Here is a 62,297-nt window from a genome sequence, read left to right on the forward strand (position 1 = left end):
GCCGGATATGTTGCACTCTTTGGCTGTTTTGATGCTAATGGTGATCTGGGCAGCGTAGTTTACTTAATTAAAAATCTGAATGCAGCACTTTTACTCAGACATTACCAAAATGGCTATGTTGTTGCTGCCTTGTGCCTCTGCTAAAACTGTCACGAATGCTAAATTCTCTCAACAAAAGACTCAAAAGTACAGTTTGTGAAACTGCCAGTGCAACTTACAAATTACAGTGCGGGGGATAGGATGTCACATTTCACTCCCTGTCTTTGAGCTGAAAAAAGATTCCCTCTGTATTTGTCTTGGAGATATTTTAACAGGCATTTAAGCCATTAACAGAAGATTTTGCAGAAAACGGAGTGGAAAAAAGATGCAGTAACAAAAGAGGGATGGACAGAGCTATCACGCACCTAACGATATTAATAAAACTACACCAAACACAAACCCTAAAATTCACATTTCCAGTCCTGATAACAAAAACTGAATTCATGGGTGCATTTTGTAGCACAAAACCCATCAGATGCAGCAAAGGGAGTGTGGTCTGCCACAAGCTGGATGTACTTAATAAAATAGCCAGGGTGTGAGGTGAATCTAGGCCAGAGAAGCATCTCTATTTTACCACTATTTACCCCAGCATGTACTCAGAGGGGAAAAAAAACAGGTGCAAAACCCTGTTCCACCTTATGAAAACAATTGTGGAAAATTAGTGTTGCTCGCCTCTTCTCCGAGCACCAGAAAAGCTGCCATCAATAAATCAATTCCCCTCTCTGTCATGCTTTAACTGCTCACATAAACATATTTAATCAAATCTGCAAAACTTCAATGATTTTTTTCCCTTCAAAGACTCCATGTGGCCTCTTTTACACCTATTTTCTGTTCTCTGATTTCCTTTGCATGTCAGCTGTTTCTCTCTGTTCTTTTTCACGTTTGTCTCTTTTATTCCCCCGTCTGTTGTCTTTTATTCTCTCTCCATCCTTTTCTCGTCTGGGCTGCAAAACAGCAAACTTCCTTGAAACCACTTTAGGATAAAGAAAAAGAAAAAAACTGATCATATGGATTGTCTCATTTTTTTTCTTCACCTCGGCGAATGATAGAAAATCCACAGAAGACACCTAGTGCACTGAAGACATTACCAGGAAAATGAAGGGCCTATTTCACAGACATGGATTAAACTAATCCTGGTCTAATACACTGAAAAGAGAACTTTGGCTGTCTGTCTGTGAAACCAATCCCTAAATCTCATTGAATTTAAAATGTCTGATTTCTATACTCTCTATTATTACTTTATTAATAGCATATGTTGGCTCATATAAGCTTCCATGTTGATTTATAAACATGTTTACGAGTCATATCTGATATATGGCACACGCTGAACAATAAAACTCACACAGCTCTGGAATTACTGTGCGTTAGACTTGAACTTCCCACAAATTCAATCAAAGAGCATTCTCACTGTGTGCCCCCCCCCCCCCCCAACAAAGAAGACTATACCCACAAAATTAACTCACGAGCATTCTCACTGTGTGCCCCCCCCCCCCCCCCCCCCCTCACCCCCTTTCTTTGCGTCTATATTAATCAATTCTTAATCCATATCAGATGATATCGACTGTTGCTGTATCACTGCAGTGGCAGCATCATACAGTTATGTGTCGCCACTGTGTGATAGCTAGCTGAAGACAGAGAATTTAATCACTAAGCCATAGTGGTCCTGCTCTCATTTTCTTTAAATCTTCCTTTTCTTAACAAATTTGAACCCATTTTAACTGACTGCTGTTCTGCAACCAGGGGAGTTATAAGACGTGAGCATAGCTATCAAACTCTCGTTTCCCTGTCTGCTTTGCTTTCACTCTGTAAAGATTCCAAGCTGACCACATGGCAAAGGATATCCAACTGCATAATGCGTGCTATGTAATGCTTTTGCGTTCTACACAAACAGCTGACTCTGTGCCTATGTGGGCTCATGTGTGATAATATTAAGATTTACAAACCTGTGTGCGGAATTACCTCTGTACAAGATATTGCAATCATATTACAATAAACACGATCGGTGAAGACCACTCTGCTGGATATGAAAAAAATATTAGCATTGTTACCAGCCGACTGAGCCAAGCCTGTGATTCCAGGCTCATCTGTCCTTGACTCAAGTGTTGCCTTTATGCTACATGTCTGGTATTTTTTGATGTGAGAACATTGCCCCCTGCTGATTCCATTTTGTACACTGTCTAAAGCCTTGACAAGCAGAGCTGAGTGACAGAAGACAAGTGGGATGGGGTCACACAAATGCTGCAGAGCAATCCATCTTAGCTCTTTTTTTAAGTTTTTTTTGTTGGTGTTATTGTTTGTTTTCTCTGCTCTCATATCACAACACTGGTGTCATCTTCTTTGAGCTTCCACTGCTGCAGAAAGCGCTCAATATGCTGCTGATATTTGTATGGACCTCACAAACCGAAAAGAGCTAAAGTCTGAGAAGTGTAAATATTTCACTAATATTCAAAATAAATATTTATAACACAGGAGAAACACTAATTGAGTCAGTGCATCTGGGCAACACTTTATTCTCGCTGCCGCATTAAAGCCCCTGAAAACTTGGCTTCAAATCTGACTTTTCTCTACAGCATTAAATATTCATGACTAAATACACAACAATCAAAGCCGAGAAGTGGAAAACTTTTTTTTTTTCATCTAGAGATTAGCACTTCTAAACTGACCGAAAATGCTCCATAATAATATTGATTTATTAATGGAAATATTTTGGGTGCTAGCATTCATGTGTATGTTACTTTAACATACTCTGCCCACCAAAACATTGTTAGAGACAACAACACTAAACAATAAACTGATTCTGCTCTTATTCCATTCACATAGAAAAAAATCTTACAGTAAATATATCTATATGTATTGTCTGTATCTCTTATGTCTCATGAAAAAGGCTACTTTCACATTTTATTTTTATGTAACATCACTTTTAAGAAAATAAGTACTGTCTGCATCGAGAAAGCATAATGTCTTCAAAAAGGACAAGATGAGTAAATAACAGTATGAGACACGTCTTATTAGATTTTTGAGGAAAATAAGAGAAAATAGGAAAATCGTAATGACGAAAATAGGAAATTACTGTCATCGCTTTTTTCAGTTTCTTTTCCATATAGGTTCAGCTGGCAACTGTGTTCATACCAGCTGTTTATCAGCTGGTTCACTGACAACAGCCTGTATAACTGCATCAGTATAATTTTGCTTGGTATCATATTTCTTTTGCTGGTTTTCATGTCTAAAGCTAGTTTAAGTGAGTATGCATGTATTCTGTAATGCTCTGATTGGATGACCACAGATATTTTGACCAAACGTTTGTTACAACCAATATCGGCCTTGCTGACTGATATCAACCTATTGACAAACATGTGGCAGATATTTAACCAATTTTGTCACATTAGTTTTGTGCTGGCTTAGTGTTTGATGTTATGATAAAGTCTTACTAGCATAAATATTCAAATATGTACATAAATAAAATTAAGAAAAAAATTAAATAATGTATCAGTATCAGCCAAATATCAGTATAGGTATTAGCCAAAAAATTTCACAATCATTGTATTCTAATGAACTGTTCTCCTGCCAGGGAACATAATGGCGAATTAGTATAAAACCAGACATATTGAATGACTAAACAAATCAGAGGTGAGGTGCAGTGATCCATACAACAGGCAGCCTTCATAACCAATCTAAACTTATATATTTTGGTATAAAAATGTGTAGTAAAAAGCTGAATTAAAAATGGTTCAAATGCTTTTTGGTAACATTAAAATTGTTTGCATATGAGCACTGCAAACTGAGAACGTAAAGGAAAAGCTTATTTGTGTACTTTACTGTAAATTATATGCTTGTGCCCTGATAAGGCATCATACAGGAGCTGTCAGAAATCAAGTTCATAAGTTCGAGCATTTGTCACAGTTATAAATACCATGCAGGTCTCATTTCATGTGTGAGCCAGAAAAGCGTGAATTAAAATTTCATGTATACCGGTTGAGTCATCCAACATAATGGCTAAAAGATTCTAAATAAACATTAAAATTGCCTGGTGGGAAAAATTGGTATTCTAACAGCAACCATGCTTCCAAATGATGATAATCTGTATTCACACAGTCTGCCAAGTCAGATGAAAGCCTCAATTAGCAGTCAATTCTATTCAGTATTTCTACCATGCCACCACTATTTACATTCTCTGTCAGCACCCAAGGCAGCTCCATGCCTGAACATTGCAGGAATCACGCCTGGTGAGAATATGAGTAACCCTGCTGTGAACAAAGTGCAAAAACAAGTGTTTTGTAATAATCAGAGACGTGGGCTTCTAATGCATGATGCTCCCTACATCGTGGCTGTAGATGTGAGGAGCCATAAGTTGAAGTGTCATCCCTTCAGTCGTAACCTCCGATAAAAAACTGGAGATTGCAGCGAAGAGATGAAACACCTCTGATGCTTTGATTTGCAGCCTCATACTGGCAGTGCTCTGCACAGGCCCACAGCATGATGCTTGTCCTCTCACCAGGTGTTCTTAGTGGAGATGAGCCACTGATTGAATTTTGCTTTGCTACCTATACAACACTGCTGTGCTCACAGCAAATGCATTCAAAACAATACAGTAACTGCCTCCCATTTTAATGCACTTAAATAACAGAGGCGCAACATAGTCTGACTAAGCTATGATAATATAAGCTTTGTATTTCTGTGGGTGGCATCGTGCTATTATTGTGCACTGACAAGCATTGCCTTGAGAAACTCTTTCCTGGGGGATAATAAAGCATCAGCAGAAGGCGTCATCTTTTGCACTCAATAATCAACTCATACTGGGGTGCTAAGGAGCATCTCAGTCTCTTTGTGTGTTAGAAAATTCATCCAGTGTAGGGTTTTCATTCAGTATCCTCATTAATTAGTATTGTACTGTGTTAGTATGGGGGCCAGACACATAAAAGAACATATTTCAAAGCCAAGAGCAGACCAGTGGGAGTCTGTTTTCAGGCTTGTTTTTTTTTTTTTTTTTTTTAAAAAGAAAAAAGCTAAAGGCCAGTCTGCAGATCCAGCGTCTACGCACGTGTCTTGCTGGGTCAGTCCAATAGCACTCCAGGTCAGCTGAATTTCTGGAAGACCCCATGCTGGAATAGACAAATTGAAAAAAAAAAAAAAAAACTTGAACTGCATTTTTTTAGCATGCGTTGAATTTATGAAAATATTATGTAAAAAGCAAAAAGCTCTTGCAAGAGCAGCAAAATTCGGGGCGCTAACTGTTGTAGATTATAGAATAACTGTAAATGTTAATGTGGAGTCATCGTGAAGCTGGTTTATCGAGATCGTATCAAAACTTATTCTACTTCTTTTGTTTATATCATGGTAAACCAAACTTCTTTCATTTATAATCACAGACTGATCAACAAGAAAAATCGTGTGTTGCAGCCATATATCACAATAAGGCAAAAAAGCAACAGCATTAAAATCCAGCTTCCTCATATTGTGTAGGCCACCCATGTGGCGCAGAAACAGTCGGGAGCTGTCAGGACCTGCAGGGGGTGTCCTGTGGACTTTGAGTCAGTCTTTGTGGCAGTAGATCCTTTGAGTCTGCAGACTGTGACTGGGAGTTTAGAGGCTGGATCAAGACTCTTCTTGTGTTGCTTGAGCCATTCCTGAAAATGGCTTTGTTTGCGTCACCTGTCAGCTGTTGTATTGTTGTGGTTAATTAGTGTATTTCTTCTTTGGTCTTCTCTTTGTTTGCACAGCAGGTAACCTGTGGGAAAGGGTGGCGTGAAATACATCTATTAACAAATCAAGATTTGGCACATTTCCACCAGAATATGAGACATTGAAAAAACCTTCTATTTTCTTCTTTACCTTAACTTTACCTGGATTGTTGCTTATTTAGTCATAATATTTAATATGTTGGAGAATTTCATAATTTGAAAGCCACGTTTCAGGGGCTTTAATGCTGAGCTGAGAATAATGTCACCCAGATGCACTCACTCAGTTAGTGAGTTTTCTTATAAATATTTATTTAGAATATTAGTAAATTATTATTGTTAGTCTTCAGCTGTTCCTAAGCATTTTGTATGGTATGGCTGGCAGGGTATGTGGTCCTGCTAAGGGAGTCCACTCCTCTCGGGGATGTGATTGGTCTGCAGTAGTGTTAAGTGGGTGTCAAGGTACAAATGTTTCCCAGCAAAGCAGTGCATTGTGACAAAAAATAATCAGTGTTATTCATTTTACCTGTTAGTATTTTTAATTTTAATTTTGCCCAGAGTCAAAAATGTAATGTGACCTATTTAATAAATAAATAAATACTGCCGAGAAAATAAAAGTGAAAAGAAATTGTTAACACAAACTCCTTTACCTGTGAGTTAACATGATTACCACTTTAAGGCTGTCTTTTTAATAGGTATTAACAGTATCTTATAAACACGTGTCTTAAATTTTCCAGAACACATTTTAATGTGGTTGTAGTGGATTAAGTGTTTACTAAAGTATTTATTAACTACTACAGCTCCTGCTACTGTTAATCAACTTATCTTTAATTACCATAATTATTTTTCCATATTATTTACATTTTCATCTTGTTTTGTATTTTAGCAAACTTCTTTGAGACTTTTAATTTAAGCAAAACCTTAGTATTATGTTATTATGCATTTTTGGACAATTTTAAAAAATAAAGCTCTAGGAGAAAAACAATGGAGGCGGGTGTATTATCAGATATTGTTAATTAATAGCAATGTAGTAAAACTCCTCAGATTTATACATATATTTATATAACATATAATCTACTATTTATTTTTATACAGTCTAAAATTATTATAAGCTACTTTATGCACATTTCACAGTCTGTAAATAACTCGGGTGGTAACATGCAACATTCTACTGTTCAGTTCTGCATGTTTACATGCTCAGCTGTTCACATATACTGATATAATCACCACTTTTCTGTACATTTCATTGTCTTCATGTGCAATATCCAGGCTTATTGTTTCTGTTCTTCAAAGACATACATGTATTAAAATACACATGTATACATGTTTATGCAGGTGTATGTGCATATGTACTTTTTCTATATATCATTATATTTATCTGTTATTTAAATTTTGTGCATCATGTGAGGGAGTATAACTGTAACTTCGTTATTTTTGCATAATAACATTAAAGAATCTCAAATCTTGAAGACACTGTTGCACCAATGAAAAATGTCTTTATAAAAGATGTTCCAGTTGTTCTTAATTATTGTACTGTAATTCACATACTGAACTGAACTGAACTTTGCTTTATTTCAGATATTATAGTCCATTTGAATATAAAAGAACAAAAAAGAATTAAAGAAAATGCAAAAATCCAATCCAATGGATTTAAAAAAAAATGTGCCAGTGTTTCGAGAAGCAGGAGAAATTTCTTGCATCACTTAAACAATGTTAAAAGCATTATGACCAGACTTTCTGAACAAATTAATCTACACATCATGAGAAATTTATATGTAACTTTACTACATTACTAGTCACAAACATAATAGGTGCTTTACAAGAACATTATCAATTTATTAAATATTTATATACACTCTTCATATGCTACATGGAGAGACTTAAATTACATTTTTTTCCACTGTAAATCCTTTTGCACTCTTGCACAGTCGGTTGTCTTAAACTGCCTACGTGTGTTTCACTGAAATCTCAATCACATCTTTTGGTTTTTGTTAATTGTGCTGTATGTGTGCTGTACGTGTGTGTATCAAATAAAGAAATGACTTGTTTGCAAGAATTTCTATGACTCAGCATATCTTTAATATCTTTTTTAGAGCTTTTATGTCATATTATGGCTCTCTGTTGCCCTGTTAGCCAGATCTCTCTTGAAAAACGGACATTTTGACTCTCAATAACACTTTTTTACCTGGATAAATTTAGGACATATAAAAGTAACTTTGCCAAAAACTGATTGCAGCTTCTACCTTGTGACAGGAATTTTCTTTCGGGCTCAAGATGACTCGATATGTTTGACAGATTGCAGATCAATAAGTCATTTACAATAGTTTTAAATACTGGCCATCACTTTTTGGCAGTCGATCGCTTTTTGGCACGACCCCCCGGGGCTGCCGCCTGATGGGACGGGTGATATTGCTCCCGCAGGTCGCTCACTGTCAAACCCGAGAACAGGAAGTGGCACCTTTTTGCAACCAATGAGCTGCGAGATTACTCGGACCGCCCTGCCCAAACACAGGCAGCAGGACAAATTCTTGTTGGAAATATGTTTACGATATGACCGGCAGGTTGTATTGATCTATTTAAACACTTGCGGTGTTTCTAAAATGAGACAGGTCTGAGCAGGTAATTTTAAACCTCACTGCGATGTTGTAAGAACGCAGCACCGACCACCAACAGCCACTATTAGCAACGTTAGCGACCTGTCAGATGCTAGCTGAGGGAGCTGACCGGTAGCGTGTATAACAAGTTATTTTAGAGAAGCTCTTTTTTTCGGGGGGTAACGTTACACCGAACGCCTTGGTTGTGTATTATTTGTATGGTAGCAAATCAACCAACCGATGTGTTTATATTTGTTTGTACCGTTGCGCGGTTGAAATACAAGCTAGCAAGAGGACGTTAAGTTAGCTTAGCTCGGCTACGTAAACTCAGCATCCACCAAACTGGACAAAACATTAGATTTAGTGGGGTTTAAATCGGGCTCGGCGGGATCGCTGACCCCTCAGAAGAAGATGAAGAAGAGGAAGGAGCTCAATGCTTTGATTGGTCTCGGGGACAGCAAGAGGAAGAAGACCAAAAAGGGCTCCGGACACCGGCTTCTCCGAACCGAGCCACCGGACTCGGAGTCCGACTCGAGCTCTGACGACGATGATTTCAACAGCCTGAATGGCGGAGTTAACTTCGGGAAGTGAGTGAGCAGTTTAACGGCTTGCTGTAGTGTATTATATAGCAGGGGTTTGTTTTTATTTATTAATTATCTTTTTGCCTGCGTGTTTTACCTCATTAATTTGTTGCGTAAAATTGTCTTTGAGTTTCCAAAGAAAATATGAAAGACCCGCTTGTGCTACACTAACTGTGAATTCAACGTGTGTTTGGGTTTTTAACGTGCCATGTTTTGGATTGACTTGTCAATATTTCTTACACTGTATAGAAAAATGTAAAATTTTAAATGAATAAATGTGGTTTTCAGTATCACTTCTGTGTTCCTCACCCATGGAGCACACTGCCTTTATAGTTCAGAGATTAAAAGAAAACCTCTTTGTTGTCAGATCAATTCACTCGCTCCTCTGTGCTCAGAGCATCAGGAAGATTATTGAGCACAAGTATATGACGGTATAGCCCTGATTTTGAAGCATGACTGCTTAGAAGTAATCCTCGTAATTCCCATGACATGGCATGCAGCCTTCTGAAAATATCTCCTTCATTAATAATGGAAGAATCTTGCAGCTGGAAAGTGGTCTAAAGTTACCATATTTCTTCTCTTTACAGAAGAAGCTACACGCAGTGCTGCAATGTGTGCTATCCATTGTTTCTGTTCATCATATTGGCTGCCTGCGTCATGGCCTGTGCTGGGCTCATATGGATGCAGATTGCTCTGAAAGAAGATCTAGACTCCCTGAAAGAAAAGCTGCACAGCAGTAAGACTCTTAAACAAACCTCATCACCTTATGATGGTCATAAAAGAACAAGGCGTTGTACTTTGAACACTCAGACCTGTTATATGCTAGTTAAACAGTCACATATTCCTTTGTTTTTAACACTCATGTTGTTTTTGTTACAGTGGAATCCAGCCAGAAGGTGTCATCAAGTGAAATACCAAAATTAAGCGAGGACCTGAAAACAAGGAGAGACAGCTTGATGATATTGAGAATGGGGGCAGAGGCCTGAGCAAACTCTGGTCCAACCTGACAGAAATGAACCGAAAGGTCAGTTGTAATGTCTGTCTGGAGTTTTTGAAGCCGCCTCAACATTTACTCAGTCATACATACGAACATGGAGCTGTTAGTGACAAGCTGCTGGGTAGTAGTTCAATTTACAGTGTTGGTTATACACAGTTAGATTTAGCTCAGGCTGGTGCGCTTCTTCGAGCCATGTAGTTGAGAATGGTTCTACAAATTTAAAACAAAATGCACAGATGTAATACGCAGAATAGAAGTGGTGCCAACAGTAGTAGTAAACCTGTACTTTTTATTTGTAGTGTTAACTTGTACACACTAAAACTAAGAATTAAAAAAAAACACAGTGCAATCCTCTAAAATAGTACACTGCAAATGCACAATTTATGTCACTAAAATTGGATTCAGAGCCGAGCATTTAATTTTACTCATTTAAAAAAAAAAAAAAAAGCTTTTTATATCCTCCTGCCTGATATAAACCGGGAGGATATTGTCGTCCGTCTGGGCATCTGTCGGTGAGTTTTACCTCTCTGCTCTATAGACTCTGAAATTTGGCATGTGTGTTCTTTACTCTTCAAAGATGTGCAACACAATATTCATATTCCTGGATGTTTACTAACTTTTGTACACTTTAGCTATATTTATTTGAAGTGGAGATTAAACAACATGAAGGATTTCAGGCCTCCAAATTAGGGCAGAAGGGTAATGAGATGTCTGCTGAAGGGTTTTCTGTTATGAAATGGGGCTGTAATGTTATCCAGATTTCTAAATTTATTTAATATTTCCATTAATGACAGGAGGATATGCCCATCGGTGATGGGTCTTGTTTTCTGAAATGAGCGCTTATCATATGGAAACAACTAAAGATTTTTAAACTAATGTAAAATACTCCTCCTCTAGTCTAAATTTTAGGGTTGCTGAAGTAAAATTATTGAGTACACATAGTGGCCAGTTTGTTAAATTCACTCACTGGACCTTTTGCAGACTACTACAGCAGCTATAACAAACATGTTCAGTTTTTACTCAAATAGTTGTAGAGAAGTCAAAGCTGTTATAAACAAAGTGGACAAAATAACATCTGATATCATAATGTAATACAGTCTAACAGCACCACATACAGTTTATTCAAATATCTTAAACCAAATGTCATGACATTTATGTTGGTAGAATTATTTGAGGGATATTGTAGTAGACTGCATTAGTTTTGTTAGTTGTGTACCTAATACGCTGAAGTATAGATGGTAAGCTGTAGCTGAATGGCTTGTTTCACTTTACTTGTGCAGATCAGTTTGCTGGACTCTGCTGTCAACCATTTAAAGGCCAACTTGAAATCGGCTGCTGATCTAATTAGCCTTCCAACAACAGTTGAAGAGCTTCAAAAGGTAAGAAGAGAAGTGTAATTAAAAGGGAAGGTGGTTTATGTTTTTTTTTTTCTTTTTTATACTATACTATTGTAAGTGACCTCACAAATATTTTCCTTTTCCAGAGTGTTGCTACAATTGGCAGCACACTTACAAGTGTACAACACGATGTGAAGACTATGCAGGCTGCTCTTGAAAATCAGAAGAAAGATGACGACTTCAAGCAGACAGTGGTAAATTTATCAGTGACATTTCCAATGGTTTCTTCTTCTTTTTTTTTTTTCTTTTTTTTTGACGATGAAGAGCTGATAGTTGGTATGATTACATGTTGTGACTAAAAAGCATATCAGGTCTTGCAAACCTAAACACCGCTTCCACATATTCACACTTTGAGATTACTTCTATGCTTTTTTGCTTGTGTGAGTTTAAAGTTGACTTATTATGTTTTTCCTTATGTTTATCCATCCATCCATTCGCTTCCGCTCATCCTGTTCAGGGTCGCAGGAGCCTATCCCAGCTGTCATAGGGTGAGAGGCAGGGTACACCCTGAACAGGTCGCCAGCCTGTCGCAGGGCCAACACAGAGAGACAAACAACCTTTCACACTCACATTTTACACCTAAAAAGTGGCAGTGGGGCAGTGGGTAGGTGCTCGCCTTGCGGCCGGAAGGTTGCAGGTTCGAGCCCCTGTCCCTGCGCTGCATTGTGTCCTTGGGCAAGACACTTAAACCACATTGCCTAATGGTAGTGCCGGTCTCTGGCTGCATGGATGAGTGATCTGGAATGAACATTTTGTTGTGACAACGAGTTGAATCTAACATGTAACCTATGGGCAATTTAGAGTAGCCAGTTAACCTAATCTAACCTGTCTTTGGAATGTGGGAGGAAACTGGAGTACCCGGAGGAAACCCACGCAAGCACAGGGAGAACATGCAAACTCCACACAGAGAGAGGAAGAGGCCCAGACCTTTCAGATGTTTCTAACTGTGAGGCAGCAGTGCTAACCACTGCTCCACCATGCTGCCCATGTACAGTTACAGTAGTATATATTGATATTAACCTGGACATGGTTTCAGATCATGAGGTCAGAGTATGTGCAAGTAATTCCTGAAATCAAAATCTGAGACTGCTTTAAATGCTCAGTTTCAGTGTTTTGGACTGTAGATTATGCAGAGCTACTGTAATAGAGCCCAGTGATTTAAAAATATGAACATAAGAGATTCAATTTAATGTTTCGCTCTGTTTAATTATATATAAATATTTATTTGTTAACTTAAAGTTATAGTGTGTAAAATATCACCACCAGATGTCAGTAGATTGCAGACTGCAGTCAACTGAGTTCTGTTTTCATACCCCTCTTAATTCAAGTGCATAATTGTAGTTGCAGTGGTCACTGTTGGATAAACAACTCTGACTACCATTCATCTGTAATGAGTGTAATGTGGCATGGTGGTTGGTGCCAGATGGATCGGTCTCTGTCGTTTACTGAAAATGGTCTGAAAAAAGAGAAAATATCCAGTAGCGGCAGTTTTCTATGTGAAAATGCCTTGTTGATGCCAGAGGTCAGAGGAGAATGGCCAAACTGTTTCAAGCTGATAGGAAGCTCAAATAACCACTCGTTACAGCCGAGGTATGCAGAAGAGCATCTCTGAATGCACAACACATCAAACTTTGAAACAGATTAGCTACAGAGACAACACCTGTCAGCTAAACAGGAAATTGAGGCTACAATTCACGCGGGCTCACCAAATTTGGACAATAGAAGATTGGAAAAATGTTGCCTGGCCTGTTGAGTCCTGATTTCTGCTCCAGCATTCAGATGGTGGGGGTCAGAATTTGGTGTAAGCAACATCAAAGCATGGATCCATCCTGCCTTGTATCAGTGGTTTAGGCTGCTGCTGGTGGTGTAATGTTGTGGGGTATATTTTCTTGGCACGCTTTGGGCCCCTTAGTACCAATTGAACATCATTTAAACACCACATCCTACTTGAGTGTTGTTGCTGACCATGTCCATCCCTTTATGACCACAGTACCATCTTCTGATGGCTGCTTCCAGCAGGAAAATGCACCATGTCACAACGTTCAAATCATCTCAAACCGGTTTCTTGAACATGACAGTGAGTTCACTGTATTCAAATGACTTCCACAGTCACCAGATCTCAATCCAGTCGAGTACCTTTGGGATGTGATGGAACAGGAGATTTACATCATAGATGTGCAGCAACTGTGATGCTATCATGTCAGTAGGGACTAAAATCTCTGAGGAGTGTTTCCAGCATTTTGTTGAATCTGTACCACAAAGAACCAAGGCAGTTCTGAAAGCAAAAGGGGGTCCAGCCTGATACCAGCGAGATGTACTGAATAATGTGGCCAGTGAGTGTGTATCTCAGTGTGTGTCACTAGTTGTGACTGTTTCCCAGTGTTGATAGATGTATTCTGTGAGAGGCAGAAGGGTCCATGAGTATAGCCTTCACAGCTATTTTTCAGAAGTATTGAAGGGTTAATTCAGTGTTGGAAACTGACAAACATCACAGAATAATCAGTAAGTGTATTCCTTCAGAAATGGAATAAAGCTTCAAGCTTTAGTTTTTCACATGAGCAAAGCTGCAAAATTCTTTTGAGTCGGTGTCAAAGTTGAATTTTCACTTATGTTGTTTGACAGCTCGTCTCTTTTTATTTACATCTCTGTGCTCCCATCAAATGCTGCTGAAGGCTGCAGATCTTATTTATTATTTATGTATGGATGTATGGAGACGGGTGTGTGCATAAAACAAGTAGTGTGTGCGCCTGAGTGAATACGTTAAATAACATTGGTGTACTGCTGTCTAATGTGCTTTCCCTCAGCTGCTAACAGTCTCACTCAGAATTGAGACATATCTACTCAGACGTGACCAAGGCGATTCAGTCGATGAAATGTCAGTTGGTCTACTTAACTGTTACATGGATCCAAATCAGAAGCTGAGGTGAACTTCACCACAGCCAGATTAACTTGTTTATCCATGAATGCATGCATGCTTTTGCAGTTCTTGTCAGGCTTACATTGAAGGAGTTGTTGGGTTAAGAAGGTCCTGTCATTTCTTGGATTCATGCCTTGTGTTTCTATCCATAATACATGAAACAGGCGCCAATCTATTTTGGGAGCTTAGATGCTTTAGTTTGCAGAGTAAAACTAGGTCAAATATCTGAGGCAACTGCAGAATGTTTTCTCCACATTATTTTTCATTAGCACAACAGGAAGAAAAAAGACAAACACAACGTAATTATACACTTGTATCTATTTGATACTATGACCTCAGAAATTTTGTGCTCTGTAATGAATTGCTAGTCATATCAGATACATTGTCAGCCTAAACCTTGGTACGCTATCCGTGATTTCCTATAAGCGTATGTTTTGGAATCCGGATCCCTTCTACTCTTAAAGAAATCTTATCTCAAATTCAACAACAAGATAGTTTACTTTTTTTTTTTTTTAATCATTATAGGACATAACGGATCTAAGAAAAGCTATGAGTGAAGTTAACAAGACAGAGGAGCAGCACCACACATGGACTGATGAGCAGATCCACATCCTCCTCTCTACAGTGGCAGATCTTCATCAGAGAGTGGCCTCCTTAGAGAACGGGTCTAAACAAAGTGTCAGTAATATGATTACACTTTTGTGTTGAGACTAGAATTTACAGACACACTGTAGGAAATTTATATTTTATCTTCTGCTTTCTGCTATATACAGTTGAACAGCAATGACCCAGCAGCTCAAGTGGCAGTCAGCAGTGAAAGTCCAGTAACTGAGACGATGAAAGAAGCTACAACAACCAAAGCAACACTGGAGGATGTGCAGGGTAAGTGTAGAAAAAGGCAGAGGTTATCTTTGCCCTCTGTTGCATTTTAATATTTATTTCTCTCTTGTTTTTTTTTTTTTTGTTTTTTTTTACAGAGATATCCACCCCACTGACAGAGCCACAGGCGAGCAGGCATCCTCACTTTTTAACTGCAAACCGCTCAAAGAGACATACTGGGACAAAATGTCCAAAGAGGGTGTCCCTGCCTGGCGTCAGTTCTCTGAGAGGTGCACACTTAACTCTGTAAAATACATATCACCATTCATAAAAGGGAATCGACATTTCGGGAATTACACATGCCGGCTTTATTGTAAAGTTAAATGAGATGATTGATTCTTGGCTGTAATGAAAAAAGCCTCTGCTTGTTGCCTGGCAACCTTACCAAGATGATGAGACTACCTTTCAACCAACAAATAGCCCAGCACATAATCCCCTGTTCTTATTTTGAAACTCTTTACATTTATTCAGCAAAAGGGAGATATTGCGTCAATGAGCTTTCGAGGTGCTGGAAGGACAAAACAAAACCAGTTCTTTCTTTCATGTCCTTGTAGTAAAGTGAGGCTAAATCCACACTGATGCAAAAATGATCTCTATCTAGAAGTTTTAGCACAGTTCGAAAACAATCTCCATCTTTACTATCACCCCTAAAAATTTATGTACGCAGGGCATGATAAAATGCAAAATTTAACTGCACTACGGTTGTTACTGCAGATCACGTGATCAGAAACAGATGTAATGTTTTTATGTGCAATTGACTCCTAGCATTTATGGCTTGTGTATTTGTTTTCTTCCTGAAAATAGCTGTGATAGAGGTGTGACAACTCAGGGAAGGATGTGTAGTGACAAACTGGATCTGTTCAGAACTTGGGTGTCTGCGTCATTGTTTCCAAAAGTATCTGTTCGGTCTGTCCAAACTAAAACAGTTTTTCGGATGAAAACTGGGTCAACTGCATTTCTAAAACACTCAGTTTTAGGGGTCCTAATGCTGGAGTGGTGTTTAAATGGCAAAAGTTGTGCATAAAAAAAAAAAAAGCTGTAATTGTGCGGACATGACCTAAACTTATGGAATTATATTGATGCCAAAAGTGCCCAAGTGAGGCACCGTGGTGGCTTAGTGGTGGAGTAGGCGACCACAAGTATATGCCTCGGTGCGGGCGACGCGGGTTCAAGTCCAGGCCTGTCACCAGTTTGACCATGTGTCTTCCCCCCATATCTTTCCCTGTCTCCCTCTACTGCTCACAAAAAAGCCACTGTGGCCAAAAAAAAAAAAGGTAAAAGTGCAAATGTGAAATAAAACAGAATCACGAGCAGATAATTTAATTTCATGGGTGCAAGTATTCATTATATGTAGTAAGGAAGGAAGAAGGACCCTAACCAAAGTTAAAATAACTACGAACACACACTGCCACTCTGAAATCACACATTACAAATTCTGAAGAGGTGATGTGCGCGTTTTTCTTGTGCAGACTCTGGGATTCAGTTATCAAATCTTTGGGAACCTCCTAGCCTAAACTAAGTGACTGCTGGCCGTAGCCTCACACACGTTTGAGACTAGTTGATAACAGGAAAACAAGTGTTTTTCTTAAATGTGTATATATAATTTATCTTTAATTATGTTCATAATTAAAATAATTTGTCTTACAGACTTGGAAGACATTTTCCAGCAGGCAGGTGTTGGACACAACTCACTGGGTTTGACATACCAGGACCTGAGGGAAATATTCGGAACATCAACACCCAGTGATCGTTTCGTCAAGTGCTTTGATACTGACGGGGATCAGAGGTATTCACTGAAGGAGCTGAGAGCTGCTGTAGGTTTGTGAGCACATCGTCACTGAAAGCAGTGAATAGTATTGAATACCCAGAAGGGTCGGGGGTCGCCTCTTTTCTGTAATTGCTGCACTTTCCTGAACTGAATATTTATCTTACTGATTGTGGAAAACGTGACACTGACATTCCCTGTACTCACTCCCTATCCTTGAGTCCAGTTCAGCCCAGTGTCAGCCACAAAGCATCTTAAATTTTAACAGCAATCCACGAGTATCTGTACATAGAATATCCAGCTCTTATTTTAACCAGTTGCTCGGTTTATATCAATAATCCATGGAAAATAAGTGTGAATTATTTTGACTCTCATGATTTACCCTGAATCTTAGACTTGCAGTGTTAATGTACCTGTCTTTATCTGTTGGTTTGTTTGTTCTTTGGACCACCTGTCTCTTGATGTAAATTTTTTTATATATATTTAGCTTTTCTGAGGCTGTAATTGTCAGTCTATTGCAGACTTTCCTCCTGCCGACACCTGGTACAACTCACTTAAACCTTATTTATAGAACAGGAGATAGAATTTTATGAATGTTTACAAATGACTATTACAAGGTTTTGTCAGGCATTTGTTTTGCTTTTAGGCAATTTCCTAACTCCTCTGAAAACACACAGATGAGTACTTTTGTAAGCTCTTTTCTAATCAAAAGTTTCTTCTTCTGTTCTGTTTTGTTTTTTCTCCTCGTCTACTTCATTCAGTTAGTTTGGATTGTGTATATCGTCCATCTGTACATGTATATATAGTGTCTGTGATTCTTGTTTATGCATTTTTCTGATGTTTTGCAGATTTGAAGGGCTACGAACACTTTGAATCACTTAAAGATTTTTAAAGCAGTAACTCGTGAGGCATATGTAGCAATAACAAAATGATTTAGATGTTGCTTGTGTAGAATTGCAGTGGAAAGGCAGCACACCTAGCTCACAGTATGTAACAGGTAGTATAAGAAGCACTGATCACTCTGGACTTGACTCATTTTATGCCATTTAAATGGCCTAATGTTGTATTTACATAATAGATTTGTCATATTCAGACTTTATGGTATGCTGTAAAAATGTATTCTAAACCAATTATCTTGTGAATGGGGTTAAGATGATAAAAACTTGCTTTACAGATTTAATCCAACATGTTTTTTGTTTTTTTAATTCTGTTGTGCTTTGCATGTTCCTTTTTATGTAACATCAACACATTATTTATAAACTTAACGTAGGTGACTAATTGTTTTTGTGGGACAGCAGTTAGCTGGCTTTGGCCACCATGGCATAGATTTTGGGTCCAGCTGCTACTGTGTGTAAATCAGAGATTTTATGAATGTCTTTGTTTGAGCACCAATGAATAAACACACAGTTAAAGGTTTGATTGTTGGTTTGCTTGTGTCTTGAATCATAAAGTGACAATTCTCATGTGTCTGAAAGTTTTACTAGAATTATATCCAAACAAACATACAAAAAGACAAGATGTGATAAAGATATTTTAAACTATCTGCCACTTTTGGAAACTGGAACACATTAACATCCACATTTAAGGAGGTTATATCAGTATCGATATGTATCGATAAAACAGGTCAGTCACACATTTTAACAGAAACTCAGGCCAGAGCCCCTTTAGCTCTCCAGTCCTGGGACAAAAGCCCCAGCAGTTCCTCTTCATTCTCCTCCTCTTCTTCACTGCTGTCACCACTGTCTACTTGCTCCTGTTTCCTGGGCAGAGGCTTGCTCTTCACCACATCCCGTCTGTCCCTCAGTAGTTCTACCCTCTTGTAGCACTCAATTTGTTCATCAATTTCGTCGATCTGACGTTCAAGTCGTCCCTCCTCGTCTTCCTCCGCCACGATGGCCTCAGATTTTGTGTTCACCTGCCGTATCTCCTTTTGAAACTCTTCCCACTCCTTGTCCATTTGATCTTTGGGTGCGTCCACGTTGCGCACTTTGGCATCTCTAACCGGGTCGTCGAAAAAACCCTCCGGGAGTGCCTCGGCTGTGTTGTCCTTCTTCTCGGGGATCTTCTCTTGAACATCTGCTTTGATGATGGAGCCTGAATGGGAGATGGCAGGCGTGGGTGGGATGGAGCTGTCAAAGAAGTCAGCGGGTAGTCCTGTAGATTCTGCTTTCTGAGGAGGCAGATTTTTGGTCACCTGCTCACTTGCCTCCGCTGCAGCTTCATTATCATCGCCGTCGTCGTCCTCATCATAAACTCCAGCCAGCAGGCTCAGCCCTGCAGACTTCTGTGTAGAACCAGTTGGCCTCTCGCTGGGTTTCTCAAAGAAATCTCCAGGCAGTCCTGACGAAGACTGACCTGCAGCCGCTGCGGGTGTCGCCTTTTTCCCGTTAACATCCTCACTGTCCGGTGCTTTCCTCTTCAGCGACTGACTCTGTGGTGTCACCGGTTGACTTTTTGCTCCTTTCAGCTCAGCAACCTTCTCTTTGTGCTGTTTCCCAAGAACGTGAGCTGGCCACAGTAGCTCGGACTTCACCTGCACATTGCACAGGATACAAGTGAGGTGCCCGAGACTGTTGTATTTAGCAAACGGAGACTCGACGCGCTTCTTGTCGCTGGCTTGCCTTTGTTTTTCCCTCATCAGCCGTCGGAGTTCCTCCTGATTAACAACTTTCTTCCCCTTCTTGGAGGTCGCCATTCTTGTAAACAAAACTAGCTCGTTAGCTCGCCAGCTTAGTTGCTTCTGGAGAAGTAAGAGCGTCTCATAATGATGACGTGAGTCTCGTGGAATAACCTCGCGAGATAATCTGCAAACTGCCTGCTAACGGAGCTAGCAGAGATGTTAGCCGAGGGTCTGGATTGTTGTATCGCCCCGATCTCCTGAATTCAGCCGCAAAGCGTCGATACCGTTTTAAAATCCGGGTCCAGGAGAGGCGATAGACGAGACAACGATGTAGTCGTTTGTTTTTCGTTCTTATTCTCTTAATTCATTTCGTGTGTGTGTGTGTGTGTTTTTTATGTTTGTCATTATTTTTTGTTTTCATCGCCGCACCCACACATCTCTTTCTAATTTTTTAGCTAGCTAACCTTTCCTGTGAATCGCGTACTGTTGTTTTATTAACAGAACCGCTACGAGAAAGCGTCGGCGTTAGCTCAGATTTTCTAAGAGGGCTGAACGGAAATCATATTTGTGGATTTTGCTAATGTTCACTAGCTGCCAGATTCACAACACGTCTTCACCAGCCGTAGCCTAGGGTGTAGTTAACACGTTAACGCACGATAGTCATCATGACAGGCGAGAAGATACGCACCGTGCGAAAGGACCACAAAAAAACTAACAAAAATGAAGAGATTATGGACGCGTACGATGAGACCTCCAACGGCACTATCCCTAATTGTACTAGTAAACATTTCAAGTCCAACAAGGCTTTCCAGAAATCAGTCAAAACCTCGGTACAGCAGCAGCAGCAACTCAATGCCAACAATATCAATGACAATTCGTCGGTTGGCACTATTGTCAACGACAACAACAAGAACCCCATAATTCTGATAAGTGAGGGCTTGGAGTTCCCTGTTCATGAATGCGTGTTTAAGGGAGATGTGCGTCGGCTCTCCTCTCTCATCAGGACCCACAGCATCTCCCAGAAGGATGTGCATGGTAAGCTTTCTGCTGTTATATTTCCATTTACATATGCAGTGTTTGTCCTTGAAGCTGGTATTAATGTGTGTTTCATTCCAGGGAACACACCTCTTCACCTGGCTGTGATGTTGGGCCAAAAAGGTAATGATGAACTGTAGAATAGTAAAATGAAAGAACCTCATTTTTAAAATTATTACTATTATTGCCTTGCATAGGATTAACCAAAATTAATAAGAGCCCTCTTAAAAAGTAATCTTCCAGTATCCGCCTAAGCTCGGGATATTAGACTAAATCTGCCATGCTCTCTGCGGCCTTGTATGTGCCCTAACGTGGCTTTATTAAAAGGAGTATTTTGAATCCTCATTAAAAGCCCCCTTTGAATGCATCAGTTCTCCTTCCCATTTTGCAATAGCCCACATACCCTTTCTGCTCTTAACCATGTCTTATCTGACCTCTGTAGAGCGGTGATAACATAATCTTGGTATGACACATTAGTTAGGCTTAGAGAAATCCACATAGATTAGTAATTGCATACAAAGATGCCAGTTTATGGGCACAGAGGGATTTTTATTTAGGTACCAATTATATCATAAATTTGACTCAAAGGTCTTTGCAGTCTTTGTGCCAAGATCATCTAGTCCTGAAACCTTAATTTTGTAAAGAACAAACTGAACCTTCACTGGAAAAACCTTGAGAAACCACAGAAAGGGCATCAGAGGAGGAAATCCGCAACCAGAGTGGAGGCAGTGCCTGCCAACACTGGTGGTAGAGTGTCCTTTAGGAACAACTTGGGGTTCGGTGCCTTGCCCAAGGAAACTTTGGGCAAGACGTGATCGTGCTGGACAACCCACTCTACCACCTGAGCCACAGCTGCCCCATATCTACATTACTATATAACACAGTGGCATGGTGCCTACCTGGCGGCTAGTTTGGCATACCATCAAATGAGGACAGAACAGCTGCCTCAACTTAATCCAGATGCAGCCAGCTGTTTCACAGTCCGCCATTATTTCCTCGCTAGAGCCAAATCTGCAGACTATAACTGTAGTGTTCCAGGCATTGGCAAATCTGTCTAGCTGTTGCTAGATATAAGAGTAATGTCAAAAGTCTCCATGCACTTCTGTCATTTGAGTAACTGAAGATCAAATGTACTACTTTTAGTTTTTATGGTAATTAATTTTTAGACAAACAGGAAATGTCTTTAACTTAATCAGCTGGCATTACCATCTGTTTGCTTCTCTCGTGCTCTCTGTACTCCCGTGTACTGTTTCTTTATCAAAATGACTCTAAATTGAAGTTGCTCTGGTGTACACAGTGTCACAAACATGAAATAGTGACACAAACTCAGCCCGTTATGACTATTATTTTAATTAGTTAATTAATATTAACATCTCAACATTCAGTTATACTTGTAATGACTGTTTGCTCATAACAACAGTGTATGTTGTAATAGTGCAACAGAAACAGTAATGTAGACCTAATCACATAGGTCTCTGATTGTTTGGTTCTTTTCTTTCTTCCCCCTTTCAGAGTGTGCTCTCCTCCTGCTGGCCCATAATGCACCTGTAAAGATAAAGAATGCACAGGGATGGAGTCCTCTAGCAGAAGCCATCAGCTACGGTGACAGGCAAATGAGTAAGTCTTTAAAAACTGCTCCAAATATCTGTATGCTGACCTGAGTTGTTCATATTTGGATGTGTTTGTGGCAATCTCAGTGATACACCTGCAATCAGACACGCTCGCTGTTTTGACAGTTAGGCTGAGTGCTGCCTGTCTGAGGGTTTTATAGACTTACAAAGACACTATTTGCGTGTTAGACGGTCATTAAATTGGAAAAGTGTTCTGTGTGAATGCTCATATTATAGCAGCGTTACTGAATGTCAGCCTGTTAGCTGTAGTGTGTTCGGGAAGGGTTTTTTTTCCTGCATTTTTGGGTCTACAGTTTTAGAATATATTTTCATGCTAAAAAATGATCTGTTATTGTTTTTCATATATCATTCAAAACTCAGTGCCTTGCAGAAATATAGCTGGCATTGTACAGTGTAAAATCTCCTCAGATATCTTTGTGTAAAATTAGCATTTCGGGTGGGTTTTGTGTTGGCATCAGGAACCATATCGGTTCCACTGATTAGAGATGAAATCTGAAGTTGCAGAGAACACGTCGACATCAAATCCTGAGTTTGATCATTTCACTGTTGAATTTTTTTTGACTGATAAACCCCATTTAATACTGCTGAAGATTTTGAATTTCTAGTACTGTCATAGGTAATGAGCTAAGTGTCAGTGTTAAAAGGACCATTTGTTAAAACAGCAGCTGCTGGCTGGTCATCCCATCTAAAAAGCTAAAGTGGGGATTTTCGCTGAGCACTCACCATCCAGATGGGCTGGAACGCTGCCTTAGCAATGGCTTAGTGTTAGCAAGCCACGAGCTTATAGCCTGCCACTACCATGCTTAATGATGCTACTGCTTTTAGGTTTGATATCCAGTGAAATGAGTCAAATGACATGTGAAAGGTGCTTGCGAATGCTTTGGGGATGTATTTGCTCCTCTGTCCTTTGTGTCAAGTTAGTATGGTTTGTTGAAGATGAAGTAAAATATAAATTGTCTACTAAAGGGACTGAATACTAAATAATTTATTTTAGTTTTTGTAGCTGTGCTGAGCTGCACCTTTGTAGCTCTTGGTTTTGGCTCTATAGATGATAGAGTTCTGTGCGCATCCTTTTCTTACATAGCCTGCGACAAAGGGTTTGAGGCCTGGTAGTTTGAATAATGACCGTCAGCCTTGTTAGTATGCGTCACGGCTCTCTGTGCCTGCTGTGGCAGGCTGTCTTGGGACTGGGACCGGGAGCTTTGCTTTGAGAAGGTCACATTACTCACAAGGGTGAAGGGGCGGCAGAGGGGCAGAGAGGGGGCTGGGTGCATTTACACCATGCATAGAAAGTCATAATCCAGTGACAAAAGACATTTAGATTTAAATCTTTGGTAAAATAACAGCCAGCGCACAGCTGGTATCAGAGAGAGCAACGAATAATAATGATGTTTGCTAAATATCAAGTGTGTGTTTGTGTGTGTGTGTGTTATAGCGTTTCACAAAACACTGCAGTCTTGTCATCAGTCATCACCTTTCACTTTTACACATGTGCACATCGTATCAGCAACTCGCTCTCTGGACGCCCGTGTGTGCAATGAAGAGCTCCCCGAGTGCAGCGAGTGCCTCGTCAGCTCTTCTCTCCTCGGTCACGTCCATTCACTGCCTAATATTTCCCCTGACTGAAATAAACAGGATGCATCAGAGATATGCTGAGCTATGATTTTATTTTATTTTATTTTTTTGCACTGTGGTTCATCTGGTATCATTGAGAGGTCACTGGTCACTGTTTGTGAGAGGAAGTTGTGCACTTCACGAGCCAGCGAGTTACATCAGCTGATCCAGTCACTGCTGCTGGTGCCTGCGCAGTAATGTAAATTAATTAAAGCAGCGCAGTGATTCTTTGCATTTGTGTTATGTAATAATCTATAAAAAATATAGAGAATCTAACTGTCCCTCTCTGACAATCATTGTGCCGGGATTTAGGTGACACAGTTCAGTCCTGTGGACCGGTTGTTAAATATGCATATGGTAGCATTCATCTCTCCCTCAGCGCGAAAGGTCATCCAAAAATGTTGGAAAGAGAGGGTGACCAGCATAAAATATTTGTGGCTGGTGCCAATATTCATCCTTGAGGGGTTTAAAAATTTATTAATAAAATGCACTTAGCATATATATGCACACCTGTATAATGTGCCAAGAAGTCTTTTTTATGGTGCATATAATACTGATTTAATGTTGTCATAGAGTGTCAGTCTGGTTATAGTTCACTTTAAAATAGTTTAATCTACACATTTTTCACAGTGTCAGCAAAAGCAAAACATTACAAGCTTTGTAGATGTGATGTTTTTGTGAGAACCGTTGCACTGAATGTATAAATTTCCCGAGTACAGTTGCCATAAAGTGTGTTGGCCAGTACTAACTGTTTAACAAGTCTGTGTGAAACAAGTCTTATCTAAGCAGACACCTTTGATAAGGATCACTTGAATTTGGTCATGTACAGGAGGACATTTTGCATTATAAAAAATAAGTGCCTCAGAGGTGTTTATGTTTGCAGGGGTTCCCTCAGTTTTCCCAGCCTTTGCTTTACTAAGTCACCCCTCAGTGTGTTGTGTAAGGGCAGAAACAACACAACTGTTTGTCTGTGACAGTCACGGTTTTATAAGTAATGTGTTCAGAATTCCTGATGATTTTTAACCCATTTGAACTTTTATAAGTGGAGGTATTCAGCATTTTGTGGTAATGTGTGTTGCGGAGTTGATCCATTCCTGTTGTCTTCCCCCAGTCACAGCAATACTGCGGAAGCTAAAGCAGCAGTCAAGGGAGAGTGTGGAGGACAAGAGGCCAAAATTACTCAAAGCTCTCAGAGAGGTGAGGATCACAGCAGGATGTACTTCCACACTGTGACAACAAACTCAGGTTTACCACTGTGATCGCTCTGCATCACTAAACATTTAGTCCATTGTATTTTGAAAAACATTCTATGTATTGATTCGCTTAAATGTCTGGTGACTACCCTTGAGGATGTAATATCAACTGCTATATGTATCATTTGAACTCTTCTTTGTATTGTACTGTGACCTTTTTGACATGTTTGAATGCTTTGGTGCAGCTCGGTGACTTTTATCTGGAGCTGCACTGGGACTTTCAGAGCTGGGGTGAGTTTTAACTTTGACACAAATGTGAAAGTTTGTAATATTTCCAAATACTGCAGCATATTCTCAAACACAGTTACACCGTGTAGTAGTTAGCAAGGCCACCTTTGATTTTTAATCCCTTGAAAATTGCTGGATCGGTAACCTCACCCAAAAACCTCATTTGAGTTACGTGTGTGTTTCAATTCTGCTGTAGCTGCAAAGACAGCAGGAAGTCACTTCTGAATGAATTTACCTCTCGTCTGTTGTAGTGCCTTTATTGTCCCGGATGCTCCCATCTGATGCCTGTAAAATCTACAAGCAGGGCATCAATATCAGGTAAGGTATAAATACTAGCTTAAGGCTGCACCCATCTTCATTATTTAATGTAGCAAATGTTTGCTATTGAGGTCGAGAACTTCTTTTAGCTCTAAAAAGTAGGACGTAACGATCTTCACGCACCCTTCTCTTGATTTAGACTTGACACCACTCTCATAGACTTCACTGATATGAAATGTCAGCGCGGCGATCTTAGCTTCATTTTCAACGGCGACGCTGCACCCTCCCAGTCCTTTGTGGTTCTGGACAACGAAGCAAAAGTGTACCAAAGAATACACCACGAGGTAAAGGAGTGGCATAATAAGACCTCTGTTTCACATCGTGTCATCAGCTGTTTGATATGAACAGCAGGAAGTAACTCAATATTTTTGCCCCAAGGAGTCAGAGATGGAGACAGAAGAGGAGGTGGATATTCTGATGAGCAGCGACGTCTACTCCGCAACTCTCTCTACCAAGTCCATCACTTTCTCTCGTAGTCAGATCGGCTGGCTCTTCAGAGAGGATAAAACAGTAAGGCTTATTTGATAGTATGGTTGAAGTAAATGCAAATCGACGACTTTGAGATGGGGCAAAAAATAGATACTTAAAGGGACTTTGGGGCTTTTGAAGTTAAGCAATCATGAGAAAAATAAAGGTGCTCCTTGCCCTGCCTTTACTGGTTCCAACAAAGCTGACAGGGAGCGCGCCAAATCACAACAACAGCTGACTCAAGGCACTTCATACTGTAAGCTAAAGATCCTGCAGTATTCAGGAGAAAATCCCAGCAATCACCCGATGAGCAAGCACATTGCAGTGGTAGGAAGGGGGAACTCCCTTTTAACTGGAAGAATCCTCCAGCAGAACCAGGCTCAGGGAGGGGCAGCCATCTGCTGCAACCCAGGGCAGAGGGCTGTCCTCAGGCACAACAGCAGAGCCCTGGCACTTGAAAAATCAGTCTTTTGTCTTTTGTTTAACATAAAAAATGGTTACCAAATATGCTACATGCCACATAAAAGTGTGCTGTAGAAGTCTGTAACTCTATACTGGAAAGCTCTTTATTAGTAATCTACCGGTCAATCAATCATGGCAGCCACATTCAGAGCAGGTTTAGCTATGTAGCTCCACATATCCGTAATTATTGTTAGTAAAGGCTTGTTGTTAAGAGCAGTGGCATGTATTTTGGGACCCCTTTAAATAGACTGTTCTTTCCCTACAGCTGATTGTCACATGTGGGATAAGAGAACAGGTCATGGGCCTTTTAACTGAAGTACTGATCTTTAAACTTGCTCCTTTTCTCTACATGATGTATATCATAAATTCAGCTCAGTAGCACCCAGATTCCTTCCTTGACCATCCTCATAGACTGTGCAGTGGCTTCCCCTTGAAGGCATCCCGAGCCCCATATTGATCCTCCATACAGCCTGTGTTGTTGTTGTTGTTTTTTAAGGCTTTTACCACCATCTGTTTGTTTCCTGCATAGGAGAGAGTTGGAAACTTCCTGGCTGACTTCTATGCAGTGAACGGTCTGGTGCTGGAGTCAAGAAAACGGCGGGAGCACCTAAGTGAAGAAGACATCTTGAGGAACAAAGCCATCATGGAGAGTTTAAGTAAAGGAGGCAGCATCAGTGAGCAGAATTTTGAGGTGAGAAGGGAAGAATACAGTGTTGTTTCTTTCTCTGCCAGCGGTGAATACTACTAACACTGGCGGATATTTTGCTGCGCTCCCCCAGCCCGCAAGGAGGCAGTCCCTCACAGCTCCAGCCCCCAACACAATTTCTTGGGAAGAGTACATAACTGCGGAGCATGGAAAGTAAGTACCTTGTATTTTCTATGATTTCATCAGTCCTAGCTGTAATTAGGAATTTATTCAGGGCAGGTAGAAGAAAATGTAACTGCTGAGTGTGAAATAACATCTTTTTGTGTTTGTCTGTGCCTCTTCCCACCTTCAGGCCACCTCATCTTGGCAGAGAGCTTGTTTGTAAGGAAAGCAAGAAGAACTTCAAAGCTACTGTAGCCATGAGCCAGGATTTCCCTCTAGGCATTGAGTCGTAAGTACATCCCTTCCTCCTCAGATCTATTTGCGAAGCTTTCTGTGCAGATTGAGCCTGGGTGGGTGCACTTGGGATAGTAGAAAAGGGTAGTGCCGAGATGAAGTAAATCAGATCAGATAATTGGGCCAGGTAGACAAAAGGGCTTCAGCTGGTTGTGTGAGAGAGCCACTGATGAGAAGATTACAAAATCAAACGCTCCCCCACCTTCCAAAAAAGAAAAAACAAAAAAAGCATTTTTTTTTTGACTTGGCTCAGCCACCGTGGGAAGTGGGCTGTTTGTTTGAAGTTAAATTCTGCTTATTTCTCATTCACTTCCTTTCATATCTTACTGTAGGCACCTGCAACCTTGCAGCTGCGAGGCTTTTATGCGTTGAGTCTGATTTAGCTAAGTTTTGGTACTTGCTGGGCTAAATGACCGGCTGATACAGAGTTTTAAAATTTTATATCTTTTTTTTTTTTTTAATATATATCTTTTTTTTTTCTTTTCCAAGAGTTGATAATGGATTTGCAAAAATATAAATGTATAAAGTGTAAGAATAAGGATAACTTTATTGATCCCAGAGGGAAATTCATATGTCTGATATAGCTCATCTGCAATGTGTGAGAATTGAAAAGCCTGATGGCTTGATCTCTATGTTTTACAACAGTGAGAGAGGAGTCATCGAGTACTGATGGTTTTTTTTTTTTTTGTTCCATTAAGCTGTTATAAAGTGGGTGATCAGAGTTGTTCGGGATGGCTTCCAATATCTTCAGTGTGCATTTTTCCAGCGTGTCCCTTCTGGCTCCAATTACAGAGCCAGCTTTCCTCACTAGTTTGCTCAGTCTTCTTGCATCCTTGTTTCTGATGCTGCCACCCCAGCAGACTGCAGCATAGAACAGCACACTCGCCACTATAGACTGATAGAACATCTTTGGCATTTTACTGCAGATGTCAAGAGATTTTAGTTTTCTTTAAAAAAAAAGAAAAAAAAGAAGACAGCTCTGCCCCTTTTTGTGTCGTTCATCTATATTCAGGGACCAGCCTAGTTTCGTATCTAGGTGTAAGATTTGTCCACCCCGCAAACTTTCACAGTCTGCAGAGGGAGCCTTAATCTTTTGAAATCTATTATCATTTCCTTAGTCTTAGAGGTCTTCAATATGAGGTGGTTTTTGTGACTCCAGTAACTGAAGGCTTTGACAAGATCCCTATATTCAGATTCCTGTCCATTCCTGATACACGCCACAATGGCAGTGTCATCTGAGTATGTCTGGATGTGGCAGGACTCAGAACTGTATTTGAAGTCTGCTGTATACAGTGTGAAAAGGAATGGAGCCAGGACAGTCCCCTGTGGAGCCCTTGTGCTGCTCATTAATGTCCCAGAAACACAGTTCCCCAACCTGACAAACTGTGGCCTTTCTGTCAAGTAGTTTGAGATCCAGGAAGCAAAGGAAGAATCTACACCCATCTCTGTGAGCTTGTCTTTGAGTATATTTGGTTGGATGGTATTGAAATCAAAGAACGTAACTCTCACATAAGTGCCAGATTCCTCCAGGTGAGCTAGGGCTCAGTGAAGCATGTAGAGGACACCCCAATGTGTTGTTTGTATGCAGACTGAAGGGGATCAAGTTTGTCTTTAACCTCAAGTCTCAGTAGGTGTAGAATCAGCTGTTCCAAGGTTTTCTCAATGTGCCATGTAAGGGCCACCGGTCTGTAGTCATTTAGTTCAGCTGGACACTTTGTTTTTGGTACCGGTACAATGCAGGATGTCTTCCACAGTGCCAGCACCCACCCCAGCACAGTTCATGTGTGACTCACAACAAAACTTCAAGACCTTTTAATCAATGTTTTATTATATGATCATCAAAGATTTATCAAAAGAATACTGTCCTGATTAAATCCATGTAGGTTGTCCCATTGGAGGTGGTCCTTTCAGTGTATTGCCAGTGTATCTGGTTTTATTTGCGGCCACAACTAGTACTTTGTCCGCTCGTGAGACTGTAAAGAGAACAAATAAAGATTGAAGAACCCTTTAAAAGATAAATGTATGTTACCTTTATATTACCTTCATGTGGGATTCAGGCGGAATGTGGTTTGGGTTTTGCCAGTAATGGATGACGGGCAATGCTGTTAAATATTACTGGAACTTAGTAAAGGTAGTAAATTGCTTTATCTCATCTACTGAATGAACCTTAATGGAGCCAGCAATAAAACCCTCTCCTTATCAAAGCTAATGGTTTTTTAATGTAATTTTTCCCCTTTGCATTTTGTGCTTTGTAATGTTTAATTATGCTATATTTACTACTTTGATCATGTTCAGTTTAATGTCATAATCACCAAAAATATACCAGTGCTCTAGTTGTAGAAATGTCATAAACTTTTTGGCCATAAACTTTTTGCAGTTCTTGCATCATTTCCAGCCTTGGTGCTGGTAGTTTTCAGTCTCCCAGCCCCCTTAGGTTTCACTCCAACCATTTGTGTGTGTGTGTGTGTGGGGGGTGAAGTTATAGAGAGTGAACTTGATGCAACAGAAAGCAGATTGTCTAACACTGAAGCTTAGGATTGAAAATCTCTGTTTAAAATCTTATTATTATTCATGTGGTTCCTAGCCTATGGGTCAATCTGTTTCCACCACAACCAAAACAGTCTTTTGCACAAGGCTGATATTGATGAAATGAAATCCAAAATGTTAACGCGGGATTACATGTATGCATAATTTCTCATAAGGCTGCATTAATTGAGAGGTTCACAGGAACTGATGCGTTCCGGTCACTGGCGGCCGATCGGAATGCAAACAGATACAGTCAGTGTTGCTCCAGTGTTTTAGCTTTATTTTACTTTTAGATGAAAGGCACACTTGGATGGTGAACTCATGAAGAATGAATGAAGAAAGGGGTAAATAAAATAGGAATCTTTACTAAAGATTGTATTATGTGTGCCATAAAAATGTATTTGTATGCACAACATAACTTCCTGAGGGTTTCCTGAGATTCCAGCAGAATGACTCTCAGTACAGAGTACTTCATAGAAAGCAGAGCCCAGGAATTTTTAAGACCAATACCGATACTTAGTAATTTAAAAATCGAATCTATCGACCGATATTTTTTCTTTTCTTTCAGACACATGAAACATAAAGAGATTTCCTTAACATTTGTTGTGTGGAGTTATTTATGCGTCCTCACTAAGATAAAATGACAATGCAGTTTGAAAATAATCTTGTTTAGTTTCCACAAGTCGTGGATTCCTCATTTCCGCTGTGCCCGACTCCGCCCGGATCATCTGGTTGTTTGTGGGCTTCCAAACAGGAGTTGCCAACAAGGAAGCTGCAGAGTGCCCTCTGGTGGACAAGACTATGCAACATCATCACTCATAACGGGGTTAAAGGACGTTTCTCCCGTCTCTTTGGTTTTCATTTATCGGCTGTTTTAAATGCGGATACCAGTATATTGGCAGAAACTAATATCACCTGGGCTCCCGTTATTTATTAATGGAATCAATGAATGAATGATGATGCATGTAACATTTGAAATGACGTGGAAAAAAAAAATCCTGTATCAGCAGGCACAATTATTTACAGCAAGCAAAACCCTTATCAGCCTTTCGTATGTCATCTGACTGTTCACTTAATATCAAATGTGAATTTATCCTTTAAAGAGTGATAAATTCAGAGGATCGCAACTTAAAATGTCTGGAAATGTATATCTGTTGAAAGTCGAGTGGATGAAGTGGCTGAACCTGTGCTGAGGTCCTTAATTTATTCAAGATCTCAAATTGGAGAGAATCTGTTTTTGTTTTTGTTTTTTTTCCTTTGGGTTTGTAAGAATTTCTTGAGGTTGTCTGTGCCTGACAGGAAATGCCGCAAAAGCCAGTCAAAGAAAACTGCTAATTCACTTTCCTCTGCCTCCAGGTTACTAAACGTGCTGGAGGTCATAGCCCCGTTCAAGCACTTCAACAAACTCAGAGAGTTTGTTCAGATGAAACTTCCGCCTGGTTTTCCCGTCAAACTTGGTATGTGGGGCGACCTATCACTGCGTTCCTGTGAGTAGGTGAATTTCAGGAGCAGAATCACCAATAATTTTCTTCTCTTTGTGTGTATTTCTTGCCTCACAGATATCCCCGTTTTCCCCACGATCACAGCGACCGTCACCTTTCAGGAATTCCGCTACGACGAATTTGAAGAGTCCATTTTCTTCATCCCCACTGATTACAAAGAGGATCCCAGTCGCTTCCCAGACCTCTAATATGTAAATGGGAAATGACCAGCAAGTTTGGGAGGGTGGAGACAAAAAAAAAAAAAAAAAAGGAATATTGTGTTGTTTTATTCTGTATTTATTAGCTGTTAAAAGGAAGGGGTGGGCCTTACTGATCAGTTGTTCCGTTTGCCGATGGATCCAAAGCAAATCAATGCAAACAGATGTTACAGAGCGCCACCTCACATATAGATGTACCGGCAGTCGTTTTTGTGAAATAAATGAAAGCTTTCATTGTACTCGCTGTTCAACTGAGCAGTTAAATCCACTGCTCTGTGCTGCTGTTCTCTACTCTGAAAGCTGTCAGACGACGCAGCCCAGACTCTTCATCGTCACTATTTTAATATTTCCCTCATCTTCAAGGACTGAGAACTGACTTCTCATTCTTGAGATTGCACTGACGCCCTCATATGTAAATAATTCACGTCTGTCCTTCACAACAAAAAGAATAGCAAATATCGCTATATCCTCAAACTGTGCTTAATATTCATTTATATATCATGTATTATATATAAAGAGAGAGATGAACTCAGATGAGTAACACTGTGTAGCAATACATTTCCAGTACTTAAGAATGTTTTTAACCAGCTGGGACACGGTTTAGCATTTAAAAAAAAAAGAAAATCCCACATTGCTACAGTTCGATATCCAAGCCTTTCCCCCCGTGCAGGGACGCAGTCTCCTGCATTTTCAGGTTAGCTCATGTTACCTCTCGGCTGTCTCCATGTTTGTCGTGATCGTATGAATTCTGTGCTCAGTGTGTGAGTGAGTAACTGTACTGTATCGAGGGTTGTTGTATGTACGTTTGTGTGTGGGAGAACCCAGGTGAGATATCAGGTAAACTGTTCTTAGTTTAACACTGCACTGATACGAAGTATATTTAAGGCATGCTGTGGCCGTGTTGGCCTCCTGGATCACATGCATCTCCAAGGTATATTCTGTTATACTAGCTGCAGACTAGCTGGTACTTAGATTAAGGAGAAACTGAAAATTAGAACATGGACACTTAGAAAACCTTTTAGTGCTTACAAATTCTCTCCTTGATGGTAGTCTGCTTATATAATTAATTTTTTATTTATATATATATATATATATATATATATGTATACACATATAAATGCAAGTAGAGGGAACTAAGCTGTGAAGTTGATCATTGCTGGATATTTCAATTGTCCAGATAAGAAATGATCTGATTCATTGAGCTGTTTCTGGCTTCAGCTAATCTGTATTGCAACCATACCTACTTCACTTCCCTTTAAATAAAGCACCAGCATCATCTTTCAACTGACTTTGTGTTTGTAATAAAAACTTTATCACTTCAGTGGGTATTTCAGGCCAAATCTGGCAACATTTCAAAGCAATAAATATTCTGTAGGTGTTATTGTAGCATTTAATGTTTAGTAGAGACATGAGGTTTAGAAGGTAGAGCTGGTTTGATCCCAAAAATACTAAACATTAAAAAAAATTTCCTCCAATGTATCATCAGTATATGTGAAGGCACTTTAAGTAGTCAATAAGACCAGAAGTGCACCATCTATTGACTTTAGTGCAGCAGCTACAAGCGGTCAACTGTTTTATTTTCCATCAGGAAAATCTTTCTCAAAGCCTGGACATCTCTTCACTTTGAAATAAAGCAGTATTTTTTTATTTATATATATATATTTTTTTTTTCAAGGACCTAAATTAAAAAAAAAAAAAAAAAGTCTTAAAATTTGTCAGAATAGCACCAAACAAATCATTTCAGCTCATTGAACATTTACCTAGAAACTTTATTCTGTTTTTTTTAAAAGTCCTCTATCAGCATTACAGTATAATTTTATGCCATTAACAACTTTAGTATTGGCGCACCAGTCCTACCTGATGCTAGAGGTTAGAGTTGGCAATATAATTTTCCTGTCATTTAGGCACATCTGCCATCCTATCTACTAACAAACACCTTTTAACTATGTCATGGCAATACTGACTATGATGAAAGAGTTGAACCTGTAGTTGCCTGATTTATTTATTTTAAATCAGATATGAGGGTTTTCACATTTGTATCATCAGCCCCAACTTGAGGCAAAAGTTCCAAATTTTGAAGTCTTAGCTCTTTAAATAAGCTTTAATATATAAAAGAAATCCTTGATAAAACAGTTCTCTCAGATAACAAGCAAAATGCAGCAGTTTTGCATTTTGGTAAAGACAGAGACCCGTGCATCACACCACACCATGTAACAAAAAATGAAAAGGTTCAATATGTGAAAAGAAGAGGAAAAAAATCTGGCAACAAAAGCAAAGCAAGCCTACTTCCAGTTGTAACCTATTACATCTGTAGCAGCAAAGAGCAGAAAGAACACTTATTGTAATGTGACAAACCAAGAGAAACATCAGGGCAGACAATTCAGCATTATACATTTGCAAAAAGCACACTTCTGTGACAGAAAACGATAATTTCAAACAATTCACATTTTAGATTCAGCCCGGGGGGGGGGGGGGGGGGGGGGGGTCATAGCATTTTCACAGCCAACATGGAGGGAGAACGTGGGACAGAACTGGTTGGACGACTCAGTCACTGACGTCCATGTCCTCTTCGTGGTGATCATCGGCACCGTTAACTTTGGCCTGCTTCACGATGCGCACTCTGCCGTTACCTTCCACCGACTGAGGAGACAACGCAGAGTCATCCGAGTCCTTCCTGTCCTCTCGCTCCTTCTCACTGTCGTAGCCTTGTTCTTCTTCATCGTAGTCTCTGGTGATCTGTTAAAGGAAGCCAGTGCACGTGGCATTTAAAAACAAAAGTGCTGCCTCCCTCCGTCTGGCTAACATTAGAACAGCGATGCTCATAGTGTCGTAAAATAAAAGCTGATCATAAAATACAGCACACCAACCTTAACATCTTTCTCTCCATCTGACTTCCGATCACGCTCCCTTTCTTTGTCTTTACTCTTCTTTTTCTTGCTGCTGGAGCGCTCCCGTTCTTCACGGCTGCGCTCTTTATCGCTCCTCCGGTCTCGCTCCCGCTCTCTCTCTCTGTCCTTATCCCTCTTCTTTTCTTTTTTGTGCCTTCACAGAATGGAGAACAAGTCCATAATAATGTCAGTCAAGAGATAGGTTAATAATAAAAAAAAAAAAAAAATTGTTCAACAGAAACTTATAATACACATTCAGCACAACCAGGTGGTATTAAACACATTAGACAACCTTCGAGGAGATGGAGACGGAGTGATTCTCCTTTTAGGAGACTTCTTAGGAGAACGACTGCTGCTGCGACTTTTCCTGCGTCTCCTGCAGAACAGAACAAAAAAAAATTAGGGAAGTGCCATACTTAAAAATTGACTATTCAAAGTCTTGCTGTTCCCAATGAATTTTGTACTTCTCTGTAATATTACAAAGTCTTTAATATAAACCTGATAAACTGGCTGTACTCACCGGCTCACACTGCGTGACCGCCTCGCTGTGCTGTAGCTTTTGGGTGGTGTTTTGGATTTCCTTCTCCCTGCATCATCTTTCTTTCTCTCTCTGTAGATTAAAACAAACAAAAAAAAAAACACACACACACACACACACCTTAGTTTCCCAGCTGTTGACCTAAGAGTGCAGGCTCAAGGTTAAGTTTTCACAGTTAGCGCACCTGGATCTGCTTCGAGATCTCCTGCTTCTGTCTCTTGAGTCGGTGTGTCTCCTGCGTGGGCTTTTGGAGCGTCTCCTGCTTCTTGAATTGGATCTGCGCCTCGACTTGCTCCTGGTTCGCCTGTAACCATTCATTCACAACATTTAACTTTATTGCTCATGTGAAAAAGGCTCTCCATCTCAACTTTGCAGGTGATCAAGTGTAGTAAATCACCTGTGTCTTGAACGTGATCTTGACCTCCTCCTTCTGGATCTGGACCTGGACCGAGAGTGCTTCTTTTTTCCCTCCTTATCTGTATGTCAGGAAAACAAAAAAAACCCAAAAAACACACTTCAAGTTAAAATATTGTGTGTTTGACAAAAGCTTTTTCTTAACCTGACATAGCAAAAACAAAATTCCTGCAACCATGAAAACCTGCCAAGGAAATCAACTGGGGAAATAAGGGGGGCCTAATTATGAGGGTTTGTTATGTCTCTGCGATGCAGACAAAACAGATGATGTTTTACACCACAAAGCCAACATCCTAGCAACAACAAGGTCTTCTGAACTTTAGTGCACTCACGTCCGGGTTCAATAGCAGCAGAAATTAGTGACTGGGCCTCTCTGACTCTCTTCATTGCCTCTTCGATTTCTTTATTAGCTGCGTCAGCTTTCAGCCCTGGATTCAGGCTTAAGCCAGCTGCCAAGGGATTCAGTCTAAACAAATAAATATTAATTAGTTGACTCATTACTACAAAACAACAAACAACTATTACTTTCCTCTGTGCCTTAGTTGTTCTACTGTGCCCAGTAAAACAACTAAGGCATAGCATTAAATCGGCTTCTTTAAAGAGACTTACTTTGGATCGGTCATGAACTTCAACAGCTGATCAGCCGCCTGTATGGAGACAGAAGGATGAAGACATTCAAAACATTCAACAACGCGCATTAACTTTGTTCAGTGGCATTTAAGAAAACCTCTGACCTGGGGATTCATACCAGCTCCCGGGAATCCAAACGCTGCCATTGGATCCATGTTGGGTGCACCAAAGGGGTTTGCGAGCTGGAATAAACAAAGTTATGTTAGGCCAGCTTAGAGAATATCCAGATACTGACACCTTACAAGTGTTGCTGTCATTAGATTGGTGTTATCTCACACACTTATGTGCAGCCGACTAATTTCTCTCATTTTAAAATGGTCAGTGAGGCATGTAAGGATGGCTGTAAATCAACACCTACAACCACAAAAAAAAAAAAAAAAAAAAGACTACGTGGGGCATGGCAGTGCTGGACGAGTGACTGAGGATGAGAGAGTGGGTCAAGGAAAACCTTAGACTACTGCTTGGTCATGACTTGGCAAGAGACCAGTACCTCTGTAACATGACTGCCTGGTGATAATTTGTCTTATTGCTTCAAACTGTTTATGCTAAAAGAATGTGAAAGAGTCAAAACACGTATTTTGTGTGACTGCAATCCTACAAATTACCAGAAAAAGTTGAACAAAAACAAAAAACCTCTTGGTGCACTAATACAGTTAAACACTGAGGTCTTACAGGTGGATTGGGAATGGGATTAGGCATCGGAAGAAGGCCTCCTCCTGGCAGAATTCCTGCAACAGCATTTGCTGGCGCCAGCAGTGACAAAGCTTTAGCCTCATCTGGAATCGATCCTATAGGAATAAAGAAAAAAGCGTTAGGAGAGAAGAACGATTTCTCACACACACACACACACACTACAGAGAAGACATTTTGGAAAAAAAAAGTGTTCACACTGCATTTCTTCACATGTTTACCTCATACATCAGAGAAGAGTTCCCTTAATTCAACATAATCATTGCAGTGACTTAACTATTGCTGGAATAAATCACACTACTCCAATGAACACTGCCAAGAATAGATCACCTGAATGTGTTTTTTAAGTCATGAACCAAACGTTAGCAAGCACAGCTGCTTCTCCAGTTCGGTGTGCCCTCAATTTTCATTTAGACGTTTACTGAAACAAGCGATTCACGTTGGCGGCTTCGCTACTAAAAGCACACAGAGAAAAATTGAGATACACACACAACAGAGAGAATTTTAGGGATTCGGCAAGAACACTATACAAACCATCAGCGTCTACTCACCAGAAAACACATTTCAGAGAATTAAGTAGTTCATATGCTAAATGGCAATAACAAAATTCAGGCTAGGTGCTGCCTGCATCATTATCTCAGTATCCTTACCTGTCACTGCATCAATTAACCAAACCTGGACATAGGATGGTGGGCGGTTTATTTTAAAATTCAAAAAAAAAAAAAAAACTCTAATTTTATCTTTCAAATGGTTCAAACTAACAAATACCTTATCATCATCTCACACTTAATCCATTCACAATGAGACATGACCTAAATACGGACACACAACATTTAAATACAAGAGCACACTGGAGAGAGAAAATACTGCAGGAGACAAAACGGTTGGATGGTATTTTCAGCAGGGCCTGGTATACAGGACTGGCTGAGCCAGGAAAAAGAACTGTAAAACACAACAACAAAAGAAAACCACTGTTAAAGAGGATACTGGACCAACACTACGTCATGTCGGTCAGCTATCTCAGAGGTTTTATAACGAGATAGAGTTTTATTTCCATATATTTATTATATCACTCTAATTTTCCCTTTGTCAAGTCTGAAATTACCTCGTACTGCTAAAAAGAAATTAAAAATTAAAGTTGGTGTGTGCAGAGTAGGCTACCTTGGCATTGCTGATTTTGTACAACTACAAGACTCAGACCCCTGACATATACCATTATCTCACCAGACCCAAATAACTGATGTCATTCCAAAGGTTTTAAACCATTTTAAAAAAGGATGAGGCTGGGAATATTCTTCATGCTACTGTCCACAAATCCAGTGAATACTAACTAAGACTCTTACAGCTTGGCTGTGGCTCCCATTCACAGTCCTATTTGGTACTGCTGAAACCTCAAGGCCAGAACAAGATCACTCGATTTCTGTACCACAGTGTTAGCAGCCATTATTCAAACGGGAATCCATCCGCTAGGGACTACTTTCAGTTGTTTAATATAGGTTTGCGTATGCTAGTGAGTATTTACAAATGCAGGATGGTGCCCATGGCACTGACTCAAAATAAACTGCATCAGCTACATTATTCTACTGAACAAGCAAGCATTTACTAGTCTGCGGACTTGAATAGTCTCTGTGTTTTCATGGGATTTGTTGACATTAAAAAGTGATGAATACAGCCAGCCTTATCTGCAAAGGAACCATTTCTTATCCATAAAATGAATGTCCAAGCAGCCCTCAAATGTGTTGTTAAATAGTGCAGAATATGCACTGTTTCAGGTTATGCCCTAGATATCTGAACTTTATACTCTAAACCACCTGGGAAAGACAATTTCAACAGAAGGAAAGAGAAAGATAAGGCAGAGAAAGAAAAAAAGGACACAAAAAGAGAGCGGTGGGGCTTGAATGCTTGCTGGCCTTTGCAAATGTCTACAATTCCCTGTTGGCAGGCAGAGGACCACTTTCAGCCATCAACGAGGGGGCTGCTTTTGCCTTCTTCACTACAAAAATTACACACACACACATACGCGCACACACACACACACACAAATAACAGAGAGAAGTTTAACAGAGGGTAGTCCAATAAATGGTGAGAATAAAATGCATTTGGTTAAGTGTTTCAAGTACATCACTTCTGAACTTTGACGTGCCTGTGGAGCCCACAGCTGTTCCAAGTCCTAGTGTGTAAAGCAGAGTTTGATATGCTGAACTTTCCAAGTGCAGAGCACATTACTGTTTTAGGCAGAGACAAACACCTCAATACTCCCCAAGCACGTTAACTCCAGGTAATAAAGATTTGCTGAAGAGTTGTTGTGCCAAAACAGATATGCAATGCGCTAAAACAGTTCACCATAAATCTGACAGCAGAAGTCTGCTTTAAACACATGAGCAACAAGAGGAGAATGGCATTACCACCTTCATTCAAAATTATCTTACAAAGCTCATATAAGCATGCCAGGGTGAGTTCACTCTAAATGTGAGAAAAAAAAAACTCCTTTTTACCCTCTTCCACTGACACAATTCAATCAACAATGAGCCCTTATACAAACCTTCAGCAAATGGGACCACGATCAGCGCTCTGTCCACAAACACGGTGTTGGTCAGATGCTGAGACACTCCCACAGACTCCGGCTCCTGGAACTTCACAAAGCACACTCGGGATGTCACGGGCATCGGAGAATCACTATAGAAGTAGAGAAAGAAAGAAAAAGAATAACATGAAATTAGGCAAAATTGCAATTTAAAATAGCTTCTTTTCTTCATGTTTTGACAACCTAATTTAATAGTAAAGATGCAAGGAGCAGAGGTAGTGAAGGTGGATGAGTTTAAATGCCTGGTATCAATCATCCAAAGCAACGGACAGTGCACATGAGAGGTGAAGAAGAGAGCAGGGTGGAGCTGAATGGTCAGGGTGATTTGTGACAGAAAGATAGCAGTAACAATGAAAGAAAAGGTTTAGAAGATGATAATAAAACCTGCTATGATTTTTGGCTTGAGGCCGAGCTTGAGGTGGCAGAGATGAAGATGTTAAGATTTTCACTGGAAGTGACCAGAATGGACAAGATTAGAAATTACATCATCAGAGGGACCGCTCAGGTTGATGTTGGGAGACAAAGTTAGACAGGGCATGGCTGAGATGGTCTGGCCATGTACATAGTGTGGATATAGTGAACAAAGGATGTTGGAGATTGATCTGCAGGGGGGGAGGAAAAGAAGAAGACCACAGGGTTGGTGTGACAGGATGCTAGGGACAGAGTGAGATGAAGGCAGATAATCTGCTGTAACAATGCATAAATAAATTCTGGCAACCTGGTGTGGTCCAGTGGCACCCACATGCTGTGTTATTCACTGAAGTGTAGATTTGTGTGACAAATATATACCAGACTATATATGTCAAACAGAGTTAGAGTTATAATTGAACCTTTAAACAGAAATCAAATTAATACAACTTTCCTGCTCCCAAATGTATATTTTAAAAGAAGAAAATTCACTGTGGGCTTTTGGAAAGCTTCACCACTAATAACGATAATAAAAAAAACATCTGACAAAATTGAAAGTTTCTCGCGAGACAGTTCAACTTAATATCTTTTCTACCCAATAAATTTGACCTGGGATTATTTTTTTTTTAATAATTTTTTAAGCCTGTACTTAAAAAAACGTAACACTTAGGCAGCGCTGGGACCCAAATAAACAGAGGTCGTGTTAACACTAAATAAACGTTTTTATCCGTGTTTAGGAAATAAGCAGACTATCAAAGAAAAAAAAAAAAACGGATTAACGTGTGGCTCATGAGGCCAGACAAAGACGTTATAAAAGACTGTGGGTCAGGTCGCCGGTTAGCACAGACCTACGCGTCCGTACTGGTCTACTGAGCAAACCGTCCAGACAGCCTGTGGCTAAAGTCTCATAGCTGTTAATACAATCACAGACGGTTATCTAACTCACTCTGGTGGAAACAACTTTAACTCCTCGATGGTTCCCAGAAAACCGAACAGTGTCCTCATCTGCTCCGACGTCGTGCTTGGCGACACGTTTGTCACCTGCACCACCTTCGTCGTGTAGTTCATTTTCCCGACTTTAAACCTTTCTAACGCAAAAAACCGCCAACTACTGATCTTAAATCACAGTAAAAACTATACACTGGTTATCTAAACAAATTATTTTAGGTAATTTTCTGGGTATGTGCTAACTAGCGACTACAGTAAACTGTAGCATTTCGCCGCCATCTTGGGTAATCATTGATCGAAGCGCGCATGCGTGTAGCGAAACTGGCGGTGCGAAAGGTAAACATTAAAATATCATCAAAATCATCAAGTTTGGAGGTGAATTTTTCTTCATGTAATTGATCGATTGTCTTATAAATCAGTGTGTTACAAAGCTAGCACAATGTAGAAAGAGTTTTGACCTGGTATTAATAGCCAGCAGAGGGCGCCCTTTATTTTCATATTTGCATACAGGCTAAAGAGCCACATTCCGCAGTGACGTGATGTGTTGGAGAAACTACAGTCAAATTATTACTTTTCAACCATTATTAAATGTAGTTTGGTCAACCAAAGCTACTTAGAAAAACTGGTTCAACAGGAGTTTAACAGGGAGGATGACTGGAGATCTGGGATGAATTTAAATGATAATATAAAATATTAAATAAAAAGGCATTTTTAATGTACTCCAAATGTGGACATTGCCCATTTGTCAGACATCAGCCTCCAGAAACTACTCAGCTACATGTCAGTGACTGCTGCATGCTTTTTAGTTGTTACATTTAGATTTTAACAAAAGGTACCATGAGTGACAAGTGCAACATTTTCAGTACTCATTCAACCCCACTGCCATAAAATTCTCTTAAAACTCTACAACAGCGCTCCTTTTTGTGACAGCTGAACACACACACGCACACACACACATTTCTGTAGCAGACCTTCTTGCTGCTGTTTCTCAGATTTATAGTGTACATGTTATTTATGAATGCTATTTGCGCTACTCTTCGCTGATCATGAAATTTTGCACAATCTCAGTCTTATTTTTTTTTAATTTTTCTTTAATATCATTTTTTATTATTTTATTGTTGTATATAAAATTGTTGCACTACTCATCCCCTTTTTAGTATACAGCCTCTGTGTTGGTCTTCCAGTTCAGCCTCTTCTTGTCCTGGACATTCAGGTACTCCCACCACATCAACATCCTGTCCCAGGACAGACACGGGTCATGTAGCTACCCTCTTCCTTCTGAAGTCGATCACCATTTCTCTGCTCAAATTCACATTCAGAAGCAGATGATTCCTCCCAGACCACTCCACAAAATCATCCAGAAGTGCTGTGTTCTCCTCCTCCTTCACATTACTTATACATCCAGCCTCATGATACTTAGAGTATTTCTCTAAGTGGCTTGACCCAGGGTTGTACTGAAAGTCTGAGGTAAACAAAGTGAACAGGAATGGAGACAGCACAGCTCCCTGAGGAGCTCCTGTACTGCACATCAATAAATCGGACAGCACTGCCCAGTCTCACATACTGCAGCCTATGGTCAGGTAGTCAGTAATCCACAAGATGGTGGACATGTTTACTTCTATCTCAGTAGCAGCCCCCAGGATTGTGTTAAATGCATTTGAGAATTCAAAGAAGGTTATCCTTACCTTGCAGCCATTACTAAACAGGAGTAAATGTAAAAATGTGAGTAGACATCTTTCACTGATGTGTATAATCTAGCAAATGTATTTTAGATTATATTTACTGCATGATTTAAATGCCTTTAGCCAGTGGAAAGAGTTGGTGAAGTTGTCTGGAGATGGATCTGATTGGTGATAACGACCTACAGGCTCCACATCTGAACGAACTCTACCATTGGCGATGTAGTTGACAGCCAGAGAAAAAATGTATAAGTGAATGCTGAAAGTGGTTGCCGTGTTTGTTCCAAAGGTTACGACTGTCTGCCCCCAAAAATGAAAATCTGTACTGCTAAAACTCCAGATCTAACTGAGACGTGCAGTCTCACAGCTTGCTCTAAAACCTCATAGATCTTGTTTTGATTTTACAAAAAAAAAACACAAAAAACAAACAAGCTAAATTATATCACAGATTCTGCATGAGGCCATATTGTGTTTCTAACACTGTTTTTAGCTGTGAGATCTCGTTTAAAGACCACCCAGTAATAACAGTTAAATGATCACACTTTGGATTTGGGAAGTCATATTATTATTATTCCAGATATTGCTGCTGTGTCAACATCAAAACATTTGCAGTAACAAATCATAGTTATCAGCAGCAGCAACTCACCACACTCCTTCCAAACCCCATCCAGTATAGTTATTATTTTTCCATTATTAAATACGACGAAATAGTAAAGGCTCTGCTTTGTCCAAACGTATATACACAAAATCACCCAGCTTTTCAGCATCTATCCACTCTGTTGCCTGGATAAGATAAAGTACAACAACATCATGCTAAAAAGCTCTCTTTTTAAACCCTGTGTCTCATTAAGCTGAAATGATAATGAACAGCCTTCCACCAGTTTTCCAGTTCAAAGATGAGCACTCTCTCATTTGTATTGGCGATATCATCAGAGACCTTTTGCTGCTTGTTACCACAGAGATTAAGCCACTTTACTGTGACAGTGTGTTGTAAGGCACTGATACTAAAAAAAACCTCTAATCTTTGCTTTAGAGTGCTCGATATTTGTCACTTTTGATGTTCTGTGTGAACACCGCAAAGCACTCTGCAGACCCGCTGAGGTTTAAAGGTGCTCTTTAAGGATCATCTTGTATAGTAAATCTTTTCACTCAAATCAGGACAAATTTTGTGTTTATTTGACTTGTTTGTAGAGTAATCAAGTGTTTGTTTCATATATTCACTTATCTGGGTATTGGTTTAGTTCGATGTGTGACTGATACCACTGTGATCATCACTGTAGAACTTGCTTCTTTTCTAAGAGTTTATCACAACAATGTTTTGTGTTTCTCATTCATTCAGTTCACGTGTCGGCTGGGGCAGCTACGTCACAGCTCCGCACAGCAGTGACAAAACATACTTCTGGTGAAATGTGTGCTCTCCTAATGGTGTTATTTTTTTTTTCCCCTGGAGGAACAATGCAGCATTTGTCTTCAGGCTAATCCTTTTCACCTGGATTATTGCAGCACTCAGATAAGCAAGTTAAGGCATTTTTTTCGTGTTCAGACCAAAGAACAACTGACCATGTTTTCATTCAAGTGGCATTTTGCGTAACAGTCATTGTACAATAACGCCTAATGATAGCAGCAAATTTTCACTGTTTTATTGCTTAATCATGCATAAGGCATCATTATTTTCCTTAATTACTAAAAGTTTTTTAGGGACAAGTCTAATTTAATCTCAGTGCTTCCTTTTAGTAATACACACCATAACCTTAGTCCTACTGCGTGGGGCACACACAGACCCCAGCGGTATACTTAAAAAAAAAAAATACAGTGTTTAAGTTCAAAGGGCAGTGAGTTTATTTCACTTATTTCACATTGGGGTCAAAATCACCCTGTATAGTTTACCCCACATGTGAAAAAGAAGGTTTTCTCATGACTTGGTCAGGTTGAGGTCTGGAATTTGACTGGCCCAATGCAACACCTTGATTCTTTTCTTTTGCAGCTATTCTGTTGTAGATTTGCTGCTGTGCTCGGAATCATTGTCCTGTTGCATGACCCAGTTGTAGCCAAGCTTCAGCTCTCAGTCAGAAGGCCTCACATTTGGCTATAGAATACTTTGGGATACAGAGGAGTTTATGGATGACTCAAGGTGCCCAGGTCTTGTGGCTGCAAAACAAGCCTAAATCATCACCCCTCCACTACCGTGCTTGATATTTGGTATGAGGTGTTTGTGCTGCTATGCTGCGTTTGGTTTTTGCCAAATATAGTGCTGTGAATTATGACCAAACATCTTCATTTTGGTCTCATCTGTCCAAAAGGCATTGTTCCAAAAGTCTTGTGGTTTGTTCAGATGCAACTTTGCAAACCAAAGTTGTGTTGTCATGTTCTTTTTAGAGAGAAATTTCTTTCTCCCGGCAACCCTTCCAAAAAAAAGCATCTTTGTTGAGTCTTTTTCTAACTGTACCGTCATGAACCTAAATATTTAACATGCTAACTGAGGCCTGTAGTGTCTGAGAGATAGCTCTTTGTTTTTTTGCAGTTCCAGTCTGACCGTTGGGTGAATTTGTTGGGACACCCACTCCTGGGAAGATTGTGGTATTGTGTTAACACACACCACAATGCTCCAGACCAGCAAATTGCTGAAACCTTTTATAAAGGTGCTCACACTTGCTGATGATCAGTTCAATCAAGTTAATTTGACTAGCAGTACCTGGATGCTACTTAGCCTCTTAATTCCTATGGAAGCAGAAGGGGCACAGCTATTATTTCACAGAACTGAACAGTCCTGTGAAAACTTTCTTTCTTACATGACTGTAAAAACAGCACCTGAAGTTACTAAAAATGACTTTTTGTTTTGCACAATGAGCTAAACACCTGAAATGGGGATCAGTTTCTATATTACTTCCATGTTTAGTTGTGACTCTTGGTCTTTCTCCATAATGTTTTGTTGCCCTACATATTTCATCAGTGCTGAAATAAGCTAACTGTGACTCAGCATGACTTGATTTTAACACAAAAATCAGAACAGTTGAAAAAAGAAAAAGAAATCCCACGCACAAATACAACTTTTTTTTTTCTTCTTTTATTTTGCCAAGCATCACTTTCTGCGGTAAGTATGTTCTGCAATAAATCCAGGTTGAGAGGGGTAGCCATTGGGTCACCCAGAAGAGGATATTGGCACAATGGGATTCTTGTTCCTCATGTGACATGAGTGGTGGGGACAAAGCTTTACGGCACAGATTGCGCAGACTGACTGTGAGGCGGCCCAGATGAATAAATACCCCAAATCCAGCAGGAGATCAGAGGCTTCCAGTTACCAGACCAGTGGCCAGAAGTTTCCTTTAAAGTTTACTTTGTGTGTTAAACACTACAACAAGGAGGAACCATGGTCAGCCGGTCAGTTTCTAATCAATTGAACTGCATCTCATATTTATTATTACACTGCATAACAAGAAGGGTAGTATTTTTAACTGGATTTGGATTAACTTAACAGGTTTGTTATGTGATAACTGTGATGTTTATTTAATCATTGTTAACTGAATTCATTTAATGCCTTTTAGAAATTCATGAATTTATTATTTAGCTTTTTTGACAGACATTTCTTTAACTTAATCCTGTGACTTTTTCACAGTAACTTGAAGAGTCGCTGTGTCAGCAGCAGATTAAGTTCCTGATCATGTATGGCTGCAGAAATGACTCATCGGAAATGCCAGAATTACTTGAAATAATAGATATGGTCCTTTTAACCTACTGAAAATCCATCATCTATGATTTCCGTGGCTGCAGTGTCTCTTGATGTCTTTGCTTTTTTTGATAACAGATTTGAGCACCCAGCTGGTGGCTACAGGAAGCTTTTTGAGACATGTGAAGAGATGTCTGAGTCTATTCCTGCAACAGTCACAGGTTTGTTTACATCTTTCAGACAGAAATAGACTACATGAAAATAGCTCTTTGACATTCACATACCAACTGCACTTTTCTGGAAATTTACTTTCTTGTTTATAACGCAGTACACTAAAAACTTTCTCTGATCCATCCATGTTCATTCTGCAGGTCGGATTCCTTCGTTTTTGAAGGGGAGCCTTCTCCGTTTGGGACCCGGACTTTTTGAGGTTGGAGATGAACCCTTCTATCACCTCTTCGATGGTCAGGCCCTCATGCACAAATTTGACTTCAAGAATGGCCAGGTCACCTATTACCGGAAGTAAGATTTTTCAGGCTACCTGCCCTGATGCCACATATCACATTCGAACTGCAGTGATGCCGATCCTCTGCGTTATTGAGTAGTCAGCCTTGTGTATGTTTGAGTGAAACATGATATATTGCCATAAGAGTGTCATGGATTGCCTAACCCAATCAAGTTGATTTGCTTATGTTGAGTGCTTGAGAGTTTAGATATTAAACACATGTATGAAACACTCCTGCAAATGCGAGTGTATTGTTTAGCACATTCCCTCCACCTGCTGCATTTATGGAAGAGGCCATACAAGCCTTAAGGATACTCAGTGACAGAAAATGTATTTTGCATGAAATTATTTTCTACTCTTTCCTCCATTTAGGTTTATCAGGACAGATGCTTATGTGCGTGCCATTACTGAGAAGCGTGTGGTGATTACTGAGTTTGGTACATTCGCATATCCGGATCCCTGCAAGAATATCTTCTCCAGGTTGGTTCCACGTGAAAACTTTTGAATTGTTTTCACCCTAGAGTGCAAATTAAAAATGTATCCAAGTTGTGAAAACATATAGATATTTGCAGTATTTTTCTCTGGGTTCCTTTTTTTTGGGTACAGTGCTGGTAAAGACTGTAGCCTTTTCCTCTTTTTTCTTCGTTGGCAGGTTTTTCACTTACTTCCAAGGTGTTGAGGTCACAGACAATTGCTTGGTGAATGTCTATCCTATTGGTGAGGATTATTATGCTGTAACAGAAACCAACTACATCACTAAAGTAAACACAGATACCCTGGAGACTCTGAAGAAGGTACATCAATAAAATACATTGAATGTGAGGGGAGAGCAAGTGATCTTTTCACCTTTACAACTTTTGTCTTTATTTTCTGTTCAGGTCGATATGTGCAACTATGTCAATATTAATGGAGTGACAGCCCACCCTCATATTGAGAGGGATGGTACTGTGTATAACATTGGCAACTGCATGGGGAAAGGAGCATCTCTGGCCTACAATATTGTCAGGATCCCACCCACACAGAAAGGTCTGGATCAGCCCTGCACACAACAATAACACAAACACTTGACGTTTTTTGTTATACAAAAAAATATAGATGTTAAATTAGGGTTAAAGTTTCAATTTCCAAATAAGTCAAGCTAAATGTATTTATATAAAATGGTGCTTAATCTACTGTATAATGGTTATGTCTAGAATATTTTCCAGACATAACCATTATTAAATAATATGGTCAGGGGTTTGGATCAAAATACAACAATGTGTGTGTTTCTGACATCGAAAGCAAGGCTAAAGTGCAGAAATATAAATGACTTATGAAAAAGGTTGTGTTTCTGTCAGAGCAAACATCATATACATTTTATGAAGTGTTGGACCAAGCAGAGACTTCCAAACAGCGAGTAATCCCTTTAAAATACCACAACTTTTCTTTTGTAGATAAATCTGATCCGATTGAAAAATCCAAGGTAGTGGTGCAGTTCCCCAGCTATCAGAGATTCAAGCCTTCCTACGTGCACAGGTGTGTTCATGTGTGAGTCCGTGTGTGCTGTGTGTGTTACTTCATAAAGTCCAGATTTTTATATTGTGTTTTTATCTACCTCAGTTTCGGCATGACGGACAACTACTTTGTCTTTGTGGAGACTCCAGTGAAAATCAACCTGCTGAAGTTCCTGAGCGCCTGGAGTATCCGTGGATGCAACTACATGGATTGCTTTGAGTCCAATGAGAGCCAAGGAGTAAGGATGCATGAAACTCACACATTGGTGGCTCTTCCTAAAATCTCATGGTATCTATGTTGATGTTCTCTTGTAGACCCTGTTCCACATTGCCAAGAAGGACCCAGGAGAGTACATTGATCTCAAGTTTAAAGGAGCACCCATTGGCATGTTTCATCACATCAATGCCTTCGAGGACCAAGGGTTCATTGTTTTCGACCTGTGTGCCTGGAAAGGGTAACTGAAGAGTTCAATTTTGCTCTTCTATCTAAGCGTATTTGTAATAATATTGCAATAATATCCCTAGATCAACAGCAATATTATTGCTCATGATCATTTCTCGGTTGTAGCTTTGAGTTTGTTTACAACTACCTCTGGTTGGCCAACCTGAGGGCCAACTGGGACGAGGTGAAGAAGGCAGCCATGCTCGCCCCTCAGCCAGAGGTGCGCAGATATGTCATTCCCCTGGATGTCCACAAGGTGAGAGCCTTTCTTCTTCATCAGAGTGACACAATCTTCCACACCCAGATGCAAAGCCTCATGTTAGTTGCTCTCTCCATGCTCCGGATTTGATGTAGGAGGAGCAGGGGAAGAATCTCATCAGCCTGTCGTACACCACAGCTACAGCTGTGATGCACGCTGATGGGACGACCTGGCTGGAGCCTGAGGTGCTGTTCTCCAGTCCTCACCAAGGTGATAATGCAACAATTTTTCAAGTAGACATTTTTAGCACCTTTACTGAGTGATTGGGTGGAACAGTGGTGCAATTGTTAGCACTGCTGTTTCACAGCAATAAGGTCCTGGGTTTAAATCCAGGCTGGGGCATTTCTGTGTGGAGTTTGGTTGTTCTCCCCGTGTCTGTGTGGGTTCTCTCTGGGTACAGCAGTGGTGTATCCTGCCTCTCTACCTGTAACAGCTGGGATAGGCTACACCCCCCCCACCCCCCACCACCCCCACCACCACCACCTTCCCAAACCCTGAATTGGATCAAAAGAAGAGGATGGATGGATTGATACTGATTGATCTATTATTGTTCTTTGGTTTTGTAGCTTTTGAGTTTCCTCAGATTAACTACAAGAGGTATGCAGGGAAGAATTACACATACGCCTATGCACTGGGTCTCAACCACTTCATACCAGACAGGGTAGGAGAGTAAAGCAGCAAATTTTAGACCACAAGTGTAAGAAAACAAACTCCTTTTTGCTGATTTTCTTTTCTTTCTGATTTCTGTGTAGATCTGCAAGTTGAATGTGAAGACCAAGGAGACCTGGGTATGGCAGGAGCCTGACTCCTACCCATCAGAGCCCCTGTTTGTCCAGACTCCTGATGCTGTGGATGAAGATGATGGTAAGTCAGCAGCAATTAAAGTATAATGCCATGCAGAATGCTTTAACATCACTATTTTGTAATTCAAGAAGTACTTCTTAAGCAAGGCCGGTGTTTGCTGTCCCTACAGGAGTGCTGCTTACCATTGTGGCGGCTCCCGGTGCCCAGAGACCAGCGTACCTCCTCATCCTGAATGCCAAGGATCTATCTGAGGTCGCCAGGGCAGAGGTGGAGTGCACCATTCCTGTCACCTTTCATGGGATGTACAAACCCTAATGATTCGTGACTGATCACACTTCTCTGTGACAACTGCCACTCATTATTAGAACGATGACAAAAACTTATCATTGTGTCAAGTTGTTTTTGAGAAAGTGATTGCATCTTCTCCACTGCAGACAGTGGGTGCCTTCTGAGCCATGAAATAAATCTCAACTAAAATGTCTAAGCTTGAACTGTCAGTACTGGTAAAAATAAAAATAAAAAAAAGACTTGTTCACATGATTTTTCATATAAATAGGTCAAGGTGGCAAAAATAAATGCATAATTATCAATATACTCGGTTGTTTTGTGTTGATCTATTATATGACATGATCATTTGCTACTTACAGAGTATAAATACCATAAAATCTGAGGTTCAGATTTTATGGTATTGCACTGTTTCAATACTTTTAATACAACACTTCATTTCAGGCAGCTCCATGGCTGCCTACTGAGACAAAAAGGTTTTTTTTTCATTATTTATAAGGGGATAGTAAATCAAACAGTTATTCTCTCAATAAATAAATGATGATCTGACAATACAGAAAACATGAGAAATACAAATAATCCTTCATCAAATTCTTGATACATTAGCAGAGATTTTAATATGTTGCCACATAAAATCCTCATTGTGGTCGTCAATGAACAAATGACCTTTCTATGTTTGTCCTTTTTGTGTTTGTCAAAGTTGTATGAATCTAATCCAAAAAAAAAAAAGTAAAGGCACGCAGATCTTGCAGAACTGTAAAGCTGATTAGCTGCGTCAGTGCTTATATATGAGGAAAGGGCATGTTGCAATGTATTCTTTTTAAAAGGTGCTTAACAATGGACGTGCAGCCCTCGCACACAACGTCACAGGAGCCACATTCCATCGTACTTAAAACATGGATTTACCTTCTGTTTTTTTGCAATTAACTCCAATGTCATATTTAATGCTTGCTCGGCTCATGTTTCCTCTGCAGCTGATGCAAGTGTTGGAAACAAAGTGGCTTTGCCTCAGTTCCTACATCAGTCAAAACACAGAACACTCATTATGTCACGTTTTCCACCCCACTGCCAGATTGCAGGATTGCATTAATGAAAAGGCTCAAAAGGAGTGTTTTTGCTTTTGTGTTTTCTGTAATCTCTTATTTTGGTAATCACAGGGCCACAAATCTGCCCCATTATTTAGCCCACTTCACTGGCTGATGAGGGGAGATGAGAGGCGGTTTTTTTTTTTTTGATCGAAAGGAAAAGACGGTTAAGTTAGAGGCCATTTCTATATTAATTACACAAAACCACATATCATTTTTCACTTTTTATTATTATTTTATTTACACAAGGGCTTGTTAGCCATCCAAAAAAAAGAAAGGAGGAAAAAAAGATTATAAGGAAATATTCATGAAAAACACAGCAAGGGAAAGCTCAGTGAAAAACGTGATCTCAGTTTTAACTCTCTCACACTGAAAATTCAGCTGGGACAGAGGTTTGCACGGTCAGACTGAAACCAGTGTAACAAGCAGCTAGATACTTAACTTCAATATAAAGTGGGTTTTCAACATATATTAGAAAGAGACACCAACACCACCACTGAACAACACCACAAATAAAAAGGAAAAACAGAAAAAAAATGTGTAACAAAACAAAAATGTGATCGATATTGGTGCAGAAAACTGTATTTGTGTAGATTCAAAATTAAACAACTATGCCAGACAATGCCTCTTTATTAAAGGAATAGTTCAACATTATTTTCTTAGAGACAAAGGTTGTCTCTGTGTTAGGGATGAAGCTGGATTAGGGAATGCAATTAGCTTAGCATAAAGCCTGGGAACAGCTCATCTGGCTCTGTTCAAAGAGCACAATACCACAATGACAATCACCGAACAAAAACTTAAATCTTGTTAATCTTTACATGGAAACAAACGATGGTGAACATGCCGGTGCAGTTTCTTGCTGGACAGCATGTCCCTGCAGGGGGATAGATATTTGGATTTTGGAGAGAGCCAGGATAGCTGTTTCTCAGTGTATTTAAAATGGACCCATGAAGTTTTTCATTACTTCCTGTCATAGATATATGTTTACAATGGTGGTGCTCATATTAAACACGGGAAAAGCTTCAAATAAAGAGTATGTAAATGTTAACCCTGTGAGTCAGGCTTCAGGCTGCGCTAGAGGCTCAGTTTCAAACACTGTTTTTCTTAGATCTGTATAAAGTCAGCGAGAGCAGATATTTTTGATATAGTCATGTGGACGGGTCCAGTTGCGGCCACACAAGCCCCACATGTGGTTAAAAACTTTCCTCTTAGAGGGGCAGCCAATCAAAGATTGTCTAATAAACCTAAGAGCTGCCGCAAGGCCTGAAATGTTCCTCAGGCAAAGCTACTCCAGAAAAGCCCAAGAACAATACCATGGAACTGAAAATTAGCACAATAACTTCTATTTAATGAAATTAATCAATCTTATCAACTCTCAACAAGAATTTGAAGAAGCTTTAATGTCAAACCATTCCTTTACTGAGCAAGCCTCTGTCCCTTCATGTACACAAAAATCCCTCAAAGAACAATCAGAAATTGCACAACAAAGTGGATTTCCACACTTTCATGAAATGCATCTTCAGGATTACTTCAATGTGATAAGTGACTACTGACGGCTTTGAAAACATCTTTATTAGCTATATAAATTTTGCATCTCAGGAGATAAAGGAATGAAGTATCGATAGTGCAAGGTTATAAGGTACATATATTAATATATGGTTTCACGTAATGTCCTAGGAGTAAAGTGCAAATCTCTGGATCAGATGAAGTGTGTGCAAGCGCTTCTGATTTCTGACTGACTGATCCACCTGCCCATACACAAATGAGCCCTTTACACTGGCTGTAAGCGTCAATATGTCGTCAGGTCAATCATTACCCAAAAAAAAAAAAAAAATTTCCACCCTCCTCAAAATATTTTTAAAGGAATGGCTAAAGACACATATCAAGTATAATTGATATAAATAAAGTACACCATTGTATACTCTTACACTTTGGGCGATTTCTGTAAAGTGTATTCTTTTGTAATCCTGCTTAACTGGAGAGCGACAGGTTTGGTTTCTCCCCTACACCAACAGTGTAAATGTCAGCTGTGTGTTCCCATATCTCCAAAGAGCAGGGCTATTTTAATGTGTTTAACAGATCAATAAGGCCTTGTTTACTGTTGCCACAGAAAACCTCAAATTTCATCCAACACATATCTAGCAAATCCTCCGAGCATTTTAATCAATAATTTGTGAACCAAATTGTACATTTAAGTCACGATCAATGATGAATGAAGGTGAACTGGTGCCAACTGATGTGGAGAACGCCACTGAGACCTGCTCAAGTGGAAACGCAGTCACCAAACAGCTCTTTCACATACAAATGCCACATGCTCGCTGTTAGCGGCAAAGCTGGAGAGTGCCTCAGCATGACAGAAACATAGAAACACAATCATGCAGGGTCGCCGGGACACCCATTTCTTAAAGACTTGTGTAACAGATATTTAAGACCAGCTCAATCTGGAATCAGACCAGGGGCATGAAAGGCCAACTTTAGGTGAGTGAACTTTGAAATTTTCAAAGTGCAAGACAACAGCCAACACTTTTTTTCAGCTCCTCTCACTCTATGAGAGGGCAGCTGCTGGGTTTTGGGAGCTGAAGGGGTCGTGTGTGATATATTGAATTTTGGAGAGGTGGGGTGGTGGTAAATCAGTTGGTCTCGTAGGTGGAGAGCAGGGCAGCATCCACAGGCTCCATGCAGGAGGGGCAGGTGAAGGATCTCATGAGCCAGTCGTCTATACAGTCCATGTGGTAGATGTGCATACACGGCAAGAACCGGATGGGGTCCCCATAAACAAAGTCCAGCATACAGATCACGCATCTGAAATTGGATAAAATACTGAGCTAAAAACACAGCAGTTACTGACAGCTTTCTATAGCTGCAATACAACTGGGTAAACCTGAAATTATTGTAGCAGAGGGACACGTCAATTAATCACTGACCATTTAATAATAAAATGCAAAAATACTCTCCATTTACAGCTTTTGATGTCAGTCTTTGCAGATCTTCAATTTTAAGTAAATTATGACGAGACAGACCCAACGCTTATTTTAAAAATAAAAGTTTCCCTTTTAAATCTGTCTAGCTAAAACAATTGACAGCTTATGAGTTTGTGGATCAACTTTGTAATTACTAGTCAATCATTAAAACTGATTTTTTTATTTTAACCAAATAAAAACATTTTTAAATTGGCATCACTGTTTATGATTGTTTTGTTAGAACAATAATCCAAAACCCAAATATATTTAATTTCTGATTATATAAGGCACAAAAATCATAGCACTTAAGCAATGTGACATGGCTAATTTGGACATGTTTGCTTAATAGGTCACTACAGACCACAGCCACACACTTCACTCTGTAGCACAATCCTAAAACCATCAGTTAGCAAACCTGTTAGTGATTTTGACACCGAGCTAATCCAAGAATCAAACACTTATTTCAGGAATGGTAAAAACATTCAGCTTTCACCATTATGTGTGTACTACTAACAGTTGATGTAGACTTCTTTGTTGAATCTACCTTATAACTACAAACCCCCTCTGAAACCCTACATCGCAACCTGACACACACCTCCCTGGACATTTAACTACTTTAATTGGCCTGAATTTATTGAGAGAATAAAAAATCATTGCCTCAATATAAGGACTCACAGATGTCAGCAATGATGCCTTCTCGACTGTCAAAATTTTTATAGTTTAGTATTTTCTAATTACTTTTCATTTTATTTTGTTTTGACATTTTATTTTCAATTCACTTTAGTCTCTGTAAGTTTCCAGAGCGGATTTTCTCTCAGCTGCTTTCAGTTTAGTTTTAAATCAGTTTCGGTCTTACTTTTAGTCTTTTGAACGCTACTTTTAGCTGGGGTTTAAATACCTGTGTCTCTCCACCATTTGGTTTGAGAACTGAAGAAGCCTTTTGGATGAGAGGTGCCTTCAAGAAAGAAAAAGAAGTCCAGTCAAGCTTTCAAGCTTCAGAAACTACTATGACCTGGATGACTGAGAACCTACACAGACATACTTTTGACTGCTCCCTTATGTCCCAAGGAGTCACCACAGCAGATGGATCTACATGTTTGACTTGGCACTGATTCTTATGCAGGATGCCTGATATAGCCCTCATTTATTTAGGCTTGGGATCAGCGCTAGGAGTGCACTAGATTGTATGCGTCTCCTCCTCGTCTCAAACTGGGGATCTTTCATGTGTAAGAAGAATATGTTAACCAGTACACCATGGAGCCACTTATTTTTGGTCTTATTTAGTTTTTATTTATTTATTTATTTTTCAAAAGTCTAGTTTATAGTAGGGATGTATTAAACCAGTGACCTAGACATTTTTACATTGCTGCCCTTGCTAGTCAGCTAAGCGTATTATTTTAAAATTTATTAGACCACCACATTAGCTAGACTAATGTAAGGTTTATGCCACAGCTGCCCTAAATTAACAGTATTGGTAATTTAATCCTTCAGTTTGTACAAGCTTTTTTTTTTTTTTTTTGGCCTTTTGCAGCTTTATTTGACAGTTTTGCAGTGTAGAGAGACAGGAAAGTGAGAGGAGAGCGTTGGGGGAAGACACGCAGTAAATGGCAACAGGTCAAGACTCAAGCCTGCGCCATCCGCACCACCACGTGGCATATGTGGTTGCCTGCTCATCCGCTGAGCCACCCTGGTGCCCAAGCTTTTCAATCAAATTATATTTTCTATGCAAAACTATAATTGTCATCATTGAATTTTCAAATTTACTATTTTACATAAGTATTTAAAAAAAAAAAAATAAAAAAAAACAGTAAAGCACTTTTTAAAAAAAAAAATAAATAAAGATGCCAGCAGTTATTTGCTCGCATTCCTGAAGAGAAAAGTTTGTTCTGGTGGTTAAATATTATGCTTGATTCATTTCTGACTTCTCAGAGAAGTCCAGTGTTTTGGCTCATGTTTGGGAATAAAAATATGAATTCAGTTTGTCATTTGCTAAAAAAAATTAAAAAATAATTTTTTAACTTTAAACAGGTTTTTGACAGATTTATAAAATATTTGTCTCTCTTGTTTGTATAAAAGGTGATCTAATAAATGTGTTAAGCACTGACAGTCATGCTAACTGGCACGGCTCTGCTGTACTTTGATGTACAGTTCTTGCTAGAGTTTGCCAAACTCTGCAACCTAATCTGACACTATGTTTGCAACATCATACAAGGCACAAAGCAACATTTAAAATGTGATTTGATTAAAAGGGAACCTGATTAATGGTGCCACACAGCTCCTAAAATAAACAAAAAATACCTGTTGGGCCAGTGTTTAATGTGTGCTCAGTTTTAAATGTTTTCTGAGGGGTTTCTGTCTTTTGGACTAGTCAACTAGCCCAAATTTTTCCCTCTTATTTAAACAGCTAGCAAATTAGTGGCCAGCAACATCCCTAGTTTACAGTTATAACAGGTAATTTCAGATACAAAAAGTTCAAATACTGCTAAGAGAAAAAACTTTAGCCTTTCATGGCATTTAAATTTATTACATTAATTGGCCACCAGGATCACTGAGCACTAGTGATGGGCGAAGTGAGGCTTTGTGAAACACTGAAACGTTTGAAGCAACAGTGCTGGAGTTTCAAAACAATCTGACACCTACTGGTCACTTTTGGTTTCATCACATCTTGATATGCCATTCTATGAAACAACACAAACAAGTGTTGCACAATTCTCAACAAAGCTACTTATTATACCAGAATATCAATAATTATGAGAGACGGCAGGCTGTGACATTAATGAAGTGCAGCAAACATCACTTCCCCCCCGTTGTGTTAACATACGGGAGGCTTTTTCAGTTGCTTAATAATTCGGTGTGATCCACAAAAAATTATATATATAAAATAAAATATACTGAGAAAAGGCTGCTATGGTTATAGTAATTACCACAAAGGTTTTATGGATTTTAATGTTGCCTACTGTGTAGGTAGGTTAAGTCTAGGCCAATGATCTTTGTGGAAGATGTTTTTTCTATGTTAGCTTAGTGTGAATGAATTAATGTTTGTTTATGGAAAATGAATAAGAGAAAAATGAATTAAGAAAGTCTCCATTTGTCATACGAAAAGGTTTTAATTCAAAAATGTATTTTTCGGCTGTTTTTGGGTTACCTCCCCAACCTTGGAAATAATCTGTTCACGTGGCACACTTGTTGTAAGTAAACATACTGCTGGTATTTTTTTTGCCAGCATATAAAGATGTGGATATACAACACATCTTCCTGCCAGCAAACCAGTGGATCATATGTTCTTGGAACAAGTGCATCAGTGAAGTATCATTTGACTTCTACAGCACCATCAGGAGTCGCACTGTGGGTTTCACTAAACTGGCTAAAGATCTGCAAAAAGATCCCACAAACTGTTGTGTCCTCTGTTGTGGTTGTCACTGCTGCTTTTAAGTTTTCTGGGAGTTTGAGGTGTCATCAGGTTTTTTTTCTACACACTGTCAATCAAACCTACAAGCAACAGGTAATGCCTGATTTAGACTTTAGACTCTTTACAGTGCCTATGACGTATCCTATGTAAGTGAACGACATCCTTGCTGGCAGTTATGGTTGTATGTGGAGCATTATGTGTTAATTACCTTGCGTGGTGCAGTATATACAGTGCCAGCCATGAGAGAAACAAATAAACTCCCAGGACTTTTTTTCCCTCCTGGGTCCCAACTCCTTGTTGTGGTCAGGTTTTTTTTTTTTTCTTTCCAAAGGCAAACATATTTGTCCCTCAGGTTTTTCTGCTTCTTTGTGCACTTCCTCATGTCCATTCCAATAGTCCCAGCAATCTCCCTCCAGGAATTTGCTAACATTTTTAAGTCCTTAGATTGATACTGTAATTATTATTCTTTATATTGAGGGGTATTCTTTTTTAAATGGTTATTCTCTCACTAATGAATTCAAAAACTGCAGTGAAAAAGTAGCCAGAAATGTAGAGGAGGAATTAATGGCACTGAACTGGCCAGTTACAACTGTTGGAGCCTGCATCTGCGCAATGTGTAGTTACATTTCTGAGGAAACATAGGTTACATTGTAGGGATTCAGAGGGGTTTGTGGTTATGATGCATCTATGGCATAGATTTCCCATTGAAGCATAAATCCCCATTAAACCACCTGTCAAAACAGGGGTGAAATGCACCAAAACCTCAACTAGCTGTGGTTAAGTAACATAGGTGTTTTGAACCACAAAACATTTGCACTTTGTAAGCTCAACACAGCATCAAACATCAGTATCACGCATCCCACCCCTACTGAGGACCTAACTGTGCATTCTTCTTGTTCAAGGTTCTAATAACATGATGCAAACATTGACAACAAACTGACTCACTTCAACATCATAGCAGAACAATTTTCTCAACAACAACAATTTCTAACACAAATTATTGCAAAATTCCAATGCTACTTAGCCAGCCAGGTATAATAACTGTCTGTTAACTGCTAGAAGGGGCTCTGTCTGTACATTTAACAACAGTAAAGACAGAATGGGATAAACAAAAGACACTGGAGATGTTCCAAAATAACTTGTGACCAAAAGAGGAAGTTTACCAGTTGTTTAAAGAATGATTTATTCTTCTAAACTTTGTGGCAGAAATTAAACAGTTTGTTTTAAAGCTTATGATCAAGATTTCGACTTTGTTTTAAAACAGCAGCGACATAAACTGTCATTACATCTAGTTAATGACAGTTGCCTGTTACGCAGAACAGGCAACATGTTAAGGACTGACATCATAGCCTTGTGTCTGATTTGTAAGTTTATTATTTATGTTTTACTTCTATTTTATGTCGATATTAAAATATTGAAAAATATAGCTTAAATTATATACACTCCTGACAGAATAATTCACTATTAGAAAACAATACTGTGAAACTTCCAAAATCCCAAAAAATTTAGTTCATAAGTACCCCAAGGAAAGCAACCAGCTTGGCTACTCACTTCTCAGATAAGAAAAACATGCGACCTTGTGGGCTGCAACCTCGCTTGGTGTAAGCACATCATATTCAAGAAATGTAAAATGCTCACTCTCTGATCTTTTTCTCTGAGCCGTCTTGCCCTCCGTCATAAACGCCCTTAGGGAGGTGCTGGATAAGGCCAATACGCTGAGCTATGCGGATCTGCTCCTCTTCTGTCAGCTGGGTGACCAGACGAGCCTGACTGGGTGTGGGATGGTACATGGGCATGTGAGCCTGCTCCTGGTAGCACACACAGGGAAACAACAACATGAGACCAAACATGTGCTCCCCCCTTTAAGACAACTAACTCTGTGTGTCTGAAGAAACTGGTCAGACTAAACTAGGCTTTGTGTTGGTTTAAAATGCAGCAGCTGTCCGGTTTGGCAACTCTTGACTTAAATGCCTTTTGTTAACTCAGATTAAATGCATAATATACTTCTAAAAAAGACCACAGACATGATACTGGATTATCCTTTATGAACACGACCTTCTCCATATTACAATTTAGGCTCTTAGCTGACATTATCCTCAAAAACTACAACGGACACAATTTTCGCTCCTTGGATTATAAAACACTTGAAAACTGAGAATCAGCATCTGCTCACCTGGTAGGGCGGAGGCGGCTCCAGGTCCGGGTCTGTCCCGTCTCCGAAACTTGCTCTGTCTGACTGGGATTCATGCAACAGAGAAATGTCGTCTGCTGTGGGAGACTTGAGACAGTTACCCATTTCGTCGTGTCCGTTCCTGAGCCACGCCAACAATCAGATCTTCGCTGCTAAAGTTGCTCCCGTCGGCTGTTTAGTTTGTTATAACAGAAATTGTTTACTGTTCAGCTGTCTACCGCCGTGAACACTCTTTACATGCTTATAGGTATAAAACTCCTAAGTAAAAGTTGAACACTAATAGTCTCTCTTCATGTTTAGTCGAACCTCCACCTGAAAAACAAAACAAAGAACTCCCCTCGCTAACGACGGATAGCAGCTGAGCTAGCTACTTTTTCGCTAGCAAATTGAGCGACTTCCTTGATAAGTATCGCTCATTCCTCTGTATGTCTCGCAGTCTCTGCAAAATATCTACTTCAGCTGTAAGTTTAGCCGTGTCACTCAGCTGTCTGAGTGTCGGAATGTAAAAACATTTCCGCCTTTTAACTTCGTGAGTAATATTTAACAGTTTGCTTCCTTGCTAGCTCTACCTTAGACCGGACATGTTATCGGTCCGTTTCAGATGACGTGGGTTGTAGTTTTGCATGCTGATTGGAGAAAGAGCCGAAGTCCCGCCCCTTTGAAAGATAAACGATAATTAAAAAGTATTTATTAATAGTTCATTAATAGTTAATCACTAGTAATCAATAGTAATCAATAGCTAATCAATAGTTAATCACCAATAAAGAGATTGCATTACTATAGTAATGGAGTCTCTTTATTACCATAGAGTATTATAAATAAATAAATACATAAAGTTTTATGTCACCTGTAAGTACCTTGCAGATTCTAATTATATAATGAGCAGAAAATAAATGTTAAAATCCTACTTAACATACACAAGATAATGTTTTTAATTTCCACACGTTAACACTGTAGTTTGTTTAAGAAAAATCTGATTTTTTATTTCACAATTTATTCAGATATTTTAATAAAAATTTAATAGTCTAGTGTGTTTTTAATGTATACCTATACCATCTAAACTATGCGCTACATGTTGATAGATGAGAGATTTCAGTTGTGACTGTATTTTAAGCTAATGCTAATAATATGTATAATAATATGCTGATAATAATAAAAAAGTATGATACAGGTGTAAAAGACCCTTTTCCATCCAGAAAAATTGACCTGACATATTAGACGAACAGTGGACCTGTTCTATTTGGGTGTCTCAGCAGGACTTTACAAGGTAAGTGTGAAGGTAAGTCCAGAGGGACAATATTTAATGCTGCAGCTAAATGATATTAAATCATCATTAAGTTTCATTTTGTAAACTTTTTTGCATTGGGAACTTTATCAGCACATCTAGGTGCACATCTTGTTAGGTGTCAACAAGTTATTTTACCAGCCAATGTGTTCTTTTCCGCTCCTTGGTCGCATTTTAAATGAGGCCCAGAGGACTAAATGTAATAGTTTTGTGGAACAAAACTTTGCTGGCAATGCTTCTTAATTTTCTCTTTAAGGATTTGACTCAAGCAGATATATTTTGCAGTGTTTGAACTGGTTCTTCCAGTAAATTGAGAGACCTATTCAACCCCTTATTCCACTGACTAACCTCTTTATAGCCTCTTTCACCAGCCTCTGTCTTTGCAAACAGTGAGTTTATAATGTATACCCAGAAGACCCCATTATTACATTTAAGATTGACAGGGAGAGAAATGTATAAAAGAGAAAATGCATTTTGAGGCTGAGGCTAGGTTTTACAAACACATACAGTACTGTGCAAAAGTCTCAAGCCACCCCTTATTTCTTTATATTTTGCTTCCAAAGAGCCAAACTTTCTTGTAATTTGAAAAAAATAAATTTTGAACAGTAGTTCTCTGGGCTTTCTGTGGGTCTTTTAAAGTTTTTCTTTGGATATTGGTGGCTATTTCATTAATTTTCCAGGCCAGTCCTTAATGATCATTAACCATTTTCAGAGGAATGTTTTTTTTGTTTGTTTGTTTTTTGTTTGTTTAGTCACTTAACATTGACCTATGAATCAATAAAGCACGAAAAAAACATCTAACTCAAGCGGTGAACTGAACAGCAGTATGGCTTCCTGCCAAGAAAGAGCACTACAGATGCAAAGTTTGCTTTGAGAGTGTTGATGGAGAAGTACAGAGAAGGTCAGGAGGAGTTTCACTGTGTCTGTGGATCTAGAGAAAGTATATGATAGGGTGCCAAGAGAGGAACCGTGGCGCTGGATGAGGAAGTCAGGAGTGGCTGAGAAGTATCTGAGGGTGGTGCAGGACATGTATGAGGACATCCATGAGACAGTGGTTAGGTGTGTGGTAGGTGCAGCAGATGGGTTTAAGGTGGGGATGGGGTTACAACAGGGATCTGCTCTGAGCCCCTTAATGTTTGCAATGGTGATGGACAGGTGAGGCCAGGCAGAAATCTCTGTGGACTGTAATTTTTGCACACAACATTGTGATTGTAGTGAGAGCAGGGTGCAGGTGGAAGAGAACCTGGAGAGGTGGAGGTATACACTGGAGAGAAGAGGAATAAATTTGAGTAGAAGCAAGAAATAATACATCTGTGTGAATGAGAGGGAGACAGGT

General features: G+C 39.6%; 6 protein-coding genes across 8 annotated transcripts; 3 read left to right on the forward strand and 3 right to left on the reverse strand.

Annotated features, from left to right (window-relative positions):
* The first annotated feature begins 8,156 nt into the window (after window positions 1-8,156).
* On the forward strand, window positions 8,157-18,261 carry efcab14 (EF-hand calcium binding domain 14). Its single transcript, XM_030752668.1, is given in 10 exon segments — window positions 8,157-8,895; window positions 9,477-9,625; window positions 9,769-9,822; window positions 9,825-9,913; window positions 11,167-11,265; window positions 11,370-11,477; window positions 14,726-14,878; window positions 14,974-15,082; window positions 15,178-15,309; window positions 16,727-18,261. Coding segments are annotated over 10 exon segments (1,248 nt in total). The 5' UTR covers window positions 8,157-8,719; the 3' UTR covers window positions 16,906-18,261.
* A 101-nt stretch (window positions 18,262-18,362) lies between these two features.
* On the reverse strand, window positions 18,363-19,672 carry znf830 (zinc finger protein 830). The gene has a single exon (XM_030752670.1). The coding sequence runs from the start codon at window positions 19,537-19,539 to the stop codon at window positions 18,493-18,495; it is 1,047 nt and encodes a 348-aa protein (XP_030608530.1). The 5' UTR covers window positions 19,540-19,672; the 3' UTR covers window positions 18,363-18,492.
* Window positions 19,673-19,674: 2 nt separating this feature from the next.
* LOC115796322 (ankyrin repeat domain-containing protein 13C-like) lies at window positions 19,675-33,084 on the forward strand. The gene is made up of 13 exons (XM_030752667.1): window positions 19,675-20,499; window positions 20,581-20,622; window positions 22,012-22,116; window positions 24,856-24,941; window positions 25,183-25,228; window positions 25,477-25,543; window positions 25,683-25,827; window positions 25,922-26,053; window positions 27,003-27,164; window positions 27,253-27,332; window positions 27,472-27,570; window positions 31,458-31,558; window positions 31,661-33,084. The coding sequence occupies exons 1-13, from the start codon at window positions 20,130-20,132 to the stop codon at window positions 31,789-31,791; spliced, it is 1,566 nt and encodes a 521-aa protein (XP_030608527.1). The 5' UTR covers window positions 19,675-20,129; the 3' UTR covers window positions 31,792-33,084.
* Window positions 33,085-33,548: 464 nt separating this feature from the next.
* On the reverse strand, window positions 33,549-41,197 carry LOC115795396 (serine/arginine-rich splicing factor 11-like). Of its 3 annotated transcripts, none has more exons than XM_030751282.1 (12): window positions 40,899-41,197; window positions 39,503-39,636; window positions 36,943-37,058; window positions 36,375-36,452; window positions 36,250-36,287; window positions 35,973-36,106; window positions 35,624-35,702; window positions 35,411-35,530; window positions 35,209-35,298; window positions 34,981-35,064; window positions 34,668-34,842; window positions 33,549-34,536 (listed from the first exon to the last, which is right to left on the reverse strand). In XM_030751282.1, exons 1-12 carry the CDS (start codon window positions 41,018-41,020, stop codon window positions 34,345-34,347), a joined length of 1,362 nt encoding a protein of 453 aa, XP_030607142.1. In that variant the 5' UTR covers window positions 41,021-41,197; the 3' UTR covers window positions 33,549-34,344. The 3 variants fall into 3 exon arrangements, with proteins under 3 accessions (XP_030607142.1, XP_030607144.1, XP_030607143.1); XM_030751284.1 differs by lacking the exon at window positions 40,899-41,197 and adding an exon at window positions 37,291-37,415; XM_030751283.1 differs by lacking the exons at window positions 39,503-39,636; window positions 40,899-41,197 and adding an exon at window positions 37,291-38,865.
* Window positions 41,198-45,821: 4,624 nt separating this feature from the next.
* rpe65a (retinoid isomerohydrolase RPE65 a) lies at window positions 45,822-50,283 on the forward strand. The gene is made up of 14 exons (XM_030751280.1): window positions 45,822-45,957; window positions 46,382-46,464; window positions 46,615-46,765; window positions 47,121-47,228; window positions 47,401-47,542; window positions 47,627-47,774; window positions 48,182-48,263; window positions 48,348-48,480; window positions 48,557-48,696; window positions 48,810-48,939; window positions 49,038-49,152; window positions 49,509-49,603; window positions 49,695-49,806; window positions 49,916-50,283. Exons 1-14 carry the CDS (start codon window positions 45,947-45,949, stop codon window positions 50,059-50,061), a joined length of 1,596 nt encoding a protein of 531 aa, XP_030607140.1. The 5' UTR covers window positions 45,822-45,946; the 3' UTR covers window positions 50,062-50,283.
* Window positions 50,284-51,275: 992 nt separating this feature from the next.
* Window positions 51,276-60,284, reverse strand: LOC115796221 (RING finger protein 11-like). Its single transcript, XM_030752517.1, has 3 exons — window positions 59,659-60,284; window positions 59,124-59,293; window positions 51,276-53,918 (listed from the first exon to the last, which is right to left on the reverse strand). Exons 1-3 carry the CDS (start codon window positions 59,779-59,781, stop codon window positions 53,747-53,749), a joined length of 465 nt encoding a protein of 154 aa, XP_030608377.1. The 5' UTR covers window positions 59,782-60,284; the 3' UTR covers window positions 51,276-53,746.
* Window positions 60,285-62,297: the final 2,013 nt, after the last annotated feature.

This window comes from Archocentrus centrarchus, chromosome 17 (genome assembly GCF_007364275.1).
Source record: "Archocentrus centrarchus isolate MPI-CPG fArcCen1 chromosome 17, fArcCen1, whole genome shotgun sequence".
Taxonomy (NCBI): domain Eukaryota; kingdom Metazoa; phylum Chordata; class Actinopteri; order Cichliformes; family Cichlidae; genus Archocentrus; species Archocentrus centrarchus.

Excerpts from the sequence above, each read along its gene's own strand:
- znf830 (XM_030752670.1), bottom strand. The coding sequence starts at position 19,539 with ATGGCGACCTCCAAGAAGGGGAAGAAAGTTGTTAATCAGGAGGAACTC.
- LOC115796322 (XM_030752667.1), top strand. The coding sequence starts at position 20,130 with ATGACAGGCGAGAAGATACGCACCGTGCGAAAGGACCACAAAAAAACT. Across the intron at positions 20,623-22,011 it reads TGTGATGTTGGGCCAAAAAG|AGTGTGCTCTCCTCCTGCTG; the intron begins GTAATGATGAAC and ends TCCCCCTTTCAG. Across the intron at positions 25,544-25,682 it reads AAGCAGGGCATCAATATCAG|ACTTGACACCACTCTCATAG; the intron begins GTAAGGTATAAA and ends CTCTTGATTTAG.
- LOC115795396 (XM_030751282.1), bottom strand. The coding sequence starts at position 41,020 with ATGAACTACACGACGAAGGTGGTGCAGGTGACAAACGTGTCGCCAAGC. Across the intron at positions 36,107-36,249 it reads AAGTTCATGACCGATCCAAA|ACTGAATCCCTTGGCAGCTG; the intron begins GTAAGTCTCTTT and ends TTATTTGTTTAG. Across the intron at positions 34,537-34,667 it reads ATGGAGAGAAAGATGTTAAG|ATCACCAGAGACTACGATGA; the intron begins GTTGGTGTGCTG and ends TTCCTTTAACAG.
- rpe65a (XM_030751280.1), top strand. Across the intron at positions 47,543-47,626 it reads CCCTGGAGACTCTGAAGAAG|GTCGATATGTGCAACTATGT; the intron begins GTACATCAATAA and ends TTTTCTGTTCAG. Across the intron at positions 49,153-49,508 it reads GTTCTCCAGTCCTCACCAAG|CTTTTGAGTTTCCTCAGATT; the intron begins GTGATAATGCAA and ends TTGGTTTTGTAG.
- LOC115796221 (XM_030752517.1), bottom strand. The coding sequence starts at position 59,781 with ATGGGTAACTGTCTCAAGTCTCCCACAGCAGACGACATTTCTCTGTTG. Across the intron at positions 59,294-59,658 it reads AGCCGCCTCCGCCCTACCAG|GAGCAGGCTCACATGCCCAT; the intron begins GTGAGCAGATGC and ends GTGTGCTACCAG. Across the intron at positions 53,919-59,123 it reads TCAGAGAAAAAGATCAGAGA|ATGCGTGATCTGTATGCTGG; the intron begins GTGAGCATTTTA and ends ATCCAATTTCAG.